This window comes from Mytilus galloprovincialis, chromosome 1, assembly GCF_965363235.1.
Source record: "Mytilus galloprovincialis chromosome 1, xbMytGall1.hap1.1, whole genome shotgun sequence".
In the NCBI taxonomy this organism is placed as follows: domain Eukaryota; kingdom Metazoa; phylum Mollusca; class Bivalvia; order Mytilida; family Mytilidae; genus Mytilus; species Mytilus galloprovincialis.
In genome coordinates this window covers 90,365,257-90,426,019 of record NC_134838.1, presented here as the reverse complement: position 1 = coordinate 90,426,019, position 60,763 = coordinate 90,365,257, and the positions used below count along the sequence as shown (strand labels likewise).

The 60,763-nt window shown below is 31.7% G+C and overlaps 2 protein-coding genes and 1 long non-coding RNA gene across 3 annotated transcripts; 2 read left to right on the top strand and 1 right to left on the bottom strand.

The window, feature by feature from the left end:
- Positions 1-2,528: 2,528 nt before the first annotated feature.
- Positions 2,529-13,603, bottom strand: LOC143062410 (uncharacterized). Its single transcript, XM_076234133.1, has 9 exons — positions 13,425-13,603; positions 12,795-12,940; positions 11,207-11,315; positions 7,753-7,920; positions 7,376-7,503; positions 6,370-6,512; positions 4,040-4,324; positions 3,153-3,353; positions 2,529-2,629 (listed from the first exon to the last, which is right to left on the bottom strand). The coding sequence occupies exons 1-9, from the start codon at positions 13,485-13,487 to the stop codon at positions 2,529-2,531; spliced, it is 1,344 nt and encodes a 447-aa protein (XP_076090248.1). The 5' UTR covers positions 13,488-13,603.
- A 9,051-nt stretch (positions 13,604-22,654) lies between these two features.
- On the top strand, positions 22,655-49,095 carry LOC143062305 (uncharacterized). The gene is made up of 11 exons (XM_076234055.1): positions 22,655-22,782; positions 26,058-26,129; positions 31,408-31,493; positions 38,835-38,930; positions 40,425-40,529; positions 42,567-42,866; positions 44,075-44,207; positions 44,443-44,653; positions 46,146-47,008; positions 48,254-48,375; positions 49,088-49,095. Exons 7-11 carry the CDS (start codon positions 44,131-44,133, stop codon positions 49,093-49,095), a joined length of 1,281 nt encoding a protein of 426 aa, XP_076090170.1. The 5' UTR covers positions 22,655-22,782; positions 26,058-26,129; positions 31,408-31,493; positions 38,835-38,930; positions 40,425-40,529; positions 42,567-42,866; positions 44,075-44,130.
- Positions 49,096-50,616: 1,521 nt separating this feature from the next.
- On the top strand, positions 50,617-57,798 carry LOC143044343 (uncharacterized). Its single transcript, XR_012968651.1, has 6 exons — positions 50,617-50,793; positions 52,556-52,592; positions 54,386-54,652; positions 55,575-55,608; positions 56,221-57,275; positions 57,593-57,798. It is a non-coding gene; the product is annotated as an uncharacterized LOC143044343 (long non-coding RNA).
- The last annotated feature ends 2,965 nt before the right edge of the window (positions 57,799-60,763 follow it).

Sequence of the window (60,763 nt, the reverse complement as noted above, 5' to 3'; positions counted from 1 at the left end):
ACACCTTACCGGATAAGACGAACGGACGCCTAACGGATGAAAATAAAAGTTGTCCGTTGACAAAATTGTTATATGTTGGGAGTCCGTTGATGTACTGACCAACTAAAACGGACGCCAAACGAATGCATAACGGACATGCAACGGACGAGAAACGGAGACGTACCGGACAGAACGGATGTCGAACGTACATCCAACGGACGAGTACCGCATTAAACGGACACCTAACGGAAGCGTACCGGATTAAACGGATAAACAAGATATACAAAAAAATTAAAGGCGGCAATAATAATACATGTAAATCGCATTAATATTGAAAATGTTCTGTGTAACTGAATTGCTTTGTTCTTCAAAATGCCGCAAAAGGGCAGTGTCTTACCTGAATAACAGCTGCTTGATTGTGAAGAAGTGCCCTTATTCTAAGATCGATTATGAATAAAAAGAATTCATGAACCTTAAGAGATCTAATTGGCATTTCTGACGAGAAATTTTCAATTGGCATTTATCCGTTTCAGATCCGTTCATCATCCGTTTTATCCGTTGTACGTCCGGTAGAAGTCCGTTTCACATTCGTTCAACATTCGTATTATCCGTTAGACGTCCGTTAGAAGTCCGTTGGTGAATTCATCAGCCAGACCTCCAACGGATGTATAACGGACACGTAACGGATACAAAACGGAAACGAAACGGACGAGTACCGTACAAAACGTACGCCTAACGGACATTTTATCCGTTGGACGTCCGTTCAAAGTTTTGAACATGCTTAAAATTTTCCACCGGACAGAACGGCCGTCGACGGATAAAACGTACGCTTAACGCACATGCAACGGATATGGACGGACGCCTAACGGATAAGAACGGACGTCTAACGGACATGCACGGATTAAAAAAAAGTTATCCGTTAGGCGTCCGTTCTAGCTATCCGGTAAGGTGTGACCGAGGCTATACATTTTGCATCAAGTAGTATTAATCTCGAAGTTATTTAAATCCTAATGTACAAGGTATAACACCCTAAAGCGAGCTAACTCAGATTCTTATCCGGACTATTTTTTCATAAGAGAACCACCATTTGTTTTTAGTACCAACTAACCTTTATACTGTCATAATTTTAGTAACCCTCAACTTTACTTATACATCCCGTCATTGTATAATTGTTCTATGATACTTTTAGTAGTACTGTCTTTTTTGCTTATGTGCTTTGTGTATATGCCATTTGGTGTTTCTTTAATACACAAAAACGTGGCTCTGTACTTATACACCCCGTCATTGTGTTATTGTGCTATTCTATTTTTTTTGCATTCTTGCCTTTCATTTTTGCAAATGTGATTTGGTTTACATGTCTTTTTGTGCTTCTTTGTAACATATTCGTTTGTTTTTGTAGTGATTAAGTTTCTAACACAATTTGGACTGCTGTACCCCCATTTTTGATATTTTTACCTATTGATTCTGTTAGTTTTGTTCACACATCGTTGTCAATATAATGGAATTTGGAGTGACTGTCATACAAGTGAGAAGTAAAGCTAGCTACAAAACGAGGTTTAATCCACCATTTTCTAAACAAAAAATAGTGCCTATACCAAGTCAGGAAGATGGCAGTCTTTATCCATTCGTTTGTTCTGTTTGAGCTTTTGAAAAATCGTACACAAAGTCATCAATATTGAACAATCAGATTTAAACCAAAATACTGTGGTAAAAGTGTTAAAGGTTTGAGTGTCTATCGAAGTTTTCCATGGATATACAATTAAATAGATAAATTCATATTCTATTGGGTTTTAATGGTGTTTTTTGTTTATTTTGTATCTTGATCATTGCTTTTGCAAAATTCTGTTCACATAAATTTAAGTTGCAATTTCATGTCATATACAGGCGGTAGTAGAAAATAGTAGAATTTTTTATTCAGTTTGTGTGTCAACAACGTAACTAATATACAATATTTTTTTCTATTGGATGAACTTCTTATAACATTTGATAACTTTAAATAACTACTAATATAATTTTATTTCAACAATATCATTATTGAATCACCTGCTTTCGATCAAATGCCGCTTTTCCTCAGAATTTAGAGTAAATTCGGAAGCAGATGTATAAGATTGCTTAGTAACAAAGTTTCCTCTTGAGGACAAGAGTGAACTTAATATAATATTTGTGACCATAGATATACACAGGAACACTGTAAGAGCTATAATGTAGGTTCTGTTTTGTTCAGCTGTATTGCCTTTTATATCTTAAAAAAAGAGTTTAAAAATTATAATATGTAATAATTTATATAACGTTCGCATAATGGTTGAATAATACCAATTTTAATTCTACTATTCCTTATATTTTTAGTATTGTAACATGTACTGCCGGGCACTAGCAAAAATAGAAAATGCTTTTTTGTAAACAAAAAGAACATGAAAATGATAGGTTAGAGTTTGACATCCAGTGACAACTAAAACATAAATGTAAAAATTTTAGGATGTTAGAAATTTTAATGTGATACGAGTATCAATCCTGCTTTGTACTTAATCGAAACGTATCTTGTATTGAGTTTACAAGCACTGTAGCAGACTGTTGGGAGAAATGATACCCTGACCAGATACTTTTTTCCCGTCATCATCAGTCTTTGGTTGTACACCTGTATATCGCGTGCCTATGAGAGAAGCACTTAATTTTAGAATTTAAAGTCCTTGGTTTGACCCAACCGGGAATTGAAAGCACGACCCGTGACAACAATGAAAACAGTTGTCCTAATGAAGTCTATTCCCACATAAAGAATTATATTGCAGAATGTACTGTTAGATTTGTTTTTGCAACTAGCAAGAGGGTAACATCAATTATGTAGGGCATTTTTCGTGACTTTGTCAGCACTTTAAAGTTTCTATCGTTGTTAGGTTTTTTTTTTGTAAAAAAAGTTATTTAAGAACCTCTGATTTAAAACAATATTGTTGTTGTTAGGACTAAGTTAGGAATACGACAGTTGTTGTCCATTCATTTGATGTGTCTGATTGGTGACTTTTCGTTTGGAATTTTGTGATTTTACTTTTTTCTGTTTGTCTCTGATATATATAATAACCTAATTGTTAATTGTTTTCTCTTGAACAATTAAATTTAAATGAGAAGGAATAGTATTTCTAACTTTTATTTTAGACATAAGACTGTCTCTATAAGTATACCTGTATCGGTCGAATCTGTTGAATCAGTCAGCAATCCATCACTGAAAAGTGCTATGTTTTCATTATCTTTCAAGACAAAATCACCACATGTTCTAAAATTAACTGGTAATGCAGGCATCTGTGTTTTATTACCTTCTTGTAACACTAGAGCCATTCCGTCTACATTATGCAGTTCAATGTGACAGTGAAAGTACCAGTAACCTAAACAAATAAGTTTAAACTAGCTTGAATTCGATGAATTTATCGAATATTCAACTTACAGAAGCGGTCGATGTAATGATAATTCTTGACAAGTCTAAAAATTATCATAATCCACGAAATAAGATTCTATAAAATTGAGAATGGAAATGGGGAATGTGTCAAAGAGACAACAACCCGACCATAAAACGGACAACAGCAAAAGGTCACCAATAGGTCTTCTATGTATTTAATGAAAAACAAAGATCGTGGAACTCTATGAAATTTTTCAAATAAACCATAAAAAAAGTAACAAGAAGAAAAGAAAAACGTACATGTATAATTATTCCAGTACGCTTATTAAAAATTCTAGTGTTTGAAAAGAAATTAGCACAGTTCACTGGTATCTTAATATTATACTAATTTCACCCATCCAATTATGAAATGATTAACACAGTGGGATATAGTCGGGACTGTCAGGCAATCATGTGATATTTTTTTTTTAATTCAATTATCTGTCATTTGTACATAGTTTAGATTTAAATTATTCTTAAACATTTTCAACAGAAAGAAGCTAGTTTCAATTTAGTTATGTTTTAGATGAGCACCTCTTTTTGAAGTTGACACCCAAATAGCTTTATAGAGGACGAATCATTAATTCATTGTATTACAACATATACTTTGGGTTATATGATACAGGTAAAACCTACCAGGATTATCGGCAACAATTCGTATGACAACGTATCCACCCCATGGCACAATGATAGTGTCTTTAATTGGTGGATTGTCAACATTCATTCCAGGAACATTGCCATAATTCCACAACTCATCCGCCCATTCAGCTCTGTTACACTCAAGTGTATTACATTTTATATCAGGATTCATCCTAGTAAGGTTTCCAGTGGTTGTATTATAATCAGGAAATCCTATCTTCATCACATGAAACCTGTGGCCGTGCATATGTACAGGATGGGCTCTTCCGAAACCAGTAGGTTCTATTAATGAGAGGTGTAAGAGATGTAATTTGTTTGAACAAAGTTCCTTCAAAATGAAAAACATAAAAAGACTGCATACAGTACAAAAAAGTGTCTAGTTATCGGTGAAATTTTAAATCCATGACCGGTAAAACTAAAACGTTATTTGATTTTTGCTTGAAAATGTTAAAATATCACAAAACAAGATTCAAATTTAACCAAATTGGTGCGTCAGAAATCCTATTCTGAATTTACCTTCATCTGAAATTCAAAAATTTGAAATCAAATACTGCATAATTTCTTGAAGAATTACAGGACGTGAACATATTATCCCAAACCATTTCAATCCAATATTTGACTGAGGTAGGTTAAAACAGTTAATGATGAGATGCAAAGTAATAGAAAACTCTATTTTCGCATTTGAGAGGAGGATCCAAATTCAACAAAAGTATACTGATATATGTTTACCGTAATTTATAAGTACAAACTGGATTACGTTTCCTAATTTAAGGTTCAGAATATATGTACAGGTACAAACTGAAGTGCAATTCTGAAAGTCACATGAGGTTGATGAATCAGGACTGTCAGAATCTACCTGTGTAAGTAAAATAATATCTGGTATTGAATTTTGTCATTCAAATATTCTTGTTAGTTTTATGCAATTTTGCATGTTATTAGACCATGCGTTGACATCTAGTTGTCTTCGTGGTTTTGTGTCATAGGCGCATTCTCAACTTTTCCTATTATCGATATTCAATTTTTTAAAAATCACATATTGTTAAGCCAAAATAATTTTTAAATTCATTTACAAATTTTTGATACGATACAAAAAGGAAACAAAATAACAATACACAGGACAAATACCGACACTTAAAAAAAAAGTGAAATAAAAAAAAATATCGAACTCATCCAAAAAAAAAATAACTGTAAAGTTATAATGAAAAACATTTGAGTTTTTAACACAACGAATGGCATAAATTATCATAAAATAGTTTTATTATTGATTTCAATAGAATAAAAATAACCATCTTATTAGTATAGTAACAGTATCAAAACAAATAGACATCTCTATAAAACTATTTATTACTTACAAGTAGAGGAGACGCAGGTAAATTCATTCTAATTCCGTTTATAGAGGACTGCGCTTTTGGATTGTTATTTAAGTCTGAAAAAAAACCCCGTGTTATCTGCTAATTATACTTGAAATCTTGATTTGCTTTTCCTATTTTTGAAATCCAAATACTGTTATAATAAAGATATGCATGTGGGTTACATTACGGGGAAAGTTCCTTCACTTTGGGTAAAATGTAATCACAGTAAGGTTCTTCGTCAGACCTCAGCGACTGGTTTTTTTACAGAGCGCATGTTGCTAAGTCTTGGTTTTCTGTGTTGTGTTTTGTGTACAGTTTTTTTTTAAATGTTTGGTATTTTTCATTGTTTTGTCATGTGTTGTCATTGTATTTTCGACTTATAAGTTTGATTTCCTGATGGTTTCTTTCGCCCTTAATGTCATGTTCATCATTTTATTTCAAAATTGAAAATTCAAATGTGGTATCAACTTATGCATTTTTAGATTTATTGTTATTGATAACTTTTGAGTTATGAAGACATTTTTAAAGCAGAAGCTAATTATACTGGAAGATCGTTGGGTTTATCTTTAGCTTATTCCCAAGAGGGATTTATGTATAATGTATATCCTAGTACAGAACTTTTCAACTCAATGATATGTTCATAGTTTGATTTCCTTTGTCGTATATTTTTGTTTACAAACATTTTTATTCCGATCAAAAACCAGCATTTTGCAGTGCATTTATATAATTATTTACCAAACGATAAACGAAATACAACATATATACTGTATACTGTTGAATTGTTTTTTTTTTGTTCGGAATATAAAACATTTTGTAAAACACAAAAATCTTCGAAAATTATAAAAGTATATTTTGTAATCACAAAGGCAAGCTTAAGTAAATACACAAAGACAATTGAATATTTTTCTGTCAAAAAGATATCAGATATAACGAACCTGCAATATTCATCATTTAAATCATAAGACTACAACTTACTTGTAAAGTGAAAATTCATGAAGAATTCTTGGAAGTCGTTTTTGGATACTGGCATTGGAACAGGATTTTTTTTAATTTCCGATTTCAACGACTTCAGTGATGACATTGGTACACAATAGGTGTTCAGTTTATCTGGAAATTTGCTAAAACATACCAAACATAATACGTTTGATTAACAAAGAACGAATAGGTGAATTAAGGTAAAATGTATACCATTGGAATGTACCAAGTCCTTGTTCATAAATATTCCGTATCAACTTCACAAATAATAGACGATGGTCTTGAAGTACAGACTCTGGGTATTGGGTAAATATTGTTTATCATCTTAATCATTGTTAATAACGTGTTATATATTCTTTTAATTGTCTTTATGAATATTAATTTTACTGCAGTTAAGTCTTTTTATTGTGATATTCCTTTGACGTATGGTATTTTTGTATTATTGTCTTTCGATTTTGCTTATGTGCTTTGTCTATTAATATGCCTTTTTGTGTTTCTTTGTTATATATGAAGTGGCTCTGTATTTATACATCCCGTCATTGTGTTATTGTACTGGTAAATATTTATATCCTTGTCTTTCAATTTTGCCAATGTACTTTTCTATATACATTTGTCTGCTTCTTTGTAATATATTTTTGTGTTTTATAGTGATTTTGATTAGTTTGACTGCTGTTCTCCCATTTTTGACATTTTTACCTATTATGTCTGTTTGTTTTGTTCACACATCGTTGTCATTATAATGGACTTTTATACGACTTACAAGTGAGCCAGCAATTAAAGTTAAATCCACTATTTTCTACATAAGCAAGTGCCTGTACCAAGTCACGAATATGACAGTTGTTATCCATTCTAGACTTATGATGTGTTTGAGCTTTTTATTTAATCATTTGATTACGGACTTTCCGTTTTGAATGATATTTTAAACATAACTAATGACATTTTTTTCACGCAGATAAAATAAAAGTGTGTCTTTAATCAATCGGTTTAGGTGTTCGGACAATCTTACCCAAAGAGACAGTTTATCACACGACATGGACGATCTGTTGTGCATTCTGTTCTAAGACTTATCGGCTCATCACTTGTAGCAGCTGAATATCTCAAAATACCATAACCTTTAACCATGTTTATTGGTTTCTGAAAAAATAAATAGAATTAAAAAAAAAAAGAAAGTGTATCTTTGTTAAATAAAAGTGATATCAAAACAAGTGAAGATAGGAATTCACATAGAACATTGGTGGGCTGACTATTCTACATATTATATTCTGGATCCTGGAACTACCTTTCAGGTATTGCATGTAGCAAGAAAAATAAAATCTGATATCCATACATTGTCACGTATAAGTGTAAAACACTGAATTTTTCGATTGAGAACCAGTTACAAACCTCATTTGTATCTTTTGCTGCCATATCTTCCATCCGTATCCAATAGTTGCCAACATGAGCATTTGATTGGATCTCAACATCTATCCTCTCGGCTGAATGTAGTATAACGGATTCTGCTTGTTCTGCTTCCACTTCAGTCCCATCAACTGCCACAACTTTCAAAATATGCTTGATTAAAACAAAAACAAGATTATTATTATAAGATGTAAAATTTCGTCGAATTTCACTTTAACTAGAAGAAAAACATTGATGTCTACTTTTGTATTTGCCTCTTATTCTATGATTTAATTTCGAGAAATTCAAGTTAAACCAAATAAATGTATAAAAATTGTATAATAAGTAAAAATTTGAACTGCGTTTGAGTATTTACAACATGGATGAATTAGAGTAGACAGATTTCAATGTCCTAGATGAGCAATATCATTTTCATTTTCTTTGACAAAAACACAGACAACTTGCATAACGGAAGATCAGTATAAAATATAATGGTTACTGTTGTAAAACGTTTAGCTGTCAATCGTCAAAGAAGTTCAACTGGAAATCATATAAAATTAGAATTTGATATAATAGATAAATATACAAAATGATACGAGAAACATCTTACGTTGTCAATAGAAACACGGTACGCATTCATTGCTGCTATGCTTATAATTCTGAACCTGTATTGACCACCTTTCTTTACAACAAATATTTCTAATGGTATATATGGATAATACGTAGACCCGTCTTCCTCGTATCGTCTTCCTGCCAAAAAATATGACAAGATTGTTATTGATGTCATTTTTGGGTGTTATTGTGTCTTTGGATTGTTGCCTCATTAACTGTAATTTACGCTACACCCTTTATGATTTTATTTAGACGTACGTTTTGCGTTAATTCTTCATTTTTATGCTTAAAGCCTCGGTCACACCTTACCGGATAGCACGAACGGACGCCTAACGGATGAAAATAAAAGTTGTCCGTTGACAAAATTGTTATCCGTTGGGAGTCCGTTGATATACTAACCGACTAAAACGAATGCATAACGGACACACACCGGATATGCAACGTACGAGAAACGGAAACGTACCGGACAGAACGGATGTCCAACGTACACCCAACGGACGAGTACCGCATAAAACAGACACCTAACGAAAGCGTACCGGATAAACCGGATGAACAAGGTATACGGAAAACGGATAAGAACGGACGTCTAACGGACATGAACGGATTGAAAAAAAGTTATCCGTTAGGCATCCGTTCGAGCTATCCGTTAAGGTGTGACCGAGGCTTTAGAAAATGATTGTATTTTGTGCGATGAAGTTAATTTATGAAACACAAGATGATTTTTAAATTCTTACCAAAAACTCCTTTACCTCATACCATAGTAAGTTGGAAACGGTTTTGATTAGGAACAGGAAACACTTGCATAGTCTGTGATTCGTTTGCAAGTATTGTTTCCATTTATTGGCGTTGTCTCAAATGATACCTGAATGAAGTGTTTAATGAATTTTTTGTTGGAAGGGAGAAAACCCATATCAGATTATGTCGACACATGCCTTACCTTTTGCATTTATAACTGGTGTTTGTATTCCCCGTTGTCCTATTTCTGCATAATCATATGTTCTTTTGACATCAAAACACTTCTCTCCTTTCAGGTTTTCTGAAAACCTGTAACATACGGATTCAAGCTACATTATATTTTGTTAATATTTAGATGAATATATTTTACACGAGAACTTTATACAATAGAACATATTAGCAAAATGCAAGTTTCTGTATACCAGGCGTCAATATGGCATTTCAAAGAATATACAATCTATGATATTTACATGCTTTATTTAATATGTATGCCAGGCACACAGTAATTTGTTTTGGAATTTTAACTGATGACGCCTTTTATCCGTAAATGCATTACAAATTCCAGCTATCGTTGTCTAATGGTAATACTATTTGTATGGACACATTACTGGCATCGTGGACTCTTTTATTATACACACACCTGTTTATATCCCAGGCAGCCCATTTGTCTGCTGTAGCGGAGCCAAAGGGGAACCAATCAGATAACAAGAATACGAACTCGGAAGCATCAGGTTGTCGGCTTAGTTTCTTAGTCTACACAAATAAAATCATTTTATATTTATTTCATTTTTTTGTAACTAAAACAGTACTGAAGTTAATAAAACACAAACGGAAGGCACCAAGTGAAATTAAAAGCAATGTTAAGTCAGTGAAATTTAGGCATACTTAACGGCAGCAGTCCTTTTGCAGTCCTTTGGCGCCAATAACTGTTTTTCAGGGGTATAATTTGCGCCAAACGTATCAATTGCGGAACTCATTTGCGCCAATTTACCTGTACACATATCTATCATATATATTAATGATTCAATATTTATTCTTATGTTTGGCTTAAAAAGTATCATACGCTCGGAAATATTTCACCATGAAGATGAGAATTTGGAGAGAAATGACTTGAAATGCATTAGACAGTCCATGTACAGAGAGAGAAGAAAACGTATTGCTTTGCTGAATAATTAATACAAGATATGCCAAAAAGAGATAAAAAAAGAAGCTTTTGCTGAAACTCTATCTATCAGTAATGAAACAGAAGCATTCTACAGGAACTATTATGAACTGTTTATGCATTTCATCCTTAAAGTTTAATGTTTGTCTTTTTGGACAATAAAGTGAAGTTGTTACAAGCTACTACATACATTAAATTGGGAAGTACCCATGCATGCAGCAGCAGTAAGAAGAAAGTATGTTTCACAAATGGAAACATTTGCCGTGTAAACTGCCCGTTTCAAGTCCGAATAAAGGAGGAGGGAAGTCGTTTTTCTTCTAATTGGTGCAATCGTATGTTTTATATTTTTGGCGCAAATGATGCCATGTAATTTTAAAACAGGTGGCGCAAACGTAGCATTGGAGAAAAAAGTTGTGGCGCAAAAGGACGGATCTCTCCCAACTTAACGAGCCGATTAACTGAGGTATATAGGTATCGTAATCTTTTTTTTTATTTAAACATGGCCAGTCTAAAAGACCTATTTGCATGCCACTTTGAGCTTGTGCACATAATATGTAGTACATGTGCTTGTTCCATCTTGGTTATCTTGCCAGTGGCTATCTTATGTTTTTTTTTTTGGTTATTTCCAGAATTTTGTGTTATTGCCTGTTCTCTGGTTGATTCATTCTAAACGTTTAAGTGCAGACTAGAATAAAGATGTTATAACCAAAATTGTGTTTTTTTTCCACATTACCAATATTTCTATGAAAATTTTAATGACTTAACAGGTTGTAAGAGAGATTGCTAGCGATTTTTTTTTTTATGTCAGCCTTTAAATTGAGCAAAATAGTAATGAACACTTATTTTATTGTGTGGATTTTTTCCACTAAAACTACGGACTTATAAAAAAATAATGTGTCATATAGTATGGGAAAGAAATCGACCTATACATAAGTTATAATACGTCATTACCTGTAAGCTAGGATTTTCTAATATTATGAGAGCTCCAGCTAATCCATCTGATCGTTGTGTTCCTAAATGAGAGTGGTACCAAAATGTTCCACTTGGTTGTGCCGTAAATCTAAAAATAAGAATAAACAAGAATGTGTCCATAGTACACGGATGCCCCACTCCCACTATCATTTTCTATGTTCAGTGGACCGTGAAATTGGGGTCAAAACTTTAATTTGGAATTAAAATTAGAAAGATCATATCATAGGGAACATGTGTACTAAGTGTCAAGTTGATGTAACTTTAACTTCATCAAAAACTACCTTGACCAAAAACTTTAACCTGAACTTTGCACTATCATTTTCTATGTTCAGTGGACCATGAAATTGGGGTCAAAACTATAATTTGGCATTAAAATTAGAAAGATCATATCATGGGGAACATGTGTATTAAGTTTTAAGTTGATTGGACTTCAGCTTCATCAAAAACTACCTCGACCAAAAACTTTAACCGGACGGACGAACGGAGGCACAGACCAGAAAACATAATGCCCCTCTACTATCGTAAGTGGGGCATAAAAAGGGACTTTATTAATACGAATTGAGTAAAGTGTAATATTTAGTAGATTGCATGTATTGTGTATTACCAACGTTGCTGAAAATGTATGAGATAACTTCTTCTTAACACTAATCTCGTCAAAAAACAACTACATACATGTACACTGGTCTTGGATGTGTGTCCCTAATATTTTAATAACTGTGCATTTGCATTCAGATATCGCAGATCAAATTTATTCGTTCATAGTGTGTTAATTTACGTTTTTTGATTGAGTTAAGCCTGTCAATTGATATTTTATCGTGTGTTTTTCTATGTTGTGATGTTATGCTATTGTTTCAGAAAAAGGGAGAAGGTTTGGTACCATTAAAACGTCTTAAGTCAGGAATCTGATGTACAGTAGTTGTCGTATGTTTATGTGATTTATACGTGTTTCTCGTTTTTATATAGATTAGACCGTTGGTTTTCCCGTTTGCATAGTTTTACACAAGCAATATTGGGGCCCTTTATAGCTTGTTGTTCGGCGTGAGCCAAGGCTCTGTAATGAAGGCCGTACATTGACCTATAATGGTTTACTTTTATAAATTGTTATTTGGATGGAGAGTTGTCGCATTGACACTCACACCACATCTTCCTATATCTATTTAGAACTGTTTGTTGTGGTGTAAACAAGACAATTTCAGGCTTTACAGAAAGAAAAATATCAATATATATGTTCGAGGATACCGTTTTGAAAGCCAATAAATAAACATTAGAAAAAAAATTACAACCAAGTAGTGTCGTAACAGAATAGCTCAAAACATTTAAGGAAAACTACAATTGTTGTTATGTTTTTCTAGTTTATAAGTGTTCTAAATTTCGAATAAATACCACAGGATTTGTAAAACTAAAATTATGCTGTTAAAAAGGTGGAGAGAAATGCAAGTCAACTATAGTTATAAAACGAAATTGATTAATTATTAAAAAAGTTTTAAATTTTCAATTATATTGTTTGGAGTCAATTATAATATCATATTCTAGGGTATTAAAAAATACTATAACACGTTATATAAACCTGTAAGTGAATGTTTCTCCTGGATTGATAGGACATTGTGTCACTCTTGGTACTCCATCCATGTAGGGTGTTCCTTTCTGTGGCAGTCCATGCCAATGAAATGTTATACCTTCCATCCATAGATCGTTCTTCACACGTATCACTATCTATTTTGAAATATACAGAACTATATATCAAACAGTTGTAATGAAAATGTTGTATTCTTCTCTTTATGGATTTTCATCAGAGGAAATATGCAAAAGGCATCAACGATTTGACTGCAATGATCGCCACTTTTGAAGTTACTTTACTAGTATTATAGTTGAATATTTGAAAGTAGCAAAACTGCATTTTATTTCTTTCAAAAATTCTGTTTATATCGTTCGATATATATTTTCATTGCAGCAGATAAAAATAGAAAATATCATTTGTATAATAGAAATAAAGTTACCCTTTTTCACAAGCAGGAACAGAATTGCATCATAGTTGTCTTTTTCTTGACTTTTGATTCTAGGTGGATTTCAGTTTTTGGCGGCAACGAATAGTAATGTAGATCAAACAAAAAATAATATAAAAAACATGGATTTTCGAAGCTATAATTATGATTGACATACTTGCTATCTCTTTTAGAACTTTTATCTAGTAATATACCTGTTGTCCTTCATAAACTATCAAAGAAGGCCCTGGAATTTGACTATTTATAGCAAATGCCATTCGGGGTTCACCATCACCCGTTATTATACTGTCTTTGAGGTCATCAACTACAATAACCCAAACAAAAACAACATACAGCAATTATATGTGTTGTTCGAGAACGACCATTTAACTTCAAAAGAGGGGGTTATGGTTTTTCCTAAACAAAAATATTCTGATTCCCAATTTGATGAACAAAAAAAGTCTGGTCCAACAGGTGACAAAAAAAGTATTCTGAATGCGCATTTTCCCAATACCTTATAGTGCTAAATTTTGGAAAAATATAATTTGATTGATAGCGTCGTTAAACTAAATTAATGTGTTCGCCCGAGAAATTAAAATTCTTACTCAGAAAAAAAACCCAATCCCCCACCCTATAAGTTAAATGATTGCTCTTTAGCTGTTGTGATTAAAAACAAAAACGCTTTCAAATCTATCAGATAACATACATGTACAAATCATTTACAAATATATCTGTTAATGAGGGAAAAAACAATGTTTTCACAGGTCCCTTTCATTTGATAAGCAATGAAACCAGGTGAGGTGAACTAACAATAAAGAAATCCCCAAAAGTATCTGACGCTCATCTAAGTAAATAACACAAAACAAAGAAATAAGACAAGTTGCGAAAATATAATTTATTATTTTATTTATCTTTCCAATAATGCATTTTTTTAGTAAACTAAAATAAAGATCATTTTTTTTTTATCGTAACCAAGCCAGTATATTACAGTTTATAAGAAACTAACGTAAAGAGAATGTATACATATAAGAGTAAAATATAATTATAACTATGAATAAACATCATAATCATTTTACATATTAAAAACATAATTTTTACATAATAAAAAAAGCGTCTTACTAAAATGAAATCATCCGAGTTAAGAAAACCTTAATCCATAAAATAAAAATAGTTTTTTTTAAATTCCTAATTTTCATTACTCAAACCTACTGCATTAAATCCAACAATAACTACCCACAATGGTCTGTGTTTTTTACTTTTAAAAGGGGGAATGGAAAGAGAGACATAATTCTGTAAAATTTATTATTTAACTTTTTTAAGTACAAGAACATACACCACTTGAACTGACTTGAAAGTGATTTATTAAATTTGATTGATCGAACTTTAATGCTAGATATGCTATATGAGAGAAAATAGAAATTTAAAAAAATGACAGGACGTATTTAACGTATGACTGATGAGTTTTTAAAAGTTTTAAAATAACTAACTATCAGCATAACATGCATAAAGAGATAAGTTATCACTGGTTTAAAATAATTGATTTATTGAGACTGACCGAATAGAAAATCTTTATTTTGTCTCTTCCTTATACTATAATAGTACAAACCTGTCTTGTAAAAGTTGTTTGAACCACAGTCTGTTCTAGCTTGCAGTGTACCATTTACTGGTACTATAGGATATCGTGTACCTGTTCCAGAAGGGGGATTGTAAACCATTGTCTGTATATAATTAACTGTCCAATTATATTCACAAATTGTTTTAGTTATATCACAGTTTGGTTCCACAACGTTATTGAATGATGACGTAATAAGTTTGAAAACAAAGCATAACGGTATTGCGGTAAATACTTTCATTGTGGTCTTCTACGCAACACTGTTTATGCCTAAAAAATATATAAAAAAAAAATACAAATGCAAGGAATGGTATACGATCACTGATTAAAACAACGTGTTATAAACCGACTTCTGACATTTTCTATGAACCGTATACTTTCCCTTCCTCCCTATTGTAACAAAATTAAAGTTTTTCCTCAACTATAAGAATTTATTATTTGATAAAATAAAAAAAAGCATGAATAAATATTGTCCGATTCTTAAAGTACATTCACAAGTTATAATATATTTTTTATATATGGATAAAGAGCCAAAGTCGCTGTTTGTGAAATGAAAAAGCTATATATAGGAAATTGTCTTTACATTATTTTCCCCGAATTACTGTTTTCTGCAATGTTTTATTTTTATAATGAACTTTTACTATTTTTTTATAATCTAAACTTAAGAGTATACTAACCTTTGTTTTGAATATTATCTTCCGATTTCAAATGACCGACTTTATCAATTAACCCTCACCAATTTGAAATACCAGAAAAGGCACTGGTGATATTTTTCTCCTAAAATCTTCACGTGAATTTGCTATCTATATAAAAGGAAAAGGAAACACTATTTTCTTGTAAAGGTAGTGTCACTTAACATGTGAGACTGATGTATAAAAGCAAACACTGTAATTTGTCTCCAATGTTACCATTATCTTGTCCCTTGATGTCTTATTATAGTAACTGTAATTTATTCTCAATGTTATCCATCATACGATACATCAATCGTTAATAACTACTGTTTAATATGGGGTTTCTTGAAGTAAGAAAATATCAACAGGGTTCATTACTGATTTTATTGTTATGAACCTAGTTAACGTAAAAAAGGTGAAGACATTGAACATTCATAATCAGCATTACTGAATTTTCATTTATCATTTTTTCTTATTACTATAATGTTATATCTATGGAAACTATTCTGTGCATATTGAACTCATGCAACAGAAAAGCTATTCAATTTAACCTGCAATAAAGAACAACACTTATAACTTAAGTCTGCCTCATAAACTGCTTACATCCGGTGAGGGTTGGCTGAGAACGAATCTTTACGAAAATAGAGATCATTTCAGTTTTCCCACTGTAAACTTTCTATATTTATGAAGTCACATTTCAACAAAACCTACGTATATTTTAATACATACATCTTTAAGTTGTTGCAATATTGTAGAGGTTTCGTTTCCAAGATGATGATAGTTCTTACAAAGAGGTTTTGAACACAAAAGAGTACTACTAGTGAGTTAGGAAGCGAATTGTTTGTCAATCCGGAGCAACGTTTTAGTTATGTTCTTGTTTTTCAACTTCTTATTGTTTCAGCAGTATTGGTGTCGATTCTCTGTATTGACTTAATTGGCCGTTTCAGAATCTAAAGCATCATGGGTAATTTCATTGTTCGTACCCCAAAGTGAAAATAACGTTACGTCATTGGTTGAATTTCCATTGTTTATAACGTTTTAAACCAATCAAAACGCTTTCGTGTACGCTTTTGAAAATATTAGTATACCCAGGATGCATTAGATTATGAAACGGCCAATTACATTAACCCCTTGTTATCTTCTCTCCCTTTCCAAGGACTGTTGTATGTCGATTTGCTCTGTGTTTTGCATTAACTCAACTGAATTTTATTAACATATTGGTATCTTCGCCTTTTTTGTAAAAGGGACATGGTCTTTAATAGTACTAGTACACAAAGTCATATGTTGGGGTAGGGTATGCGTCTTTAAACTAGTTTAATCTGCCACATTCCGTATGTACAGTTCCAAGTCAAGAACCTGTTATTCAGTGGTTGTCGTTTGTTGCGATGTTACATATTGTCTCTCATTCATTATTTTGGGCATTCATTCGGCCGTTAGTTTTCTCGCTTGAAATGTTTTAAATTGTCATTTCGGGGCCTATTATAGCTGATTTGGTGGTATGGGGTTTTTCTTATTTTTGAAGGCCAAGTACAATGACCTATAGTTGTTAATATCTGTGTCGTTTTGGTATCTTGTGGAGAGATTAACTGTCAAGTTGGCCTTCGAAGACATCCGATTGCCATATAAGCGATATTAACATAAATAATATACATAATTAGCAGGCTCATGCAGTTATTGAATTTTTCTTGGTCTGTTTTATTTTATATTGACTTAAAAATATATGTTAATCATCGTTTTTACCTTAATAAGAATGATTTTTTTTTGGTGGATCGATCCAGTCAATCAAAAGCTAAAAGCGATATATTATCTCACTTTCATTAATGATTGAACTTGACAAAAAAAAAAAAATCATATTTTATATTTTTTATCTATCTCGTAGCTAGTGCCCCTGAATATAGGCAACGTCTTATTGGACATTTTTTTTAACAGATAACACAAACAAACAAATATGTATTTTTCAATAAGGCCATTTTAACTTAACCTACAAATTATTGATTGCTAAATTTTATCGTTGTCCATGAAAGCATACATTATTCAATTTTAACTAATACTAGAACACACCCGCGAAATCGCGGGCATATACAGCTTGTTAACTGTTAATTGTAGGAAGATTTTTTGTAAAAGATATTATGTATGGAGAATATCATAAAAGGTATCAAAAGCCCTTTTCCTTTTTCCAAAGTCTGATATTGGTTTCCTTTCTATTAAAATCAATTAGTTTCGTGTTTCTGGCCTTATACAACAATTATTCTTCTCCTTTTCTACAATGCATCTTTTGGTAAAAGTCAAATTAAATAAAAAATTTGCACCGCTTCAAACATAAAATAAATGTAACTGCTTTTATATACATTTTGTAGACCATTATTAGTGTAATAAAATATGCTTCTAGCATCAATCAGCGCTTTTTCTTTTGAGAACCTTATTAACATTCCAATGGTAGGATATGAATCTTGTATAAATGATGAAGACCGACTTAGCCGGGCTAGTTGAGAGGTGGTCGGAGGGATCCTGATCCCGAAATCCCGGACTTAAAAACACGAAATCCCGAGAATTTAAAGAAATTCATATCCCGAAATCCTGAAAATTAAAAAATATATTCCCGAATCCCGTATAAAGGATTAATTGCAATCTCCAAATCTCGAACTTAAAACACCCGATCCCGACGTCCCGGTAAAGGTTCTGCCTCCATCTAATCTCTACCCTACATTCATTTTTTGCCAAATAACTACTTTCACTTACAACTGTTACAGTAAGTTTTTATGCCCCATTAATGGGCATTATGTTTTCTCAGTAGTCTGTACATCCGTGCGTTCCTTAGTTCGTTCGTCTGTCCGTCTGTCCCGCTTCAGGTTTAAGTTTTTGGTCGAGGTAGTTTTTGATGAAGTTGAAGTCCAATCAACTCGAAACTAAGTAAATATAGTGCCGATGTGGCACCCGTGTACTATGGACACATTCTTGTTTCAACATGTTTAACTTATTTTAATTTATCTATACAACTGGTATGACCCCTTAAATAGTAAACATTTCAAAGAAAAAAGAAGATAGAATACATTCTCTCTCTATATATAAAAGTAGTATTATCGGAGTTGAAATATAGATAAACGCGAAAAATAATTGTCATCTCTAAGGAGGTATAATAGTTGTGGTTCTTGCGATCTAAACACTATGATATGGAGAACACTTTGATTGGCTTATTTATTTTTCATCCGTGTTATCTATCTTACAATTGGTTGTACTTGTGCATGTATATATATATGCAACTGGTATGACCCCTTAAATAGTAAACATTTCAAAGACAACAGTAGACAGAATACAGAGTCTCTCTATATATAAAAGTAGTATAATCGGAGTTTACATGTAGATAAACGCGAAAAATAATTGTCATCTCGAAGGAGGTATAATAGTTGTGGTTCTTGCGATCTAATCACTATGATATGGAGAATACTTTGAATGTCTTATTTATTTTTCATCTGTGTTATCTATATCTTACAATTGGTTGTACTTGTGCATGTATATATATATTAATTACACCTTATGTAAGAATCCTGGGTTTTGATTGGTTGAAAGCCAGTGTATTTTTCACCAATTCACTGTTATCAAATGAATATCGTTCATTTTTTAACGCCGCCGGTGTATTTGCCAAAAGGATATGCCTTTTTTACCCTCTCTGCCGTGGTATTTGCCAAAAAATACTCTATCCAACTGGACGCTTGTAACGTCACGATCATCAATGCGTTTTTGAACATTAACACTCGGTGTAATTAAACAGATATATCATGTTCTTGAGGGGTATTTGCGAAAAATACCAGTCTTGAGAATGAATTTCCCTCGCCTTACGGCTCGTGAAATTTAACATTCTCTCGACTGGTATTTTTCGCAAATACCCCTCCTTAACATGATATATCTGTTTAATATATGCAACTGGTATGACTCCTTAAATAGTAAACATTTCAAAGACAACAGTAGACAGAATACAGAGTCTCTATATATAAAAGTAGTATAATCGGAGTTTACATGTAGATAAACGCGAAAAATAATTGCCATCTCGAAGGAGGTATAATAGTTGTGCTTCTTGCGATCTAAACACCATGATATGGAGAACGCTCTGATTGGCTTATTTATTTTTCATTTTTGTTATCTATCATACGATTGGTTGTACTTGTGCATGTTTCAAACCGGAAGACTTATCTATGACTAAAATTCAGCCTAATGACGGAATAAATATCCGGACTCCTTTTTTGTCGTTTTTCTCCAAAAATAACTCAATCAGAATAATTATAAGAATGGATGACAAATGCGACTATGCATGCTACCTATAGAACACAGAGGCATGATGATTAATTTATCGTGGAAGGAAGAGAAGCGACACACAAAATGAGGTCTTCTCGTTTAATAGTATAGATATAGAACGGTCTTTGTATAAATAATTACATTAGATGTCTGTTTCATTATAATACGTTATTCTGATTGGCTAACTGTACATCGCGTGTTATTCCTTAAGCAATTGCATTACTCAATAAAACTTATCATTTATGATAACACGAGGTCCCACATTTAAGTGCACAGGTTAATTAAATAAAAATTTGATAAAATTTGTGTTTTCATAAGCCTAGCTACATGTAAGAATTGTGATTACATGTATTGAATGCTTCTTTTTGTAACTTCATAGGGTTGTAAAAGCGTTGACCGTGTGCACATTTTTAGAATGAAGCGCTTCCGCGCTTCATACAAATTGTACTTCGGTCAACGGTTTTACACCCCAATGAAGTTACAAAAAGACAAATTCAATTCTTAAATAAACTATGTTCAAATAGTAAATTGATTCAAGACCCTTAATTTGGAACCATGATATTGTCCACAACTAGGAAGTTAAGAAAATAGTTCGACAAAAAACTTATGTAAAATTCACTTTGTATAATATACCAACCATGCTGATTTCATTGCATAGGTAAAAAGGTATTAACACAAATTCCGAACTACAATGTTATATCAAAAGGTTAAGTCCATAAACCATGACAAAATCAAATTTAAACGTTATACTATATCAACCATTGAACGAATAGAAAACATGACTTGTTACAGATATTTCCGAAAGAATATGTTGGTCTAAACATGGTTTTGTAACTAGATAAACCTCCCATGTGTATGGAAGTTGTTTATAGTTAAGTGGCGTCAATAAGAAGATTGTAATTGTCATGATTATTAGAATTTACTTTATTTGTGGAAATACGTAAATTTCTTTTTTGTTTTATTATTTGTGGTCCGTATACATGTAACTCTTCGGCTTTTGAATTAAAGAGTATTTTAATTCCAATTCAACGTTGGTGCTTGGCCTCGCAAAAGGACAAGTTACGGTAATACTTGTTTTCATCTGTATGCGTATGCAATTGTCTCTTTATTATTTTAATGTGTACATAGTGCAACAATAAAATATATATGGAAAACTTCTTTAGAACTTCACAGGTACTTTTGAGATGATGAACAACGTCTTTGTGTGCTTTCCGATGTACCTATTATATTAAATCCGATCCCTAAAAAACTTTTTAATACCATAACTGTATCTAATCATATTTATTTACGCAGCAACCATTTGATTTTCTTGGGGGGGGGGGGGGGGGCTATGGTTTTTTTTCTGGACAATTTGTTTTTTTCGCCTGCGGCGAAAAACAATCTATTTTTTTTCGCGACAAGTCGAAAACAATTTTTTTCTTTCAATTTTAGCATTACATATAGTGGCAGCTGAGGGTGAAACAAACAATTTTTTTTTCTCAGAATCAAAAACAAATTATTTTTTCCTCCAAAAACTGGAAACAAACTTTTTTTTCCAAAAAAAAACATAGCCCCCCCAGAAAATCAAATGGTTGCTGCCTTATAACCTGTTGATAAAATATTTATTTACGCAGTAGTTTTTTTTCTAATGTTTTGCTTTATTTCGGTTAACTGAAAATAAATTGTATATCAAGTTTCAATTTTTAGACGTTTTTTTTTCTCTAGCCTCATGCTGTTGTTTGCAGTCGTTTATAATAAAAAAAAATGTATATTTTTTTCACAAAGCCATAGGTTGGCCTGTCATTGTTTCTATCCACTCCATTTGAGGTCTTGTGGATATTGGTCTCATTGGCATTGTTATCATATCTCCTTATTTTTTTTTCATATTATATTGATTTTAGTGTGTATAATACTTCAAAGTTGGTTTATTTTTCTTGGAACTAAGCAATTACAATGTACACACTATATACAAATTCATGATATTTCCTACTGCTGATGGTTGTAACACATCAAGAATGTGATTTCTGGGTAGATATAAAAGATTATTTTCATATAAGTACCAAAGCCATGCATTTAACAAAACCCCATCATAATGGTATCGCTCAGAATGGTAACCTTATTTGCATGAAACGGTTTGTTGACTGTTGCAATTAAAGATAACACAAGCGAGATATCATTAAACAAAAGCAAAAATAAATGTACCTTTTTGGTGTGCTGCTGTCTCATTGAAATATACTGTAAACCAACTTGTTTTTGCGAGCGATTTATTTTCATGACTTTCGCGAGTAGATATGTAATGCGAATATAAATCGTCGCGAATATGGAAAACATTCATTTTCCTTATTCATCTATATGAAGTAAATTTGAGAATCGAAAAATTAAATCGACGAGAAATTGGCTATAAAAGGAAAAAACGCGAAATAAAGTATCCGTTTACGTATACTTATGCTTAAAATGCAATCGATATTAATAATGATTGTTGTATAAAGATGATGTTGTAAAGATTCGACTACTTTTCTAAGGCTAGTAACAAAAAGTCTAGGCAAACTAAACGACCTATAATGAATGTTTATCTTCAATGATTTGTTAAACACGACGAATATGTATATGAACAATGATATTACAAAAAGCTAGTTCATGAAAATCCAGGGAGTTTACCATGAAAAAAAAGAGCAATTCATTTGGACGTAAAAGTTTGCTAATTGAACCAAATACATCAAAATACAATTCCTACAATACAAACGGGTATCCCAAGACTATTTCATGAGGTATTTTACCTATTTTGTGTATTAAAAGTCGTACATCACACCCAAAATAAAGTAGTTACCAATGTTATCAGTTATGCTATAAACTAACTGTAGATAAACAGAAAAAAGCAGACACCGTTATGTAATAACATGATACTATTCATCGGCAAACTTCCTGGATGTTTTAATTCCTGAAGTGATTGAAAATGAAGAAGGCAGCAGTTTTATGTGTTTTGGCAATTCTGATAACTCTCTATTGTAGTCTTGTTGATGGGTAAGATATTAATAATTATGTATAAATGAATGGTGTTCAAATTTTAGCAATTCATGTTTGTGGTTTACCATCTTTGCCGCAAGTTGATTGTTTTCTGTTTGGCATTAAATTAAATGGTATTAAATAATGCTTGTGGTTTATGTCAACACCTGTCCTAAGTCAGGAACCAACTGTTCGGCGGTTTGACGAATTTTTTTGTGGTTCATAATTGTTTCTCGTATTTATATATATATATATATATAAACTAGACCGTTTTTTTCCTGTTTGAATGTTTTTTGCGGCCCTTTATAGCTTACTGCAGAACAAAATCTGAGATACTTAACATCGAACAATTAACCATGAAAATGACGTAAAGGTATAAGATGATCGTATATAAATGCTTATAGTATCCAGGAAATAGACCAAAACAATATTTTCAGTCACATGGAACTTTGCTTGACCACAATTATATGATGTTTTTAAATAATTTTTTTTCCTTAAAGATGTTAATTATATTATATCCGGATGAAATTACCTAATTATTCCATAGCCAGATTAAGAATAATAAAAATTAGTTCGTGGCGAGCCGGCAAAATAGTCTCTAAGGGGCTATCTTGCCGGCTACGTCAAAATAGCGATCTATATAGTCTAAGAGTTTGGCTATTTTGCCGGTCTCAATGAAGATATTCAGTATACAAATTAAGAGTAGACAAAATATAGAAAAATACACTTTAATAAGATTTTCTCTAAACAAATCTGTCTTCTTTATAACTTGAAACATGCAGAACGTGGATATTAAAATTGATACTCTCTTCGTATAAATATATAATACTTTCGTGTTTTTTTTAAATCCCTTTTTCCAAACATAAATATTAAAATTTATGGTTAGAAGACATTGGAAAATTCACGAAAAACTACAAAATTAATTTGATGTACATGTACATGTAGATCAGTTTCCATTTGTCGTAACAACTATCCCGTCCTCTGTTTCCCACGGTATTCGGCGTGGTTTTGTATTGTTTAATCTTTCATTTATTTATGTAGTTAATGTGCGACTCTGTTTTCGTTTTCCTCCTGATTTTGTCGATCCCTATTTGACTATGTGTTTTGATTTTTAATTGGTCATCTATTTTATTGCGGTGTTTTGTGGGTTTGTTAGTTTTTAGTCATTCTTCGTTCTTTACAATCGTGTTGTCAGTTTTACTTCGACGTTTGGAAATTATCACTACAAATAGCTAGAAAGTGAAAATTTAACAAAAAAGAACAATAAAGATCCTTTACTACCAGTCATTTTTATGTTCATGGAACGAGGCTGCAAATGCTTAAAAATTCTTCATTGCTTTTTCTTTATTATAATTTTTAAGCACAATGCAACTTTTCATTCATGATGACACGGTGTCTTCCTTGAATGCCAACATTTTATATGTTACCTATTCCTTGAATGCCAACAAAAATATTTCAATAGATGTGCATATAATAACAATAGGTGTTTTTACAAGTATTTAACTGTTAAAAACAATTAGTGAACTTGATAGAATTGCAACATTTTATCACTTTTTTATATGAAAATTGTAGATTTTAGGGTTAGAATTATTATGAATTTTAAAATAAAAAAAAATAAAATAATAAACTTAAAACTTTTTATTAAAAAAAAGATATATTGGCAATTAAAATGTCAATTAACATAAGACATACATGTATTAGAAATATTGAAGAAATTTTAGTTAAATACAATTATTTCAATCTAAAAAAAGGACATAACAGATTTATTAATTCCATATCATTTAACTTATATGGTTAATATGAACAATATGAAGATTTAAATTGAAATATTGATTAAACTTTAAAAATCATCAGAAATGATATAGTAAGTTTGATTATTGCCTAGACATGCCAGATGGAAACTCTACAAAGTTTCAAGAAAATCCATAACATAGGGTAACAAGAATTCAGATGAGTTGCAAAGTATAATTAACACCTAAACAATATTATTTTATGAATTACTTGCAATAAAAAAAGGTCATAATATTATTACCAAGCAAAATATCCTGAACAAACTGATCAAAATAAAACATAGTAATCTAACATGTGATACAAAGTTTAAAGAAATTCCCTGAAGTTATATGGTACTTTATAACAGCACACACAACTATAGAAATATAGTAAAAAAAAGTCCAAAGAGGCTATTGCAGAATTTGTGCAAACTGGAATTTCTCTCAATATGCTGACTATGCGGTATGGCTTTGCTCATTATTGAAGGCCGTATGGTGACCTATAGTTGTTAATGTCTGTGTCATTTTGGTCTTTTGTGGATAGTTGTCTCATTGGCAATCATACCACATCTTCTTTTTTATATTATGTTGACCCTGTGATGCAACACTTTTCAAAGTTTCATTTTACAGGAGTCCATATCTGTTCAAGCAGTAACAGCAACAAATGATTTTCAACAACTTGACAAACAGGAATTAGATTTAGCTACCTGCAATTTACCTATCTGTTTAATTAGTATGATTGTTTTGATAAGCATGCACTTTTGTTGTGATAACTACTTACACCTATTCCTCGAATGCCAACATAAATTTACAGGTAAATTGTCGGTAGATCAAAGGATGTTGGCATTCAAGGAATAAACCGATGACACGAGGTCCCACAATAAAGTGCACAGGTAAATGAAATAAAAACTTGATAAAAGGCGTGTTTTCATGATCCTATAGGTAAAAATGTAATTATAAGTATTGAATGCTTTTTTTTGTAACTTTATAGGGTTGTAAAAGCGTTGACCGTGCGCACATTTTTAGTATGAAGCGCGGAAGCGCTTCATACAAAATGTACTTCGGTCAACGCTTTTACACCCCAATAAATTTACAAAAAAGAGCATTCAATTCTTAAATATATTTCCGTCCAAAAACGCTTCGGGATATAGCATCTGTCGTTTAAGATGAATATATAAACAGAAGCCCCATGAAAGAAGATTACAAAATTGTTTGCACGCTTAAGATTCCTTGCAACAACAATGCACTGTATCTTTCATGTAAAAAATGTCAAAATGTTTGCGGCAATCAAACATGCCCTTATTTTCATTTATATATATCTGTTATTCCTACAATTATTCCAGGTCTTCCTATGGTGCAACAAATACTTTGTAACGCTCTTATCGTCCCGATATTTTGACAATGTTTTATTATTTTCTGATTTTATATGTAAATAAATGCATTTTATTAATTTAGAAAAGCCTATGGGTTCTTTCTCATCGTGATGTCTGATAAATACATAGCTGTTTTACATGATATTTACAGACGATGGTGTTCTAGAACTGTTCGTCGTTACGAAAGGAGGGCAATTTGCTGTAGATATGAATGGGGTCACTGGTAAGTTATCCTTATGTTAACTTATATATCCTAGTATATTCATCTAGTAAATGCATTACACAAACTGCAGTTAAAGACATTATAAAAGTAAATCAGTACATAATTATTCTAAATAAAAAACATCTCAAGAATTATAACAGATAGATAAAACTGTCGGTAGCAACATGATCAGCAATATAGAATATACCCGGAACAAAACAAATTTAAAGACGAAACACTCAGATGATCGACCTTTTACACACTTTATTACTATTTTTATCTTGACAATTACAATAGATAAAAAGTTCCATAAATTTAAAAATTATCAGCTATACAAGAGCTTCAAAAATGCCAGTAACCGTAACCAAATGACTCATACAAAATTTAAATGATAATTTTTGTGATTTTGGAATTATCTTGAACACTTTAATAGCTAGGTATAACCTGCGTCACAAGATGAAAATGACAGAACTGATAATAGTAAACGTACAAATTAATATCAAAACCATGACTACCAGGTGATCGAGTCAGTTCTTAAAAGCCTCTTGTTTGGAATGGAAACAATTCGAGGGTTGAATCGGACACACAAGAGTAAATAATAAATTCAAGGTATTTGGGAAGAACCGTAAAATGAGGCCTTTGTAACTCAGTGTTATCTACTGTAACACCTCTTTTTAGAAACATCCATATGCATGCAAAATGTTTAAGTACATGTACTATAGAATACTGGTGCAACAATCTCTTATTTTTCTATTATCTTGTAATTTTCTGGCTGACTTTACTGTAGCTTTTGTTTTGATTGTGACTTTTGCTGTTTAAATATTATCTATAGTTATTACAAACAACAATGCGTGACCATATTACAGCTCTCTGCATACTGAAAGTGTGTACTATGTGTATGCTGATGTGATCATACTAATCTACTCTTGACCAAAATGTTAACATAGCTAAACTTAGTTAGGACTGACGGGACAGATGGACGGATATACCAAGAGCATTGTATCCCAGTACTATCGTAGATAACGGCTACAAAATATACAACATGCGTTTGTTTTTATTATATGTAACATATTTGTTTTTCGTTCATTTAGTACGGCGGCTTTGTGAATAATTGTGCACATCCTGCTACAAGCATGAAATTTTGCATAGACCTTCCTCAACTATTTCTCTTTTATTTCAAATAGGGAGGCATTTGAAAAAAATGTCTAATTTCCGGTAAAATCTTAAATGGCGGATATCATACTAAAATTAGCCCAATATCGAATGCTTGTATGTGAAAAGGTGTTATTAACATGTTAGTACCATCATAATATTTGGTACAAACCTTTGTTATGTACTACTTTTGGATAAATGATATAGATTAGATGTCTTCAAAAACCCTACTTCCGGTAAAATCCAACATGGCGGACATTGTACTAAAATAAGCTTATATTTAGGTAGGGTAATTGAAATGTGTTTTAAAGTATTGCTACTATCATTAAATTGTGCAGGATCCTTTCTTTTGTGCTTTTCATGGGTACAATGTATAAGACATATGTCTTAAAAACCCTTACTTCCGGTTATATTCAATATGGCGGACATAGAAATATTGATAATTTTTCATTTTAATATTCAACTTTTTTTCAAAATGTAAAGAAAATGTTTTTTTTAGCTGGTCATTTAACTTTTGGCTTTAAGTCATCCTCAAAACAACTAATTCTATTCAGCTATATTTTTAAATACAAAGTTAACACTTAAAAAAAAAACAAAATGGCGTAAATTACAAAGATGAGTTTTCAATCCATATCTTTAATGTAGAGTTTTGGATAGATTGATTAAAACTAAATAAAATCACTAAAGTTCTTAAACATCTTTAGAATGACTAATTCATGGCCGCAAATACATGTTTATTCACAATCGGAGAGCTTATTTTCGAAATATACAAAGATTGTGGTATTGTTTCTAACATCTATAATGTACAAGCTCCTGATAGGATGACGAGGCCTCACAAATAGTTGTCCAAAAGGGTTCCCATTTATCATATTTTCCCTTTCGTCTTTAATAATCGTTAGCATAGCAACCAATACTAAGCTTGTTACTCATTCGCATCCGCCAGGGTATATTGCACGTTTTACTTGCTGAAAACGACTAGACCGAGTCGTGGGAATAGCCTCAATAAGTATTTCCTCTTCCAAAAACACACGTTTTCTTGGGTCGTTAACCCCATCTGATAAGTTTGTTTGATCTTACAACAAAACCACGTATCGTTCTATCAATGACATTGTCAAATCCATACTGGTGATGTTGGCTGACCAATCATCATTCTAAATGATAGCGTCACACCATCCATGTCACCAACTAAAGTTCTCAAACATCTTTAGAATGACTAATTTATGGCCGCAAATACATGTTTATTCACAATCGGAGAGCTTATTTTCGAAGTTTACAAAGATCGTGGTATTGTTTTCTTTTCCAGCAAACGTGTAATCTCCCAATGCCTAGTGTATTTGAAAGGTCATGGATAGACATATATCTGAAGCTTTTCCCACTTCCAAATGCAAGCCAAAGTTCGCCTTCCCCTATGTCACCGAATAGCGAAACAGCAATGACAGCATCATCCGAGTCATATCACAGTTGAGTCTGTGTTTCACTGCATCAGACACATGCATCTTGATTCAAGTGTCAGCTTCTTCATGTGAACATGGTGCTAAGCTTGAAACATCATCATGTGGTGGATAACACAGAACATCCTGAGCAATTGTTGCTACAACTACCTTTTCCTCAAAATCTATTGAGCAAGCTGTTGCGAATAAAAACTTAAAAGTTAACTGTGCACCACTTATTGCGGACCTGTTTTTGTATTGTTATGAGTTACAATTTATGACAAAAATAAGCAAAGACCCATCGAAACAACATCTGATAAACAAATTTAATAATACTTTTAGATATTTGGATGATATTTTGGCTCTCAATAATGACGACTTCAGTATGTATATTAATGAAATTTATCCTGTTGAACTTACTTTAAATAAAGCTAATACTAACAATGACCACTGCCCTTTTCTCGATCTTGATATCTATATCACTAATGGAAAGCTGAATACTAAAATTTATGATAAAAGGGATGATTTTTCTTTTCCTATCGTTAATTATCCGTTTTTAGATGGTGACGTTCCCTTGTCACCATCTTACGGTGTTTATATATCTCAACTTGTACGATTCGCTCGTGTATGTAACAATGTTTTAGATTTTAACGAGAGAAATTTATGTATTACTGAAAAATTATTACACCAGGGTTTTCGATATCACAAACTAGTCAAAACATTTACTAAATTTTATCATCGGTATAAAGACATCATTCGTAAATATAGCTCAACATGCAGACTTCTAATACGTTCAGGTATTTCACATCCAATTTTTTATGGTAATATTCTTTATAAAGCACAAAGGTGTCAGTATTCACCTCAGAAACTTACAAAACCTTTGAATAGACTTATTAAGAAGGGATATAATTACGATACTGTTGTCAAGTCATTAAAGATTGCATATTTTGGCGTTAATATTGAGTCACTGATAAGGTCTTTGCATCGGAACTAAACACATTTATTCTAAAAACAGTTGTTGGCATGACACGGGTTATGTTCTTCTCATATATGTTATGATGGTATGATACTAAACCCCTAACGGGAAGGATTGTGCCTGATGTTCATATGATGAAATCATAATCTTTCAGTCAGTTTAATTGAAGTCTGGAGCTGGCATGTCAGTTAACTGCTAGTAGTCTGTTGTTATTTATGTATTATTGTCATTTTGTTTATTTTCTTTGGTTACGTCTTCTGACATCAGACTCGGATTTCTCTTGAACTGAATTTTAATGTGCGTATTGTTATGCGTTTACTTTACTACATTGGTTAGAGGTATAGGGGGAGGGTTGAGATCTCACAAACATGTTTAACCCCGCCGCATTTTTGCGCCTGTCCCAAGTCAGGAGCCTCTGGCCTTTGTTAGTCTTGTATTATTTTAATTTTAGTTTCTTGTGTACAATTTGGAAATTAGTATGGCGTTCATTATCACTGGACTAGTATATATTTGTTTAGGGGCCAGCTGAAGGACGCCTCCGGGTGCGGGAATTTCTCGCTACATTGAAGACCTGTTGGTGACCCTCTGCTGTTGTTTTTTATTTGGTCGGGTTGTTGTCTCTTTGACACATTCCCCATTTCCATTCTCAATTTTATTTCTTATTGTCGTCATCTCTCAGAAACTTTTTGCCAATTTTGAGGATTTTGTTTTGACTCTGGATTCGTCTGTGTATTCCCTTTCCCTTAAATGTAGCTCTTGCTTCTTATAACGAATGCTCAGGATATTCTATCTTATCTACCTCGTGATGTATTTCAAGTTTATCACCATGTTCACATTAAGAGGCTTGACAATAGAATCATGGTGCATGTGTCTGATGCAATGAAAAACGAACTTGCACGAGTCATGATTCGAATAATCGTTACTGATGATGCTGTCATTACTGTCTCGCTATTCCGTGACAGGGGTAGACAAACTATGGGATTGTATTTGGGAGGGCAAAAAGCTTTAGATAAATATATATCAAAGATCTTTCAAATGGACCTGGCAATAAGTGATTACACACACTTATTGTGATCAATGTCTTTACCGGTTGTGATATGGTTCTCTGATTGCTGAAAAAGGAAAATAAAAGACTGCGTGCGAGACATTGATGGCATTTGAAGATGTGACTTTAACATAAAGTATAATGTCCGCCATTTTGGATTTTACCGGAATGAAGACATTTTTTTTTCAAATGCCTCCCTATCTGAAATAAAAGAGTAATAGTTGAGGAAGGTCCATTCAAAATTTCATGCTTGTAGTAGGATGTGCACAATTCGTCTGAATTATGCTTGTAGCCGCCACACTAATTATTTTGTACATATTTATGCCGTTTTTTTTCTTTCGTTTGAATTGTTTTTGATTTGTCATTTCAAGGCTTTTTAGAACTAACTTTGTGATATGAACTTTGCTCATTGTTGGAGACCGCACAGTGACCCAAAGTTGTTAGTTTTTATGTTATTTTGTCTCTATTTAAGAGTTGTCTCACTTTAAAACAGACTTAATGTTCTTTTTTTAAGATATAAAAATATATGACAATGTGTATAATTTTCGAATTTGTGTGTTATTTGTCATTTTGCATGAATACTCACAATAAATGGAAAAACGTGAGAATTGGAAGTTCTTCTTCAGACTGCCACCAAACAAAAAACTCAATATATTTGTTCTTGTTGACTCTGATGAATTTATTTTATTAAATAAGTAATTGGTGGGAATATAGAACTACTACAACCTACGCTACTGAAAGGTACTGTTGTATTGGATGGACAGGAAATAATTGTAACACACGTGAGTAAATATTTTCGCATACTATTATTAAATATAGGGAAATTTATTGTCACACACACGTTATGCAAATTTTTAAATTCAATAACAGTGTTTTACCTAAGAATGCCAGAACATTATTCATAATAAGGAAACTTGTACATACATTTAATCAGAGACATATATACACATATATGTATATATGTCTCTGATTTAATGAATGAATGTATCAATCAAATTCAAGACAGTTTAGCAAACGGTGAAAAACTTTGTGACTATGAGACGTCATATATTAAATCATGAATAGTTTAAGGTGGTACCAAACACCTTGACGAAAATTAATTTGGCTCGTTTGATTTTTTTATAAAATTTTGACAAAGTATTTACTTTAACCTTTTTTCCAAAACTTAAAAAAACATGGACAAGACACTTATCGAAAAAAAATCATTTGATCTATAGCAGTTTCACAAAGGCTGATTTTGATCATTACTAAGGTTAATATTTCTAACCAACAGATTGTGATTGAAACGTTCAGGTGATTTTTATAGAGTTATCTTCCCGTAGTTTCATGTAGCACCTTAAGGATGTACTTACAAATGTAGGTGATCTAAGGTGAAATTAAACAAATCAATAATTTAGTACTGATATCATAGGCTGGTAGAGTATTAGTTAAGGATCAGAATAAGCTAAAAATATTGAAAGGTCATGGAGCTTCTTTTCGAGATATTTGATTAATAAACTATGGCGGGAAAAGGCACTGGGACTTTTACCTCATACTTGCATTGGTATTTTTTGGGTCTCAAATCAAAAGAAAGGAAAACAAGAAAATGCTTCAATTTTGTCAAATGACCTTTTATGAGCTACTATGCCTTATATTAAATACTATATCTTATATTAAAAGATAAATAGGTGTTATGGCAAAATAGTTTTCCTTGTATCGTTAAGAAAAACACCAAGGAGTCCACAAATCTGACACAAAATTCCAAAACATCACCTAATGACATCCTTAAGAGTCGAAACAAAAAGCAGCATTCGTTACTGCTGAACTTCTCCTTTAAAAAATTGGTTACTGGTAATTTTGAAAAATAAGTCAACTAGAGCAAGAGACCAACACTATAGAAGTTGCAGAATCGCAAGGAACGTTAAGTCTACTGTCATATTCTGAAAGTTATGCATGCACAACAAATACGGAAACAAGCGAGATGTTAAAAACGTACACGTATGAAACAGATTTCAATCTTTCACAAAAAGATAGAATCAAATTGATATTTGTCATCTAAATACTATCGTTGATATCAAATCGTGTTCCATATAAAAAAAAAATCACCGAGGAATTTTCAATATATATAAAGACAATTATGAGAGCGTGTTTAAACAACTACATCACGTAATGATGTAGTGTAAACCTTTTTCGAGGTTTGGCATGCCACAAAACCAGGTTCAACCCGCCATTTTTTTCTTTAAAAATGTCCTGTACCAAGTCAGGAATATGGCCATTGTTATATTATAGTTCGTTATTGTATGTGTTACATTTTAACGTTGCGTCGTTTGTTTTCTCTTATTTTTGAGTGTAAATTCACATTGCGATAAGACGTGTCACGGTACTTGTCTATCCCAAATTCATGTATTTGGTTTTGATGTTATATTTGTTATTCTCGTGGGATTTTGTCTGTTGCGTGGTCCGTTTCTGTGTGTGTTATATTGTAGTGTTGTGTCGTTGTTCTCTTATATTTAATGCGTTTCCCTCAATTTTAGTTTGTTACCCCGATTTTGTTTTTTGTCCATGGATTTATGAGTTTGAACAGCGATATACTACTGTTGTCTTTATTAATGTGCTTCGTCTTCAAGCAATTTCCCTCATGCTAGAAAGGTTGCTTGACCGTGGAGAGATGTCCCATGCCGTTGTAATAAACACAAACACAAACAACAAAATGTGGAACAATGGTCACATAATTTTGTTAAAGTGACAGATACCAGAGGGACATTAAAACTCATATATCGAAAATAAACTGACAAATGCATTGCTAAATAAGAAAAAGACAAACAGACAAACAATAGTACATAAGACACGACATATAAAGACTTAGCAACAAGAACCGCACCAAAACAAACCCAGGAGTGATCTGTATTGCAATAGAGAGTTGTTCCATTGGCACTTATACCACATTTTCTTATTTCTATGTTTATAGTTGACTGACAATGATGGGCTACTTTTATCATTCTTTTCAACAGACAAAAACAGCTGTCCCATTAGGTTTCCATCATTCTACTACCGTGTTCCAATCATTAATGAAACCATTACTCGACTAATGAATGTAATATTTAAATAAAGGCAGTTGGGAGAGTTCAGGCGGTATTAACACGATGCATCACAAGCATGGAGGGAAGAGCAAAATCTTGTTATCGCAAATTTGGTGATCTCAAAATTGTTTGGGATAAAGTTCGCACGATTAGTTAAATCGGTGTGAGAAAAATATTTCTCTTCACTAGTGAAAATCTGTTCTCTGCAAATAATTGGTTAAAATTTAATTGTGACGTAAAATTTTTTTGGTTTTTTATGAATTTTCTTATTGTGACGTCATGAAAAAAGGCGACGGTGTCTGATGACGTCACAATAAAAGTACACAACATTCCTAAAATCTTTGAAAAGAAAGGATAAAAATCATAAGGGATACTGATTCCACCACTGTAACTCGTGTATTACGATATTTCTCCACTCTCAACAGTTAAATTTAAATTATTTAAAAAGCTCGGCAAGCCTCGCGCTAAAAGTATTAAAATTTAACTGTCTAGAGTGGAGAAATATCGTAATACACTTGTTGCAGTTGTGGAATCTATATGTGCACTATATAACACTATGCTTTTAGATGGAATATGTTTGTCACATAATAGAGAAAAACTCACAAGTGACAAGATTTATACTTAATAAAGTAACATTCATACTTTTAAATAAGTACACGTACATGTACGAGACGTATTCAAATGACATTGGTGTGATTTAATGATAATAACATTAACACTACCAATTATATTGCACCAGATGCTCAATGTTGTTATCCTTTACCAAATCTACATGACATAATGCGTCATGTACTATATTAATTATTAACACCATAGATGAAGCCCGAGAGAAAGAATTATTCGTCAAACGAAAGCTAAATTTATTTACAGTCTTTATGTCTGAGTTGTCGAGAACACTTGACACAATGATGCGGTAATAGCTTCTAAAATGCACGAGTTCAAATGATGAAGAGAGAATACAATACAGAAATTTTCAACTGTACTGAACATTTTTATTGTTAAACCTAACATTAGAATATGCATATTTATACGTTACGCTGTGTATCTTTGATAAGTATTTTAATACATTGTTTTCCTCTTCTGCCTCATCATCTTCACCTACGTTCAGCTAGGTCCACACTGCCGATCGGATCAAATCGACGATGATGATCCCGATTGTCAAAATTTTCACGACCAATCGTGACCTAATTCTCGATCGGGCCTGTTATCCGACTGTACACGAGATGAACTCGACCATGCACGACTCCTAGATAATTCCATCAGGACTTCAACCCGACCACATTAAATACATATTCGATCATTCCGACCATTTCACGATCTTGACACGATCTTTACTCGACTAGCTAGAGCAAATCAACTATACTCGATCTCAGCCTGATCTCTACTAGACCAGATCGATTTGATCGTATAGGGGTCGTAGGATAGTCGGGTATTGATCTCATAACTGTAGGAATTGAAACCAGGTGCTCCGCAGGGCGCAGCTTTATACGACCGCAGAGGTCGAACCCTGAACAGTTGGGGCAGTATGGACAAAACATTCAAGCGTGATACAGCTCTGAATTTGGATTGTGATCAAATTTTTGACATTACATGGTTTTTTTTTTACACAAAACAAATGTCAAGATTTTACAAATCAATTAAAGATTTCTTCTTCAAACTTTTTAAATCTAAAATTAAATAGTTGACACAGCATAGGTTTCTGACACACAATGAATTTTTTTTTGCCTTTGAGCAATTCACTATGCTGTTGAATATTAATCCTCTCAAAAAAATGTTTGAAGAAATTTTCTTTTTATTTATGAAATCTGAAATAAGAAAAATTTAAACACCCCCCCTTTTTTTCACATCCCCGTTTCCCTTTTTCCAAAACTGATATCAATTCAAATTTCTTATGGAGTTTGCAACAATAACTACTCTTTTAAATACATCGTAAAATATTAAAATGTAAAATAAAGTGCTTGTTATCACTGAATGGTAAAGATTGGTTGGTAGTAAAAGTGAATATACATTGTTTATTGTATAAAACAATAAAAAAAACTTCATCAGCAACATTTTATATTGGCAAATTTCCAATGAAGTTATTTACATAAAGTTATTGGCAAATAAAAATAGAAAATGACATCATAGTCATGTCTGGCAAAAGTCCAACATACATTATCTAAAACCATTTTAGATAAGATAAGGAAAAAAAGCTTCATCAGCAACATTTTATATTGGCAAATTTCCAATGAAGTTATTTACATAAAGTTATTGGCAAATAAAAATAGAAAATGACATCATAGTCATGTCTGGCAAATTTCCAACATATATTATCAACTACTATTCTGTACAAAGAAAGATAACTCCAATTGAAAATTAATTGCTATTAATATTGTGCAATTAGATATTTCTTGCTATTGTGCAATACTGTGCAATTGAAAATTTCTTGCTATTGCACAATACTTGATATGGAATCCTGATTTGGACCAACTTGAAAACTGGGCCCATAATCAAAAATCAAAGTACATATTTAGATAAAGCATATCAAATAAGCCCAAGAATTTAATTTTTGTTAAAATCAAACTTAGTTTAATTTCGGACCCTTTGGACCTTAATGTAGACCAATTTGAAAACTGGACCAAAAATTAATTATCTACATACACAGTTAGATTTTGCATATCAAAGAACCCATTTATTCAATTTTTGATGAAATCAAACAAAGTTTAATTTTGGACCCCCATTTGGACCAACTTGAAAACTAGACCAATAATTAAAAAAATTTGCTATTTCACAATATTGTGCAATTAGATATTTCTTGCCATTGCGCAATACTGTGCAATTGAAAACACTTGCTATTGCACAATACTTAATATAATAATTTTAGATCCTGATTTGGACCAACTTGAAAACTGGGCCCATAATAAAAAATCTCAGTACATTTTTGGATTCAGCATATCAAAGAACCCCAAGATTTCAATTTTTGTTAAAATCAGACTAAGTTTAATTTTGGACCCTTTGGACTTTAGTGTAGACCAATTTGAAAACAGGACCAAAAATGAAGAATCTACATACACAGTTAGATTTGGTATATCAAAGAACCCCATTTATTCAATTTTTGATGAAATCAAACAAAGTTTAATTTTGGACCCCGATTTGGACCAACTTGAAAACTGGGCCAATAATCAAGAATCTAAGTACATTTTTAGATTCAGCATATCAAAGAACCTAACTGATTCATTTTTTGTCAAAATCAAACTAAGTTTAATTTTGGACCCTTTGGACCTTAATGTAGACTAATTTGAAAACGGGACCAAAAGTTAAGAATCTACATACACAGTCATGACAGTTAGATTCGGCATATCAAAGAACCCCAATTATTCAATTTTGATGAAATCAAACAAAGTTTAATTTTGGACCCTTTGGGCCCCTTATTCTGTTGGGACCAAAACTCCCAAAATCAATACCAACCTTCCTTTTATGGTCATAAACCTTGTGTTTAAAGTTCATAGATTTCTATTTACTTATACTAACGTTATGGTGCGAAAACCAAGAAAAATGCTTATTTGGGTCCCTTTTTGGCCCCTAATTCCTAAACTGTTGGGACCTAAACTCCCAAAATCAATACCAACCTTCCTTTTGTAGTCATAAACCTTGTGTCAAAATTTCATAGATTTCTATTAACTTAAAAAAGCGCTTCGGACGCAATAAATTATTAAACGTGTTGTTTTATATTTTTAAACTAAAGTTATAGTGCGAAAACCAAGAAAATGCTTATTTGGGCCCTTTTTGGCCCCTAATTCCTAAAATGTTGGGACCAAAACTCCCAAAATCAATACCAACCTTCCTTTTGTGGTCATAAACCTTGTGTTAAAATTTCATAGATTTCCATTCACTTTTACTAAAGTTAGAGTGCGAAAACTAAAAGTATTCGGACGACGACGACGACGACGACGACGACGCCGACGCCAACGTGATAGCAATATACGACGAAAATTTTTTCAAATTTTGCGGTCGTATAAAAAAACCGTACTTTTTATCTAAACTCTCCATGTGTAAACATTAGTGTTGTCAATGGTTAACCGGTTAACCGGTTAACCGTTCGAACGACCGAATACCGAATACCAAAATCGCTAACCGGTTAACCGGACTTTTTTCAATTTTAATAGATATGATATAAATGTCATTGTCGTCGTGGTAATTAATTTGACGGATCAATTGTCTCATATATTGATTGCTATTGTTAATCCAAAAATATAAAATTAATTAGAACTTGTCTCTCAGCTCGGGGCAAGAGCTCAAGGAAACATAATTAGTTACATGTTTTTTAAACAGTTACTTTAAATCAGTTATACGATTAAATTTTACGATTCACCTCACTATTTTATTTTTGATCTAATATTGTGTAGACCTACAGCTGAATGTGCAATCTCCGTCGTGCAACTTTTTGTCATACTTTAAACCAATTGCTAACTCAAAAACTGTAAAAAGCAAACCAACGTGAATGTTATCAATGTATTCTTGATGGTACGAGTATCAGGATTAATCAATTCAAATTAAAACACTCCACATTATTTTCGAAGACAACAAAAAAAATATGAAAGAATCATCGGTTTCAGACATATTCAATTCTACGAGATCAAGATTTTTTGGATTTTTTCAATCTGAAGTTAGTTCAAACGCCATGGTTGATACCGTGTATTTGATTATAAAAGTCTAACCTCGACAGGAATCTTCACAGACAAGTTATGATACCAAAGGACAAATTTCAATCCATCGTTTTATAAAAACGTAAATGTATGAAATGGATGGAAGGTAGTCACACTCATACCACATCTTCTTATATCAATGTGTAGGGTACTATTGATAATGTCATCAAACACCAACTTAAACTACCGGTTAACCGGTTAATCGGTCGAACGATTATCCGAGTAACCTGTTAGGCAAAAGTGTACGATTTGACAACACTAGTAAACATTACATAATTTCCCTTTCGTCTTGGTTGCAACACATTTTAGTAAATAACTTTTTTTTTCGAGGGTCACTACCTTTTATCTGCATAGTTTCAATAATCGTTTTATTTTCCAGCGATATGTGATCCAGTTTGTTATAATGGAGGCACTTGTATTGCTCCAAATCAATGCAAATGTCTTATTGGAATGACAGGGAGATTTTGTAAACGAGGTAAGAATACATTTTTACATCTTTATAACATGAAAGGACAACCATCTGAATTTATTATAATAATCTCTGAATGACTAAAGATTTTGATGGAATATAAAATAAAATTGAGAATGGAAATGGTGAATGAGTCAAAAAGACAACACCCGATCATTAAAAAAACAACAGCAGAAGGTCACCAATATATAGGTCTTCAATGCAGCGAGAAACTCCCGCACCCGGAGATGTCCTTCAGCTGACCCATAAACAAATATATATATACTAATTCAGTGATAATGGACGTCGTACTAAACTCCAAATTATACATAAGAAGCTAAAATTAAACATCATACAAGACTGAAAAAGGCCAGAGGCTCCTGAATTTTGGACAGACGCAAAAATGCGGCGGGGTTCAACATGTTTTTTGAGATCTCAACCCTCCTCCCTTACCTCTAGCCAATGTAGAAATGTAAACGCATAACAATACGCAGTTAAATTCAGTTCAAGAGAAGTCCGAGTCTGATGTTAGTAGAGGTAACAAAATAAAATAACAAAATGATAATTATGCATAAATAACAAATGCTAGCAGTTACTGACATGCCAGCTCCATCCTCAATTAAACTGATTTAAAGATTACGTCTTCATCATATGAATATCAGGCACAATCCCTCCCGTTGTGTGTTTATAATTATACCATCATACAATATATGAGAAGAATATAATTCCGATGCAGATACCCTATAAGTGAATCAATATTAAAGCCAAAATATGCAATCTTTAATGACCGAAACTATATCCCAATAGTTATTGAATGAAGAAATACTGTAATCTAATAGATAAGAAAAAAAAAAACCTTAAGAATTCAATTAGAATCCTCCATTTGAATAAACACGATATCAAATAATGCCAGAAGAGAAAAAAATATTGTTCCGTGTTATAACCTGTTCGAAATCTGTTATTGAAATAGCTAAAACAATTTAAAAAAACTCAAAATGTTGTACTGTAACAGCAATGTACCAGGTTCGAGTGGAGGGAGGGAGTAGGGTTAACGCTAACAAACAAGTTTAACCCCGCCACATTCTGTAATGGCATGTCCCGAGTCAGAAGCCTGTCGTTTGTTGCTATGCAGCATACACGTATTCGATTTTCGTTCAATATTTAGTACATAGATTAGGCCATTAGTTTTCTCATCTAAATTGTTTAACATTGTTATATCGGGACCTTTTAAAGCTGACTAGGCGGTTAGGACTTTGCTAATTGTTGTAGGCCGTTCGTTGACCGATATATTTTTTTCTGTGTCATTTGGTCTCTTGTAGAGAGTTGTCTCATTGGCATTCATACAATCATTATAATACTTTATATCAACTGGGGGGGGGGGGGGGGGGCAATGACATGATACTCTACAACATCTTATTCTTTAGAACACACAGTTGAATAATATCATTACAGTCAAAGAAACAAAAGCCATGATTAGTACTCATAAGCATTCGGTTATTTAATTTTGAACTTATTTTTCAGTTACATGTTCACACATAACACCCTGCTTCCCTGGAAGATGCGACGAAACATCCATGAATAAATGTAGCTGCATAAACGGTTTCACTGGCCCAAAATGCTTAATCAGTAAGTACAAATATTGAATGACAAATGATGAAAGGGCAAAATTACAAACATGAACGTATGAATAAAAGAACATATTTTAGGAAAAAATGGCGTGCTGAATACATACCCTTATAGAATTGAATGGTTTTAGATCAATCATATATTAAACTCGCCTGAACATCATAATCACCTAATTACAAGTGGATAGTAGTATTAGCCTACAGCAACGTTACAGACGATATAAAAACATATTGCCAATGAAAGAGTCCAAATGAAGCTATAGATCAGCTTACAGCATCCAAAAACGAGTAAAACACGTATCCTATAGTCAGCTAAAAAGAAATCCGTTCAGGTAATATATGCGAAACAGTTAGAATGAAAAGAAACACGACTTGATCTATGACAAAACAAGAAACGAAAAACAAATATAACACACGGTAACCAACAACAACCATTAAGGTTCAGACGCCTGAAAACATAAGTACATGATATCAAAAAGAGTAGGACCATTTCAAGTTTTTATTTAAGTTTTCATAAAGGAATAGCAATATTATTGTTTAACATAATTATTTGTCGTCACTTGGCAAATTCCGAAAAACATAAAGAAAAGTTGCGTTTTTAAAGAAAAAGTAACACAGGGTGATGAAATATTTAAAAACCGGAAAATAATTGATGAAAAGGGAATACAAATAAAAAATAAGGCAATAAAATCAATGTTTTCAATTTATTATTTTTTATAATTTCTATGGAAGTGTTATTTATCTAATTTTGTCCAAAATACTTGAAATCATTTGTTGTTAGTTCAAGCACGTCATATCAGGCCACTATACGTTACTGACTGCGAAATCTTTAGAAAATATAAATTTGTTTGATTGATACTTCTAAGGTTATTTGTTTTTTTTAAATACAATTCAATATATTCAACTGTCTTTGTTGTTGATTCGCGACATACATAGCGTAGTTGAGATGATTATTTCTAAAGGATGTTTGTTACGTTTTAAAATAGCAAGCTTCTTAAAAGACTGTTATAGATAATATATAAATAAAAGAATGCACCAGATTTTAAATTCTTATTCGGAAAGAAAGATCATGTATGCATCGCCAAATAAATTCATATGTATAGCATGAGTTTTACTTGCGGATGGGTTTTTATTTATGTAGTTCAGACATCTTCTAAAATGATGGGGGGGGGGGAGGAACAGTCAATATTCAATGTATTAGTATATAAAATGCTTGTAGCTTATACTATTCAAATATCTTCCCCCTTTAAGTTGTCACTTTCAACACTGAACAAACATCATCCTCTACAAGAGATGTTGATAGAGGTTTCTCTCATGCTAACAATATCAACCGAGATGAACTCTTTTAGATAAGAAATATTCAATAAGCAGCTTAATGTCTACGTAACTTGGACAGTAGCTTGTTTATGATCATAAGATATAGTATCCAAAAATAAATTTTGTAAAAACAAAAAACCTTTTACCCGTTTCTTACTCATAAATCGACTTAGTATTTCTGCCAGTTAACATAACATTAACTCTGTGGTTAAAAGATTTAGAAATTTTAATAACTTTCTTAAACTATCCTAGATTCTATCTATTTTGGACAGATTCTGAAGCTTGTTAATGATCATAAAATAGTATCCAGAAATAAATTTGTATAAAAAATCCTATTTATCCGTATTTTATAAATGGACTTAGTTTTTTTTCTGACAGTTAACATAACATTCACTCTGTGGTTAAAGCTTTTCTTTAATTTTAATAACTTTCTTTAACTATTCTAAATTTCTACCAAACTAGGATAACAGCTTGTTTATGGTCAGAAGCTATTATCTAGAAGGAAAATTTGTAAAAATATTTTTCCTGTTTTTCCCCCGTATGTTACCTAATGATGTACGTAGTGGGTTATTTTGCAAAGGTTTGCATTATATCGCAAAGGTTTCTGTTATAACGCAAAGATAGGGAGAAACAAATGAGTGGCGCCAATACGCATCCGTAGGACTGCATCGTTTTATCATTCATTTTTAACCTGTAGTAACTGATTTGTTTTATTTACTAGTGATGTCTTCCCAACAACCACATATTACTCATGCGTCAACGACCATGAAATTAATACCAAGAGCCGGACACTTTAAAAATCACTTAATATACAAGTTTATGTCAGATGCTTCTGAACCAAACACAACGAAGCCAGATCATCGATGGATACATTTCAACGATTTCAACGAACTAGAATTTTTAGTTGAAGCCATGCACGTTCCACTAAATATACCTAACCGGCCATATTATCTCGAAGATTATAAGTTTGGCATTATATCTTGAAACGTCAGAGCTATAGTTTCAAAAGTTCCAAGACTAGGTACAGTATACATGTATATTAATATTTATATATCTTATAGTAAATAGGTGAAATTCCTGATGCACTTAGTTAATACATGTAATTCCTGAAACTTCCCAGTTATTACCAGTAATTACTAATTTTTAGATGAATTTTTACACCTATTTACTTCTTAAACATGTATTTCTCATATTTGGATTTATATCATTGTCTTGCATGTAGCAAATAAACTCATCATAGATAAAAGGATTACATTTTATGTTTACGACAGACGCGGGTTTTGTCTACAATAGACTCATCAGTGACGCTCGAATCCCAAAAGTCAAAAGGCCAAAAAAAAGTACAAAGTTGAAGAGCATTGAGGACCAAAATTCCTAAAAGTTTTGCCAAAAACAGCTAAGGTAATCTATTCCTGAGGTAGAAAAACCTTACTACTAGTATTTCAAAGATTCAAAAGTTTTGTAAACAATTAATTTATAGATTTGACCATATCAATGACAACACAGAAGTTTAGCGAGGTTTAAAAACTAGAAAACAACCCTTTTCCAGTTTCAATTCACAAACAAAACTAAAGAACATTTAGTCTGTAATGATCTTTGATACCTTAACCCGCAAGTAATCATTACAATCCCTTCTCCGTTACTTTCTTATTTAGTATCTTGAATTTTGTCTCGAATTTAATACAAAAAATCAAGTTAGTAAATAGCTGTAAAAATGACCAAAACAAATCAGTGAATACCTGTAATCACTGAAACAATCAGTAAATACACATAATTCCTCAATTGATTAGTAATTACAGGTATTGACTGGATTGTTTAGTAATTGCGTGTAATTCCTTATTTCACCCTTTTACGGTAACATATATATATAATTGGCAGTATTTTGTTTCCGGATAATCAATAAAGATAATGATTATCTAACAGATTTCTATAACCAACATTTCTAATTCACCCCAAAAACTGGTTTGGCCACAGCATAACCATTGCAAGTTTATATACAACTGACACTTTGTATATGTTAAGTAAGTTTAAATGAAGATATTTTCATATAGTATAGGACGATCATTATAGATGAAAAATGCAGACAAAATTTAAATGTTTATAAAGTGTCTTATATTTTGACTTTAGTGGAACCTTAAGATTTTATTGGGAATTAAAAGCGTTCATCAAACCTCATTTTGTATGAAGTGCGGAAGCAAATTTTTATCATATATTTGTTTCTACTAATAGGTAACAACAAAGATATTGCCTTCAATCACACTTATACTCTTGATGGTGTTAATTCCATGAACCCTGAACCTAAAGTGGCTGTACTAAATCATACTGATAAAAGCTTCGTTAGCAATATAGAACATGGAGATAAGTAGGTGAAACTTGCTTTTCATATTTGAGATAAGTTTATATGTATTTATTGATGGCAATACTATTAAACGATTATCAAAAGATGAAAATAATATATTCTTTCCGCTAAGTAGAACATCATTAGAGATTAATAGATAACCTATTTTTTAAACTTTATTTATTCATACATTTAAACCTTACCAAAAAACTTGGTATTTTCCCTAGTTTTATAACATAATTGATTGTTTTGTTTGAAGCCTTACAATAACAGCAACAGTCAATAGTGGTGGATTCGCAAAATTAAGGGACGTAAACACAGGTGCACACTATTCTACTTCAACATATATAGGACAAGAATCAAAGAAAGTTATGGTTTTTCATTTTGACTTTGAACCAACAAATCATTGTTCAGAGAAAAAGAACACATGCTTCTACGAACCTATAAATATAGGTCCGGATATTACAAAGGTATGCATGTTAGATAAGGTATCGAAAAACGTATCACAACTTATAACCAATACTCCAGAGTCTATAAAAACACGAAATAGACGAAATATAAAATAAAAAATCGTACAAGGAATCTTAGCACAGAGTTTTAGATATCCGATATATTTAAAGAATTACAATTAAGGCAATAAATATCAAAGCATTTAAATTTGGATAAGGAGACTATTCATTACTTATGTTCGACAAGTATGGCATTGTATTATGTAATTTTCTTTTCGCATTTTTCATATTTTTGCCGAAGAACGGTAATAATTAATAAGTAAAAATACTTTGATCCTCGTTCTATTTTCTTTCATGTATTTTGAGCCCTGGCAGATAGTTGTCTCATAGGAAATACTACCACATTTTCATAATTTGAACAATTTATTTATTAAATTTGTAACTCTGCCAATTCCAATTATTTGCCCGATCCGAACATATATTAAGGCCAGATAACCTAACAAAAACCTAATGTGCCCTGTTGTTATCTAAATGTTGGCTCAGTTTGTTCCAGTATTTTACAGTGAGACTGTTTTGCGACATTGCCATCATTTGCTAGATTTCTTTGTCAATTAAAATTTAACTTACATTTTTGGTTGGTTCTATAATGGCGACCGAGATATAGTACATTATTCAACAAAAACAGACGAAAGGAATTGCAGGAACTTGAAATTGGATGGAGATGATCTTCATGTTTAAGACCTCGTTAGAACTTGAAAACAAACAACATCAATAAAAGCGCTCTTCAGTTGCATTTTGAGATGTGCTCCTTATGATCTGAGCGTCTATATTCAATAATGGTTGAAATGCTATAGCATGTTAAACAAAAAAATTATCCCAGCTATCAAACTTTATTTGGTTGATTGTAATGGTTGTTGGCAACAGGTAGACGTTGCTCTAAACTCTAAAGAGAGTATTGGTTATGGAGTAACAGTCTGTTCATTATATACTAAGGTTTTAAGGTAAATGGGCTATGAATATCAAAATTGTTTCCATTTTAAATTGATTTATAAAAAGAAGTATGGGCTAAAGGGGGTACAGGAAAGGTAAAGTTAAATAATTTTGAAATGAATTAAAAGCGTAAAGCATGAGCAAATTTGATATCATATTTTAATTCAAACTATAATGTTGACATGAAGGATTATTTCTTGTTACTTATTACAGAGACATATATGACATTTCACATTTGAATAAACTATATATATTCTACAAGGAAAACAACTAACTTCGGATCACTTTGTTGAAAACTATTTTAGAATTCGGTGGCTCGTAATGTTGTAAGAATCAATGCAATAGTAATAATATAGGGAATCTAACCATCAAAAGTATAAAGGCAATCTCCGACAATTACAATAATTTAATAATTATTAGCTTTTATTTAAGATACACAAAAATCATACTCTTATTTGCTTCGACCAAAAAATACCAATAATGCATCAAGAAATAAAACCAAAGTACTGTTTTATTTTTTCAGCAAAAACTTCATATATCATGGGATGGATGGACAGATGAACTAGCGGGAATCTTTAGATATAATTGGGAAATACATCATCTCAGAGCTGATGCTCGAGGAAACTTGACCAAAGTCTCACCAATGGAACCATTTCACTCGAAAGCCATGGTCAAGGAAGAATATAAGCCATTTACTTACACTCCACCAGGACCTGGAATATATTCCATAATTTTGGATGTAGCTGATAAGGCAAACAACTCTAGGTTCGCAAGACAGTTCGTGCTGTATGATCCAGTGTCCAATATAACAACCGATGAAACATTTAAGCTATACGTTTCAAGCGCCGAACGAGAAACGCATTATAACTGGCAGTCCAATGTACAAAACCAGATGCTCATTGGTCCATCTCTGAGTGTTTCTTGGAAAGGACATTTCAGAAACAAGTTCCACGAAGACAATCAGTTGTTGAATTCTATTAATTCATTCCATGTAACAGCAATGGATGGGATGTATCATAAAGATGTAGATAACGAACTAGACGATGTGAGTGGAAAAAGAACCCGGAAAGAGATTCCTAATATTCACGGAATTGTATTGTTTGAGATTGCATATGCTGTTGACCACCAGGGTGGAAAGACAATTACAGAGATACCAAGTGCAATTAGCAGTTGGAAGAAAGTAGATAACTTATTGCATGAAAATCAGACAATAGATGTTAAACGAAGCGATGGAGATACCGTGCGCATCTGGGTACGATCAACAGACATCATGGGAAATGTCAAAGAAGACAGCACTGTAGTTCATATTGAAACCACTCCACCAACAATATCTGCAGTCAAAATAGAAACAAATGTCAACAGCACTAAATTTGATTTTGCAAGCAGGTAAATAATCTTTTTAAGTTTGATTTGAAATTTTTCTTTGTTTAGGACTGTTATAAAATGAGAACTTAAAATTCCTCATTATAACGACAGGGTGTAAATACAGTAGTACAACTTATTGTCCAGTTTATCCCATTAACTAAAGGTACTTATCGTTTCCAAAATACAAACTAAAACTGATACAAAAATACTGTGAATTCCGAGAAAAATTCATAACGAAAAGTCAAGTCAAAAGACTTGGTACAGGCATTTTCATATGGAGACAATGTTGAATTAAGCCTGCTTTTAAAACAAGCTAAAACCTCTCACTTGTATGACAGTCGCATAAAATGTTATCATACTGCCAAAGATGTGTGAACAAAACAAAAATGATAATTGAAAAAGACATAATAGGTAAAAATGTCAAATAATAGATTTCCAATGCATGGTTTTAGTTTTTCAAATTTAAAACCTTTGAAAGTAGAAAGAAAATTTATTGTTTGATTATTAAATTGTTAGGTGATATTATACATTATATAGTGTTAAAAATTGACTGTTTCTGGATTGGGCCCGAGACTTGTAGAGATAAGGGCCAATGCAGCTGATAGAAAATTTATACCAGAGCCAATACAAAAAACAGCCAGTTCATAACATTTTTATTAAATGATTTCAATTTTTCGATTAAACCAAGAAACTTACCGTTAAAAAGATAAAGGAATTCATATTTGAACTCGTCTTTTCACATGCGCATTTTCTTTTTTCCGTTCAAGTGCTGAAGATTTTATCTATAAAGTATAAAGTAGCCAGGAATAATAGTTCAGACAGTTTGCCCATTCTTACTCTTGATTCATATGCGTTCTAATGATTCATCCACGGAAATAAAATTTTTAAAGTTCAATATAAAAAGTAGGACCACTATCTGTATGCATGGCTGAAAATAAACCAGACACAGCTATTTCTGTGCAAAGCTGCGATAGTTTTGTTTTTTCTTCGATTCGAGTGAGAACATTAAATTTACCAGAAGACTATCGTGACAGTTATGCAGATATAATAGTTGGAACGAACGTTGAAAAGATACTATACATTTACATAAAAGTGGTTCATTCAAAGTTATGTCCTACAAGTCATGTCTAAATATACAGTTTAAACAATTTATACATATTCAAAGTTACGGCCTACAACTCTTAACTATAATACATTTATACTTATTATTAAATTAAAAATTATCTTTAAAATGACTTTTTTTACATTATTCCGATCTTGCTCTAGGGTATATGTCCGTACCGAAGATGGTGAAAGTGGAATATATAAAATTGAATGGAGAGTTAGAGATGAAAAAACAGGGAAAGTTTTTAAAATTGGTAAATTAAGTGGAAATAAAACAAATATACGTATGAGAATCACGACGATTTTGAGCATTTATATAAAATTTGATATGATAGTATTTGATAGACCCCGGTTTATTTTAAACGTGGTCTTTTGTATTGAAACGGATACTATTATACACCAATTGTTATTTTATAACATATTAATGCAGATTGTTGCCATTGATACACCAGAAAAAAATTATATTTGACAATTTTAACTACTGGATATAAAATCTATAGAAGATTCTGATTACATACGTATGCACATATATGACACAAACTGTAGCCTTATTTGCAAGAAATCATTTAAAGGGGGTGGTTAATTAGAAGGGAAAATTTAACATTTTTTCGTAACTGTTTATTGCTACCTAAGAGAAAAATTGATAAAAAACCGATACAAAACGATAATTGAAAAAGTAAAATAAATGAAAATAAAAACAAAATAAATGATATTTAGGTTTAGTACTTCAAAAAGGTCGTTAAATGTAAATGGAATGTGGCTGTGACTACTATAAGAACAGTTTGTCCCATATATAAACTATAAAGCAAACTGAAATTATAATGTATATTTATTTTCTTTACCTGAATCATTATTTTCTGTTGTTTGTTTTTGTGCTCTGTTGTTTATCTTGATTGAAGTTCTCCGGCATGTACCGAAAGTTTATAGTTGTTATTGTTATTCATTTTTGCAACTTTCAATTATTTTGACGAACTACTCAATTTCTTTTTTTTTAAGGAAAGTGAAAGAATAGATGTAGTTTTTAAAATTATTTAGATAAATAGTTTTGTTCTTTAATTTATCTGTTCTGGATAAGTTTGATATAGGTTTGTTGTAAGGTTAAGAGCTGATACCAACTGTAATAGTGGTATCAGATTAGACTAATTAGATATTTGTGACCTAAAACAGTAATATGCAGTCTGTTCGCGAGCCGTTGCCTTCTTGTATAATGTAAGTCAAGTTCCATTTAAGTTTGTGACCTTTTCGTTGTAAGTTTCTGAAATTGTAAAAAAATAAATAAATTATAATTTCATTATCTTTCATTTCGTTTGGTTACGTTTCATTCAATGCGTTTCGATTTAGGTATTTGTGTTTGCTCAATCCGGAAAAACCAATACTAAGTTTGTTTTATAAATAGAATCGCAATGATTGAAGTCAAAAATAAACTAACACAATGGGTGCTTGAAGAGTCATTACGTCGTTAAATGTACATGCGCATTATTCAAATCCGAGAGCCATTTACAAATATAACCATTAAACTGTTTTTTTTTGTTTAGATGTCTGTTTCAACTTCACAAGAAAAAAGTAGATATCGAGTTAACATTTTTAACATCTGAGTTCCAACACAACTCGACAATTTATTTTGCAATGCGCAGCCATGCTTTCTGCTTGTATATGTTTGCTTTCTACTCGATTGATTGGTTGCTGATTTTATTGATAAATACCCCAAAAATCATTGGATGATTGAATAAAACTTGGCAAATCAAGAATTGTCTCTAGAAATGATTGTACCAAATCAGGAACATGATACCAGTAGTTGATTTCTTTTCGCTTCGTTGGTTCAATTTAATACAGATGTGCATTTGTTTTTGTCAGGTATATATAAACTTCTCCTTTTTTTTGTATAATTTAACCTTGAAATTCGTTTTACTTAGTTTTCTGATAAGTCGTACAACGACTCAATTTCATTTTAAATTGTAGTTATACAGTTATATGGAAAGCTTCAACCATATCTTATTTCATTTGATGTATAAATAATGACTTTACCACTTTTGTTTCATAAATAATAGACAGAAAATGTCGATTTACATACCATTATATTTAATACATGCTATTAGAAATGTTATTGTATTTTGACATATTAGCCAAAATTTTGTTCAAATCTTGTACATACCGCATATTTTTTTCATTCGCAGTTAACACCTAATTGGTGTGAAAATCTGTGATTTATGCATTTTGAGATTATTCCGGCAATGCAGCTCGTTTTTCAGTCTTGATGCTTACTGAAATTTCCATAATTTTTTGCTCTTATATAATCTTTATATTTACGCATAATATTCGTCTGTTCTGCTTGAAAAAAAAAAAAAATATATATATATATATATAGTGTTGCAATGACGAAAAATCTAAAAATACTTATTATCTTATTTTTGCATTTTTATTGTATTACATTTAAACATAATGAACGTTTTTTTAGAAAAGAAAAAAAATTAAAAAGAATCCTCCATACACTTGCAAAATAATGTGCTAATCAATTTTAGGAAATGCCTGGAACTTTTGGCAGATGTATACCCATGGGTGATTGTTACTTTTTTAAGCATACAATTGACATTAACAACTGCTGGATGGTTGCCCCAAAAGCAAACTTGACGAGTCAGCTAAATTTAACACTTGAGTTGGACGTATTGAATATGGCAATGAAATCATCAACTAAAAAAGAACAGGTAACATTCATTCAGAAGAAAAGAATTTTAAGTGGGAATGAGAAAGTTATAGATCTATGGTTTTATTCCTCTTCCTTAATCATGTTTAAATAATTAAAACGTTGTGCATTGATCTTTATGTAACATCAGTATTGGAACTAAAGTTTATTGTAGTTGTTTTATTTGAATCAATTCAATACTGAAGCTTTTTGCTGCAGGACGGATGATCACATTAGGAAATAACAATTAACTAAAGCGATTCAAATCAATAGGTAGTAAAAACTGTTAAGGAGGTTTTCATGAGAGCACGTGATTCTGCTTTAAAGTAATCTTTTGAGGCCAAGTCTATGTCATAGTTGGAACTTTGGTATAAGTAATATGAAATTATTTAAATGTTCATTAAATCAAAATAAAGGGAGCCAATGTTAAGTCACAATTCAGTGATGTCTGTATCAACTTTCGGTTCAATAGTTGGGATATAGAAATAAAAGTAAAGAACGAGCAATCCTTAGTTTGTTTGTTTTAGAGAGCTGTGAAAAACTGAGGTTATAAACGGTTGAACAGAAAAAATCCCATCTTAACCATAGGACAAGATAAAACTGCCATGGTTTCTGATGCAATATGGAGAGATCCAAAATCATAAACAAAAATAAGTTAATAAAACGACAACAAAAGAATATAATTTAAAGCAAAATTATATGAACGGATTATTGATAAATCACAACTTTCTTATGATGCAGATAATTTAAAGGTTTTGTATTTACATTGTACCACAGATCAAATTTATTCGTTTTGTTGTGTGTTAATTTGTGTTACTACGTTTTTTTGATTGAGTTAAGCCATTCCAATTGACATTTAATAGTGTGTCTTCTTATGTTGTCATTTTATACTATTGTTTTAGAAAATGAAGAAGGTTTGGTACCATTAAAACGTTTAATCCTGCTGCAATTGTTTGTATCTGTCCTAAATCAGGAAAAAATGTTCAGTGGTTGTCGTCTGTTTATATGGTTCATAAGTGTTTCTCGTGTTTTTTTTTTAATATAGATTATACCGTTGGTTTATCCGTTTGAATGGTTTTATACTAGTACTTTTTGTGGCCCTTTATAGCTTGTTGTTCGGTGTGAGCCTATGCTCCGTGTTGAAGACCGTACTTTGACCTATTATGGTTTACTTTTATAAATTGTGACTTTGATGGAGAATTGTCTCATTGACACTCATACTACATCTTCCTATATAAATTGGAAGTGTATGAACTATTATATATTGTTATTTATTTAAATAATACACTGTAAATGTCTGGAACTTGAAACCATCAATCATAAAAAAAATAGGTGAAGTTTAACTATGGGGGTTTAAAGGTATACCGTTCAAAAGTTGGGCTCATTATTAATTAGCTACCTTGAAAGTTTGGATTTCAGATGATTATGAAATACCGTTTGACCAATCTTCAGAAACTTGAACACGATGTCATGAATCATCGTATTGTATACATGGTACAGGTCGAGATCGATTTTGAAGACTTTGACAAATACTATTCTACCCTAATGTTTGTAATAAATTAACTTAATAATTGTTATATCTTGGTTTCCATACCATAATTAATGTACCATGGGAACAAATATGGGAACTTTTTTCATGTAACAATATTGAATATAATACAAATGCGTTAATTATGATGAATTTAAACATAATTGTTCAGTTAGAATTTGATTCAAATATATTTCTATATCTATATTGTATATCTTTTCTTTTATTTGAATTCATTTTGCTGATTTTTATCCAGATATCTAACATAATGCAGTTAAAGGGAGTGAAACATTGTAAGTATACACTAATAAACAAATAAAATTGAAGAATCACTTACACTCGTTTTTTTATAATTTGTTTTACTTATTGAATCTATTTCTCTAAAGCTGGTAAAATTATGTAGTGGACATATCATACCTCTAGATTTCAGTGTAAATTGTTTAATTTGGGGTGTGTATCGATTGCTGTCTCAATGATAATCCCGTTTTATTCATATAAACAATTAAAATGTTGTGACATGTGTACTATTGTTTGTTTGTCTTTTTCATTTTTAGCCATGGCGTTGTCAGTTTATTTTTGATTTATGAGTTTAACTGTCCCTCTGGTACCTTTCGTCCCTCTTTTAACGTATTGTTTATCTTTATATAACAGTCTTAGGTTATCTATATTGTGTTTTTGTATACTGGTAACGTTTGTTTCGTCTTTTCATAGTTTTTTTTTTTTTTGCCATTGCATTGTTGGTTTGTTTTCAATTACTGAGCTTGAAATTTCCTTGGTTATCTTTCGCCCCTCTTTGCAGTGATTGTATTTTGAAGAAATTAAACATATCCAGCTACAGATGTATTGTTGCATAATTTATATTATAAACAACGTAATGGCTGTCCGCAGTGGAACACTAATTGTTTACACTTCCTGAAAAGTCAAATTCAATCCCTCTCTGGTTCGTACTGCTTAGTTTTTCTTTTTTTACGTTGTATTTCATGATTATACTTTCCCCGGTTTCTTTTCTTTTTTAGACAATGTCTGTGTCCTTCTTTGACTTATCTCGTTTAATGACAACTTTGTACTATCAATAGAAGTCTTGATATATTCATGTAAAACGAATTTGGTGATTACATTTAAAACTGTATGTTTTTTTCATTATTGAATTTGACTTATCGAAATAATTTTGAGAAAGACAATAGTGAACGCAATAATTTTAAAGATGTCTTACTCATTTAAAGAGATTAATTTCTTTTAGAAAATTATATTATATTTCAAGTCTCTTTGAGTGCATTATGCGTAATTTAAAAAACCTGATCGTGCAATATTTTGTTAATTTCTTAATTTAGCTGGTTTACTTTGCACGACATAAGGCAATGTTCCTATACTTGTACATCTTATCACAGAATCAATATAAACATAAGTCATTTGATGACAATAAAACATGTCATTGGTCATTTCTCAGCGGCAAGTCATGTTATAAAAAAGTCGAGAAAAGATATTCTTAACATAAATCGAAGATAATATCGAAAGGAATTAATAAGTCAACGCATAACCATTGTCTGTACTTCTAAAATACACTCATTTGACGAAATAGATCTTAAAATTGAAGTTGCATCACCCTCGTCTAGTGTAGTAAGGGCAAACATGGATGTAATGAACAATATTGGAAACACCCAAGTTGTATTCCTTTCATATTTTAAAAGATAGACAAAAAAGCCAAAAAATACTTTTATTTGAAAATGAGGAGATGCGTTATCATGCCACTGAAACAGATTTCCATAAATAACCAAACAAAGAAAAATTTAATTACTACACGTCCCGATCGGCCTTAATAAAATGATCGAAATCGAGACCATATATAATAAATAATAATATTAACCGGCATGACAAAATCGGAGAAAAGAGAAAGTCAACTAACATGACTAGTGCTAAAACAATAGAAAGAAACTAAATATAACAGACAACACCCAACATGAATCACTTGTAAACATGCTGCTGAATTATGTCAGGCATATACACGTACAGAATGTTGCGGGACATTAACATGTTTTTGATCCCTCAGCTTTTAAATTTGATACACGTTTTCGCCCAATATTTTCAGATTCAGGACCAATTAACTTCAGAGTGGATAAGATTTATTCTAATGGAGTAAAACTTAAATGGACAACAGGGAAAAGTTGTTACGACATACAAGACATACTTATTACAATACTTTCAAATTCGGGAAAAGAAGAAACAAGGCATGCATATAAAAATGCGGATTTGTTTGACATAGTTGGGTTGGAGTCCAATACCAACTATACCATCAAGTTTGTGACAAGATATGCAGAGGACTCCAGTGACCCAGTTTATTTCAGTTTTGTTACAGGTTTGTTGATAAATAATCTGGTAAATTTATATATTTTTATCATAAAGTTGAATATATGAAAGAAAAATATGCTTTATGTCAAATGTTCCTGCCCCAAGTCAGGAGTCTGTTATTCAGTGGTTGTCGTTTGTGTATGTGTTACATGTGTTTTTCGTTCATGTTACATAATTAGACAGTTAGTTTTCTCGTTTTGAATTGTTTTACATTGTAATTTCAGGGCTTTTTATGGCTGACTATGCGGTATGGGATTTGCTCATTGTTGAAGGCCGTACGGTGACTTATAGTTGATAATTTCTGTGTGATCTGGTCACTTGTGAAGAGTTGTCTTATTGGAAATCATACCACATCTTCTTTTTTTATATTTTTTAAAAGGGGACATGTGCATTTCTTTCCAAATCATACAATACATTTAGTTTTTTTTCACTATATCAGTTTAAATGAAGTTTTGTTGTCTAATTGCAATATTTCAACGTAAAGGTTTATATTTCGGGGGAAAACCCACATTGTTTATAGCGAGAAGCAATGCACGGCAAAAACAACACCAACTTAAAAACAAAAAAGCTACTTACGATGTTTTATCTATTTAGAAATAGTGTTGTCTCGTATTTATTTTTATATATTTAAACAAGTTTCTCGAGGTTTTAGGATCACAAGATATATTATTTATAGCTGAAAAGTTACTATATAAAACTATGTACAGAAAGTAGCAATGTTTTAGTAGTAAACTAATGTGTCATGTAAGTATTTTCATATATACATGCTGTACATTACTATCATTTCATTTCATTGCTTAGCGTCTGCGACAAACTTTACTGTATTTACTTGCTTGAATAAAATTCTTGAATGTTTATATTCATATAAATGCATGAGCATATACAAGCATTTCATTGATAGAGAGCGTTTTTTTTTTTTTTTAATTTAGTCCATCTCGTAGGACTACTACCGCCGATCTAAAGGTATTTATATAAGATATTTATGATAGAATAGTAAGTAATGATAGAATATTATATAATTTTATTATATAAATGAACTGAAATAAATTTGTCAACAGATATTTTGTACAAGAGCGAGAAATAATATATATTATATATATATATATATATTTATATCAGTTCATTACATTTTTGTCACAAATTATAATAAATAAGGGTGGTTTTTGTCTTGTTGACTCATAGAAAGAAAAAAAAAAAAAACAGCAAACGAAAACAAATCAATCAAAAATATATTAACTTCAATAACCTATCTACTAATGCATTATTCAAGCATTTCATTTACATATATTTTTGAAGATTTTATATTTTTCAACATGTGACGGATGTTTTTATTTCAATGCTTCATCAGATAGAAATTGTATTTATATTCTTGTTCAAAAATTTGATAAAACATTAACCTGTTTTGTCTTTTTATTTGAAATGCAATTTCACATTGAGCAGAGTGCATACGATAACTATATAGAGATAATAAATAGCACTTAATGAGTCGTCCTATATCCTACCACCAAATGTTTTAAATTTATCATATGTGATCAATATGAAGTTACTTTAATGGAACATTCAATTTCTTTGTAGCAAAATCCAAGCAGCAGCACATGAGTATTAAATATATTTCTCCCAGGCGATACGCTATTCCAGAATTGCGTTCCATACATTTATTTATATAATGGGTTGCTGCTAGCAGGAAGCTAGTAAACCAATGGTTCTTATTGGCAAAGCTGGAGTCGTCTGTTCGTAAAACTCTTGATTTGGTTTACCGTCTTTGTCGCAGATGACAACGAATGTGTTCCAATTGTCGTATTTGCAATCCCGGTATATTTGCCTCGATTGTGAATCCATAAATACTAACTTATTAAAATCAGAGGCGGATTTAGGGGGAGGGGCCCCCTTTTTGGGAAAAAAATTGGTTGCTTATATAGGGAATCACTGAAGCGTGACTGGCGCGGGCCCCCTCTTATGCAGCCAGTGGGCCCCCACTTATGAAAATTTCTAGATCCGCCAGTGCAAATAACAGCATGACAGTTGACACTGACTGAGATCAACCCCGCTATTTAGTTTAGAGTGTGCATTTGTGTTATTGTTTTTCTATGTCAAGATTTTTTTAACGTTTTTTTTGCCATGATTTTGTCTGTTTCGTTTTGATTTGTAAATTTGGATTGTACCTCCGGTATCTTCCGAATTTCTTTGGGGCAAAATTCTTTCATAATAACAACAAATGAGAAAAAAAAACATTCTTAAACATAACGTCGAAGACTATGAAAAAATAAGTTTACATCTTTTTGTTTGATTAAGATTCATTTAAATGTTAACTGTGTAGATCAGGATTAAAAATTAGAAATCAAAATACAATTTAACAAACTGCCTTTAAATATTTACACAATTATGGGTTAAGTTGGCTAGAATATTCACATATAAAGTTGACAGTTTCATACATGCACATTATTCATTTTCTACATTTCAATTTAATGTTATGTAAGTTTTTTTTCTCGGTTGATGATGCAAGACTCAACGCAGTTAAGATCAACAATCATAAAAGGAAGGTTTCTGAAACTAGATGCATCCCAATATTTCAGCTTAAAGTGAGGCTCAAGGCTAAATAGCTGCAGTATTTGGTGGAAGTATCAGCGGTGGTGAGTACCATCAAGATAAACACACCAGTATCAATATAGAATTTGCACATTTATATTATTATTCTGTCTAAAAATGCTTTCATCTACTTTTGTATTCAATTTGAAAAGTTTATTAAATACACACAGGAAATTGATATGTAGACAAAGAAAAATAAGTTTAAACAAAACCTCACTAAGAACAAAGACACATTCTTTTTGCACACATTAACACTGGTATCAAATCGGTTTGCAAGAGATTCTTGAGTATGGACTATTACAATACTGTTCATTTCTATTAATGGGAACTACTTTAATTTCATTATTGTTTCTTCTGCCAGTAATAATCATTTTTATAGTATTATGGAAAACTGGACGAATAAGTAAACCATGTGAAGAACAGCAAGACAAAGAAAAAGCATAATGATAATTCGGTCGGTATGCCAGACAAACATCAAGTTAATACAGTGAAAGAATGCAATGTAAGTGTTTTATAATACAGAAAATTTTCATTTGATATAATTTAATTCAGACTGAAGAGTCAAACTGGTATGTTGGACATGGATTTTTCTTTCTATATATAACCGAACATCTCGTACCTTTCGGATAATGCATTGAGTAAAAGATATTTCAATTTGTCAAAATGGAATTGTTCATTTTCAAAATTAAAAAAAATCTGTATATTTTCCACGATATTCGTTATCTTCATGTGTTAACATGTTATTTTGTACATGATATGAATGCTGTTAAACTATATTTACAAAGATAGTTGTATTATAAAACTGAATGAAACGTTTACTACTGAATATTAAACAGAAAATATGTACTTATGTATGGAAATGATTTTTTTAACCGTTTATACTTGATCTGATGCACAAAAATTGTCCTTGAAGATAAAAAAAAATAAACAATGGTCGATCTGCTGATATCTTTAAAGTTAAATATGACACCAAACCGAATGACATGACATCTGTTGTTACCAAAACATTACAAGGTAACTGAAGTAACATGTCCTTTTCATACTCAAAGAGAGACGCAAGATACCAGAGGGACAGTCAAACTCATAGATTGAAAATAAATTAACGCAACCATAGCTAAAAATACAAAGACAAACAGACAAATAATAGTACAAATTATAGTACAGAAAACACAACTTAGAAAAATATAGACTAAAACACGAACCCCATCAAAAACTGGGGGTGATCTCAGGTGCTCCGGTGCTCCGGAAGGGTAAGAAGATCCTGCTCCACATGTGACACCCGTCGTGTTGCTTATGTTATTACAAATTCAGAAAATAGTCCAATTCGGTAGGTCACATTCGTGAAAAGGGAATGGTATTGTAGTTACGACATAAGGAACATATCCGATATCATCTGTGAAACGGTTATTCCATAAGGGTCAACCAACTCGTGATGGCGTCCGCAAGATTTACGAAGGGATGATTTCAACTTCACCATTTGGAAACTCTTGGTTTAATAGCTTCCTTGTGAGCAGCAATTCTCTATCAAGGAAATTATAATAGGAAATACAAGCCCGAGATTATCGTTTCAGGTGGGAGATATATACTTCGTATGCAGGCGCTGCTGGAATGTTGCTACATAGAAATGGAAAGTTCACAATTTGGAATCTGAATACATCTCTTTTGTCGTTAAGTTAAGTTTTCAACCGACCCACATTGTCAATTTCTAGATGTAAGTCAACTTCGATATTTTTTTGGTAGGGGTGTGCCATTTTTGCCTCAAAAAACGTACCTATTTTAATATAACATTCACTGAAATTCAGTACCTATAGTTATATAAATATTTAAGAAAGAATGACCTATACTTATATACAATATTTAAAATATGACCCATGCTTATATAAGCACTGTCTAACTCATCATCACTCATAATTCATAAATATACCAGCTCAAATGATTTGATTTTAATATAATAATTGACCATTAATAATGTAAGATTCTCAATAGCATATTTATATGTGATATGTAGGTCATACCCCAAATCAATATACAGTTATCAAATATAAATGCATTTTAATATAGGATGCCATTAAAAAGGAGGGTCATTTTTATATAATATCTCGCAAAATTATGACCCATATTTTTGGCACATCCTCGTGTACCCAATAATAGAAAGTTTGTGGTAACCTTGCATATGTTAAAAATAAATCTTTTCATGCAAATGTTTGGTTTCTAGTTCAACAAACTATGATATCTGCATACATTTGTAAATTTACAAAATTCTACGATAGCATGCAATTTCTTTTTCGAAATACTTCTTTATCATATAAGTTGTAATTTGACTTACGAAGAGTGTTGTCAGTAAAAGCTCCAAATAAGCTTATGTTTGCCACCATTACTAAATTACTGAATTTAATGTATTATATTGATACATATTTAAAAAAAAAGTCATACAAACTTATAAACAGATTTAGAGACTCTATCAGGGGCAACGATCTCATGATACCAAATATATACTTAGATGGTCTCAGATATTGGATGACCGGGTTAAGTTTGGTAAACCAGTTTACACATAGTTTACTTCTTCCTTATTCATGTGATAGGGACGTACTTTTGATAAAGCAAAGAATAATAACGGAACAAAAAATAGTATCGTAAAAAAAATATCAAATTACAAGAAAGCTTTCTTATTTCTATTTCCTGTTATTTCTCATGACGCCAGTGATCGGAAGAGAAGCAATAGATTTAGAGACTCTTATAAGGGGCAACGATCTTATGATACCAAATATATACTTAGATGGTCTCAGATATTGGATGACCGGGTTAAGTTTGGTAAACCAGTTTACACACAGTTTACTTCTTCCTTATTTATGTTAAATGTTTAAATATCGACTTTAACATATTCCAATTAGTATGTCTGTAATTACTAGGGTTTCTGGCTTTTGAATTACTATTTTGAACTGAAGCAATGTGAGTTATATTATTTAAACTCGAACCTCACTCACATTACATGAATTACGTAATCATTTCGGTAAAAGCTGAAAAAAAAAATGTTACCATTAAGCTTCTTCTATTCTTAAAAGAATATACAACGATGCCAAATTATAAAAAATATATAAGAAATGGGAAATAAGTTTTGGCGAAATCTGTTTATAAGTTTGTATGACTTTTTTTTTAAATATGTATCAATATACATTTAATTCAGTAAGTCAAATTACAACTTACTTTAATATACAACTTTATTTTATTCATATAACTACAATGTAACTTTAAAAGAACTTTTAAAATTTCAAAATATATAGAAATGCAGAATACAACATACACATGTACAATCGTAATATTTTTGGTGGAGTGCGAGTTGCTCAGCATTTACTCTTCAAGTTGGTTTACATCTAGTGATAGTAGGTTGAGCACTTATCTAAATTAAAATGATAAATTTTCATTTTGTGTGTAGCAGCATTTCTACAAATTCTCTTCTTATTATAGACATATCGTCAATTAAGTTGTTACGGTATTTCAGAGATTGCGCTTTCTGATGATTTCTCTTTTATAG

Coding starts and splice junctions, on each gene's coding strand:
- LOC143062305 (XM_076234055.1), top strand. CDS start 44,131: ATGAACCCTGAACCTAAAGTGGCTGTACTAAATCATACTGATAAAAGC. Junction 44,654..46,145: donor TAGGTCCGGATATTACAAAG/GTATGCATGTTA, acceptor TTATTTTTTCAG/CAAAAACTTCATATATCATG. Junction 47,009..48,253: donor AAATTTGATTTTGCAAGCAG/GTAAATAATCTT, acceptor ATCTTGCTCTAG/GGTATATGTCCGTACCGAAG.
- LOC143062410 (XM_076234133.1), bottom strand. CDS start 13,487: ATGGCATTTGCTATAAATAGTCAAATTCCAGGGCCTTCTTTGATAGTT. Junction 4,325..6,369: donor CATGAATTTTCACTTTACAA/GTAAGTTGTAGT, acceptor TCTCATTAATAG/AACCTACTGGTTTCGGAAGA. Junction 2,630..3,152: donor AACAGATTCGACCGATACAG/GTATACTTATAG, acceptor CTTCTCTCATAG/GCACGCGATATACAGGTGTA.